The sequence below is a fragment of the Symphalangus syndactylus genome, chromosome 17, assembly GCF_028878055.3.
Source record: "Symphalangus syndactylus isolate Jambi chromosome 17, NHGRI_mSymSyn1-v2.1_pri, whole genome shotgun sequence".
In the NCBI taxonomy this organism is placed as follows: Eukaryota; Metazoa; Chordata; class Mammalia; order Primates; family Hylobatidae; genus Symphalangus; species Symphalangus syndactylus.
This window is the reverse complement of record NC_072439.2, coordinates 78,321,015-78,393,103: the sequence shown is the minus strand read 5'-3', so window position 1 is coordinate 78,393,103 and position 72,089 is coordinate 78,321,015. Positions and strand designations below refer to the sequence as shown.

The following is a 72,089-nucleotide window of genomic DNA, read 5'->3' as shown; positions in this document are numbered from 1 at the left end:
CTACTAAGGTCTACAAACTGAATCTAATGTCTGAGAAAGTAAGAAAAGATCCGCCATGACTTGTCATGCTGTAAATGCCCTGCCTGTGCCTTTCACTACAATTTTAGGAAATGTGAAAAATACATGGAAGAAATGAGTGGATGGATTGTGACTAGTTGTGAAAGACTATATTGCATGTCATGTAGCAGGAGCAAGAAACAAACCTTTGTTGTTTTAGGCTTCTAAAATTGTAACGTTGCTTGTTTACTATAGCAGGATCCAGCCTGCCTTGACTGACACATTAGATAATATAAATCATTCATGCTTAAGTATTATTGATTTATTGGGTCTTTCCCACATCAAGCCAGGCAATAATTGCAGCTCTAAAACAGAATATACATAAAAATCAAAATCTATTCTTTTTTTTTTTTTTTAAGATGGACTGTCCCTCTGTTGCCCAGGCTGGAGTGCAGTGGCACGATCTCAACTCACTGCAACTTTAGCCTCCTGAGTTCAAGCGATTCTCCTGCCTCAGCCTCCTGAGTAGCTGGGATTACAGGTGTGCACCACCAAGCCCAGCTAATTTTTGCATTTTTAGTAGAGACGGGGTTTCACCATGTTGTTCAGGCTGGTCTCGAACTCTTGACCTCGTGTTCCACCCACCTCAGCCTCCCAAAGTGTTGGGATTACAGGTGTGAGTCATTGCGCCCGGCCAAGATCTATTATTTTAAAGTACATTCAAGTTGATGTGTGATGAAGGGTGTGTGTGTGTGTGTGTGTGTGTGTGTATACTTAAAACAAATTTTACATAGTAATCGATTCCTATACACATATTTCATTTAACAGTATATTGTAAAACCATTGCATATCACTGCAAAGAAATCTGACATTATGAACTCAATTTATTCAACCATTTTTATATTAATGGACCTTGATGTTGATTTAAATTTCTTCTAGTATGAACAATATTGTTATGACCATCCTTTACATGATTTTTTTGTGTACACATGTAAATACATCATTTGAATGTTATTTTAGGTGGAATTTCTGAATCAAAGGTATATGCATTTAAAATTTTAGATGTTACTCAATTGTATGCCATAAAAGTGCAATGTATAAGAATACTTGTTCCCACCAATATTACCAACATAGTACATTACCTACTGTATTTTCATCTTTGAAAAACTAGTTTACAATAATAGAGTTTTCATTCTAGAGTAGTTGGTATTTCTTTTGTCCCTAAAGCTAAACATCCTTTAATATAATTTAAATCCTTATGCATTCTTTCCTGTGATGTATCTGTGTATACTCTTTGTCCATTTTTAGGTAACATTTGCCTTTTTCTTGATCATTTAAAATATATATTTTATTTTATTTTATTTTTTCTGAGACAGGGTCTCACTCTGTTGCCCAGGCTGGAGTGCAGTAGTACAGTCTCAGCTCACTGCAGCCTCCTGGGTTCAAGCGATCCTTGTGTCTCAGCCTCCCAAGTATCTGGGACTACAGACGTGCACCACCATGACCAGCTAATTTTTGTATTTTTAGTAGAGAAGGGGCTTCAGCATGTTTGCCAGGCTGGTCTTGAACTCCTGGCCTCAAGTGATCCACCCACCTCCGCCTCCCAAAGTGCTGGGATTACAGGAGTGAGGCACTGCACCTGGCCTAAAATGTATTTATATTAAGGAACTCAGTCCTATGTAATAAAATTTTAAATTGTTTGCTCCAAATACTATTTTTACTTTCACTTCAATTTATGATCGTTTTTGTCATATAGAAATATCAAATTTTTATGCAGTATTCAAATCTATTTTATCTTATTGCTTATGCATATCAATTAACTTCTTCACTTCTAGTTTATAGGAATAAAAATTTTTAATTTTTTTTCTAGCATGTCTATAACTTCATTTATATATTTTAATCTTTACTCCATTTGGAATTTATCATTGTCTGATGTAAGGCAAGAGATAAGGCTCTAACTCAATTGGGTTGAATTAGTGTTGTTTTTGTCTCTTATTGGTAAAACTGCATATGGTTTATCTAAAATATATATATTAAAATACCAGATTAATATTACTACAAATGATTTGTCATTTTGGGAAATTTATGAACATTATTTGTTTTAGACAGAGGTTGCTGAAAGTAATCAAGTGAGAATTCAGTTTAAGCAAACAAATTACTTAATTTTAATATAACAAAAGTATTGACTTAACTCTGGAGAATGCATCTGCTAACTGTAGTTCCCTGCTCAGACATACTTAATGATATATTCCTTGATGAGTAATTCTTTCCTTGATGAGCTGTATTAAGTTTTTAAATGATATTAATCAAAATATCTCAAAGTCTTGAGGACCTGGAAACTAAAACTACTTCAGAAAACTGGTCAGAAGATACTCTTATTTTGGTAATCAATGAGTTATCAGAAGTGACCTGTGGAACTTTTGCTAGGATAAGATAACTTTTTATGAATGTAGTCTCAGTTAAGGCAAGCCAGAGCAATTCATGATATGCAATTGAATGTCTCTATTGATATTGGCTTCCTTAGAATATTTTAAAATAAACGTTTAATTTGAGGCCAGGTTTAGGATTACAGAATTATTGTGAAAACAGTACAGAAGGTTCATTAACTGAAACTCGTACTTTATTCAGATTTCTTGTTTTTCCCTAATGTCCTTTTTCTGTTCCAGGATCCCACCCAGAATACCACATCACACTTAGTCATGATGAATCTTTATTCCCTTCTTTTTGGTTGCGATGCTTAGAATCTCCTTTGTTTGATGACCTTGAGAATTTGAGGATCATTGGTAAGGTCTTCTGTAAAATGTCCCGTAATTGGGATTTGTCTGATGTTTTTCTGATGGTTAGACTTGGGTAATATGCCTTTGTGAGAAAACCACAGATATAAAATGCCATTCTCTTCATATTACATCAATATGGCTTATCACTATTGATGTTAACCTTGGTCACTTGGCTCATGGCAATATTTGTCAGGTTTCTCTTCTGTAAATTTATAGTCAGCCCTTCATATCTGTGGTTTCCTGCAGATTCAACCAACCACAGATAAAAAATGTTCAGACAAAGAAAGCACCAGCAACAATAAAAAATAACGATACAACAATAAAAAGTAATACAAGTAAAAGCAATATAGTATAACAACAATTTACATAGCATCCACATTGTATTAGGTATTATAAGTAATCTAGAGATCATTTAAAGTATGTGAGAGGATATGTGTAGTTTATATGCAAATATTATGCCTTTTTATATACGGGACTTGGGCAGCATTGAATTTTGGTATCCATGAGGTCCTGGAACCAATCCCTTGTGGATAACAAGTGATTGTGGTTCTTCTTTTTTTTCCACTTTCATATGCTACTCTTTGAAAGAAAGTCACTATGTGCAACCTACCCTTAAGGAGTGGGTAGTTATGCTCAGCCTCCTTAATGGTGAGCATCTACATACATTATTTGGGGTTCCTCTACATAGATTTGTTAGTTTTTGTTTATTTATTTATTCAAATAATTGATTTACATCAGCATAAACTCATGGATATTATTTTATACTTTGGGCTATAATTCAATACTAATTTGGTTTACTTTATTACTCAAATTATTCCAGGTTTGGCCACTGGGACCTTTTTCCGTTGGTTTCCATATCCCTTTGACATAATTACATCATTGTCTTTTGTTTCTTTGTTTGTTTGGGTACTACAAAATGCTCAAGGCCCTTCTAGTATAAACTTACCCCTGTCCTAGAATCAGCCATTTCTCTAGGGAGTTCTGGTTCCTTTGATTAAAGAATGATGTTAGAAACCAAGGTTTGGATACTAGGTCTGTTCTTTGCTACTGTGGTCTCCTTCCTTCCAGGCCTTCTTAGCTGACCGAGTAAGGAAACCTATGTATGTATATGAATGGACATGTATCTATAAGTATTTCCATATGTAGATATCTTTATTAAGCTAAACATTGATTCATATTGATGTCTCCAACTCTAATTCATTACCATATGGGCCTCCTTCCTCTCCTTGCTTATCTTTAACCTCCCTTTCCATCATCCACTTGGCTCACCATCCATCAACCATTTACATAATTGTTCATTTCCAATATAAGTGTATATTGGCTTAAGAATTATTAACCTGTAGCTTTGTAGGAATCAGTTCTATCAATGGAAGTACAGTGCTGACTATAGTTCCTTTATTCTTTCCAAAATTACTTAGGTCAGCACTGTATTCCACTACCCCCTTTAGTAAGGTTGATTCCATCCTGCTATTCCCCAATCTCTTAAATGAGTTTTTTAAAATTTACATACGTTAAGGCTTACTCCTTGTGTTGTAAATTTCTCTGGATTTGATAAATGTTTAATGTCTTATATTCAGAATTATTGTATTATACAGAATAGTTTTACATCCTAAAAAATATCCTATGCTTCACCTATTGAATTCCCCTCTGCCACTGAACTCCTGGCAAATATTGATCCATTTATTGCCTGCATTCTACTTTTTCCAGAATGTCATAAAATTGAAATCATACAGTATATAGCTTTTCTATATTAACTTTTCCACTTAGCAGTGTATATTTAAAATTCATTCAAGTCCTTATGTGAATTTGTAGCTTATTTCCTTTTATTGCTGAGTAACATTCCTTTTTATGGGTGACTACAGTTTATTCATTCACCTATTAGAGATTATCTTGGTTGCTTCCACTTTTTGGTGATTGTGAATAAAATTGCTATCATCATTTACATTCAGGTTTTTGCATGGACAGGAGATTTCAAATCAGTTGGATAAGTACTGAGGAGTGCAATTGCGAGATCATATGGTGAAACTATATTTGGTGTTGTAAGAAATCACAATGGTCATCCAAAGCAGCTGCACCATTTTGCATTCGGAATAGCAATGATTGAAAGAGTTGTTGTTGCTCTCCACCCTTACCAGGAATTGGTACTGTCAGTTCAGATATTAGTCTTTCTAATGAATCTATAGTGGTATCTCATTTTTGTTTTAATTTACAATTCTCTAATGACAAATTATCTTTTCCTATGCTTTTTGTTATCGGTATATCTCATTTGGTAAGGTTTCTAATCATATTTTATGCCCATTTAGAAAAATAATTTCAACTTTTATCTTAGATTCATGGGGTACAGTGCAGGTTTGTTCCATGGATACATTCAGTGATGATAAGGTTTTGGGTAGAAATGATCCCATCACCCAGGTAGTGAGCTTAGTATCCAATAGGTAGTTCTTCAGCCCTTGCCCCACCCTTCCCCCTTTAACAGTCCCTAGTGTCTATTGCTGTCATCTTTACATGCCCTAGTACCCAATCTTTAGCTTCCATTTACAAGTGAGAACATGTGGCATTTAGGTTTCTGTTCCTGCATTAATTGTCTTAGGATAATGGCCTCCATCTGCATCCATGTTTTTGCAAAGGACATGATTTTGTTGTTTATTTTAATGTATGCTCATTTTTAAAATTGTGTTGTTTGTTTTCTTATTGTTGAAATTTTTGTATATTTTTAAATACAAGTCCAATATCAGAGTTTTGCAAATAGTCTTTTCAAGTCATTGGCTTCTTTTTGCATTGTTTTGACAGTCTATCACAGAGGAATTTTTAATTTTAATGAAGTCCAACTTACCAAATTTTCCTTTCACAAATAATGTTAATGGTATTATATTTAAAATCTCATCACCAAACCTGAGATCATGTAGATTTTTCTGCTGTTTCCTTCAAGAAATTTTAAAGCTTTAAATTTTACATTTAGATTTACAATCCATTTTGACTTCATTTTTGTGAAAGGTATAAGTCTGTATCTGGATTCATTTTCTGTGGTGTGTGCACATTCCGTTGTTCCAGCACTATATTTTTAAAAAAGAATACCCTTTATCCATTGAATTGTTTTTGCTACTTTGTCAAAAACCAGTTGACTGTATTTGTGTGGCTCTATCTGCGCTTTCTTTTTTGCTCCATTGAACTGTGCGTCTATTCTTTTGCCAAGATCACAGTCTGTGTTACTGTGGTCTTATGCAAGCCTTGACATTTGATAATGCAAGTCTTCTAGGTTTGTTCTTCTTCAGTACTGTGCTGGCTACACTGGAGTCTTTTGCTTTTCCATATAAACTTCAGAATCAGTTTGTTGGTTTCTGGAAAATAGTTTGTTGGGATTCTAATTGGGATTGCATTAAATCTATAGATCAAGTTGGGATGGCTTGGTATCTTCATAATATTGATCTTCTAATCCATAAACATAGAATATCTCTCCATTTATTTACGTCTTCTTTGATTACTTTCATAGAGTTTTGTAGTTTTATACATATAGCTCTCATATATATTGTTAGACATACACCTATTTGATTTTAGGAAGTGCTAACATAAATGATATTATTTTTTAAATTTTAAATTTCAATTATTCATTGCTGGTTGTGATGGTCAGAAAAATGGCCTCCAAAGATGTCCATGTCTTAATGCCCTGAATCTGTGAATATTTAACCTTAAATTGCAAAATGCACTTTGCAGATGTGATTAAGGATTTTGACATGGGGAGATTATCCTGGCTTATCTAGGTGGATCCAGTGTAATCATTAGGATACTTACAAGAGCGAGGCAGAAGAGTCAGAATCAGAAAAGGAGATGTAATGATGGAAAGAGAGTCCAGAGAATCAAAGCTTTGCAGATGTGGTGCTCCTCATTCAGAAAATAGGTTGAGTCCATGAGCCACAAAATGCAGGTGGCCTCTAGGAACTGAAAAAGGCAAGTAGATGGATTTTTCTGTAGCGTCCCCAGAAGGAATGCAGCCTTGCTAACACCTTGATTTTAGCTCATCTAAAACAATTTCATACTTCCACCCTCCAGAACTGTAAGAAGATACATTCGTATTGTTTTAAGTCACTGCATTTGGGGTAATTTGTATACATATGTATAGGAAAGCATTTGTCTTTTGTATATTAACCTCATATCCTGTGTCACTGCCAGACTCACTTATTGGTTTCAGGAGTTTTGTTGTTGTTGATTTTTTTGGATTTTCGGTATAGACAATCATGTCATCTGTAAACAGAAAGAGTTTTATTTTTTCCTTTCTGATCTATATATGTCTTATTCTATTTGGGCTGCTAGAGCAAAATATCATGAAGTGTGTATCTTATAAACAACAGAAATTTATTTCTCAGCTCTAAAGGATAGGAAGTCCAAGATCAAGTGCAGGCAGATTTAGTGGCTGATGAGGGCCCTCTTCCTCATCGACAGCTGTCTTCTCTCTCTACCTCACATGGTGAAAGATGTAAGAGATGTTTCTCAGGCCTCTTTTATAAGGGTACTAATCTCCCAAATGAAGGCACTGTCTCCATGATCTAAATCACCTCTCAAAGGCCCCACCTCCCAATAGTTTCACCTTAGGAGTGAGGATTTCAATATATGAATTTTGAGGGGATATAAACATTTAGACCATGGCAATATACCTTTTATTTCTGTTTCTTGCCTTATTGAACTAGCTAGGACTTTCAGTACAATATTGAATAGCAGTGTTAAGAAAGGACATCTTCGTCTTGTTCCTGAGCTTAGGGAGAAATTGACCAGTTTCTTACCTTTAAGTATAATGTTAACCGTGGGTTTATTGTAGCCTCATTCTTTCTCAAATTAAGGGAGTTTCCTTCTATTTTTAGTTTGGTGAGAGTTCTAATCATGATTTAATGCTGGATTTTGTCAAACGTTTTTGTGTGTTGATTTATATGGTCATATGATTTTTCTTTTGTTAATATGTTGCATTACATTGATAGATTTAAAAATTTGGAATCAGTCTTCCATACTTAGAATAAATCCAGTTTGGTCTTGGTATATAATAATTTTTATACAATGTTGGATTTAATTTTTATACAATGTTGGATTTAATTTGCTACAATTTTGTTGAAGATTTTTGCATGTTCATGATAGATATTGTTCTTAAGGTTCAATATCAACAAAAATTTGTTGTAATGTTTTCATCTAGTTTTGGTGTTAATACAGTACTGACCTCAGAGAATGAGTTAGTAATCTTTCTCCTGCTTCTATTTTTTGGTAGCGATTTAGAGGAATTGGTATCATAAATGTTTGGTAGGATTTACTGGTGAAAACATCTGGGCCTGGTGCTTTCTTTTTCATAAAGTCATTATTTATTGTATTAACCTACTTGGGCTGCCATAAAAAATACAATAGATTGAATGGCTTTAACAATAGAAATTTGTTTTCTCCCAGTTCTGGAGGCTGGAAATCTGAAGAGAGGGTGCCAGTACGGTTAGGTTCCTGATGAGGGCTCTCTTCTGTCTTGCAGATGACTGCCTTTTCACTTCACTGTGTCCTCTTGTGGAAGAGAGGAGAAGAGAGGAGAGGAGGGGAGGGGAGAGGAGGGGAGAGGCAAGTTCTCTTGTGTTTCTTCTTACAAAGCACAAATGCCATCATGAAGGCCCCACCCTCAGGACCTCATCTAATCCTAATTTCCTCCCAAAATTAAATCTCAAATGTCATCACATTGTGGTTAGGAGTCAACACATAATTGGGGGTCATGGTGAGGGTAAGTCACAAAAAATCATTCTGTAGCAATTATTGATCTTAATGGATTTAGGACTAATGCTACTTATTTCTCCAGTGAGTTTTAATAATGTGTATCTTTCAAGCAATTGTTCATTTCATTTAAATAATCAGTTTTTGGGCCAAGAATTGTTCATGTTATTTCTTTTCTTTTTTTTTTAATATCCTTGGGAACAGTAGTGATTCTCTTTAATTCATTTTTAATATTAATTGTTGTCTTCTTCCTTTTTTATAGTTACTTGGCAAAAAGTTCATAAACCTTATTGATGTTTTCAAATAATTAGCTTAAAAAATATTTTTTGAGAAAGGGTCTTACTCTGTCACTCAGGCTGGAGTGCAGTGGTGTAATCATGGCTAACTGTATCCTTGACCTCCTGGGCTCAAGCAATCCTCCCACCTGAGTCTCCTGAGTTGCTGGGACCATTGGTGCACACCACCATGCCTGGCTATTTTTTTTTAAATTTATTTTTATTTTGTAGAGATGGGGCTTCACTGTGTTGCTTACTCTGGTCTCAAACTCCTAGGCTTAAGTGATCCTCCCATCTCGGCCTCTTAAAGCACTGGGATTATAGGTGTGAGCCACCATGCCAGGCCAGAATTAGCTTTTGTTTTCATTAATTTTTGCTATTCTTTTCCTATTTTCAAGTTCATTGTTCTGCTCAGATTTTTATTACTTATTTTCTCCTGTTTGCTTTTTAGACTTAGATGCTCTTTCTTCTTTAGTTTACTTATGTGGAAATTTAGGTGAGTGGGTTTAGATCTTCTTTTCTAATGTATACATTTAATGCTATAAATTATCTTCTAACTACTGCTTTGATTCAATCTCTCAAATTTTGATAAATTGTATTACAATTTTCCTTTAATTCAAATACTGTTTATTTTATCTTGAGATTTCATTGACCAGTGTTATTTAAAACTGTGTTGTAAATAACCCCATTAAAAAGGGGGCAAAAGACATTAACAGACACTCCTCAAAAGAAGACATACAAGAGGCCAATAAACATAAAAAAAGTTCAACATCATTAATCATCAAAGAAATGCAAATCAAAATCACAGTGAGGTAACATTACACACCAATCAGAATGGCTATTACTAAAAAGTCAGAAAACATATCCTAGCAAGAATGCAGACAAAAGGAAACCCTAATACAAGATTGGCGGGAATCTAAATTAGTTCAGCCACTGTTGAAAAGTCTGGATATTTCTCAAAGAACTTAAAATAGAGCTATCATTCAACCCAGCAATTCCATTACTGGGTATATATCCAAAAGAAATAAATCATTCTACCCAAAAGACATGCACATGTTCGTGGCAGCACGATTCACAGTAGAAAAGACATGGAATCAACCCAGGTGCCCATCAATGGTGGACTGGATAAAGAATATATGATATATGTACACCATGGAATATAGTATGCAATCATAAAAAAGAATGAAATCATGTCCTTTGCAGAAGTGTGGATGCAACTTGAGGCCATCATCTTATGTGAATTAATACAGAAATAGAAAAGCAAATACCACATGTTCTCACTTACAAGTGGCAGCTAAATATTGGGTACTCATGAACATAAAGATGGGAAAAATAGACACTGGAAGCTATGTGGGGGTGGGAAGGGGGAAATGGTTTAAAAACCAACTACTGGCTACTATGCTCACTATCTGATTATGGGATCGTTTGTACCCCAAACCTCAGCATCATATTGTATACCCATGTAATAAACCTGCACATGTACTCCCCGAATCTAAAATAGAAGTAGAAATTAAAATTATAAAAAATAAATAAATAAAAGTGTGTTGATGTAGTCTTATTTCTGAGATCTCTATTCTGTTCCATTGGTCTATGTGTCTGTTTTGGTACCAGTACCATACTGTTTTGGTTACTGTAGCCTTGTAGTACAGTTTGAAGTTGGGTAGCGTGATGCCTACAGCTTTTTTTTTTTTTCTTAGTATTGTCTTGGCTATGCAAGCTCTTTTGTGGTTCCATATCAATTTTAAGATAGTTTTTTCTAATTCTGTGAAGCATGTCAATAGTAATTTAATGGGAATAGCATTGAATCTGTAAATTACTTTGAGCAGTATGGCCATTTCATGATATTGATTCTTTCTATCCACGAGCATGCAATGTTTTTCCATTTCTTTGTGTCATCTCTTATTTCCTTGAGCAGTGGTTTGTAGCTCTCCTTGGAGAGGTCCTTCACATCCCTTTTTAGCTGTATTCCTGGGTATTTTGTTCTCTTTGTAGCAATTGTGAATGGGAGTTCATCCATGATTTGGCTCTCTGTTTGTCTATTGTTGGCGTAAAGGAATGCTTATGATTTTGCACATTGATTTTGTAGCCTAAGACTTTGCTAAAATTGCTTATCACCTTAAGGAGCTTTTGGGCTAAGAAAATGTGATTTTCTAGATATAAGATTATATCTTCTGCAAGCAGAGACAATTTGACTTCCTCTCTTCCTATTTGAGTACCCTTTATTTCTTTCTGTTGCCTGATTGCCCTGGCCAGAACTTCCAATGCTATGTTGAATAGGAGTGGTGAGAGAGGGCATCCTTTTCTTGTGCCGATTTTCAAAAGGAATGCTTCCAGCTTTTGCCCATTCAGTATGATATTGGCTGTGGGTTTATCATAAATGTCTCTTATTATTTTGAGATATGTTCTATCAATAGCTAGTTTATTGAGAGTTTTTAACATGAAGGGATGTTCAATTGATTGGAGGCCTTTTCTGCATCTATTGAGATAATCATGTGGTTTTTGTCATTAGTTCTGTTTATGTGATGAATTATATTGACTGATTTGCGTATGTTGAACTAGCCTTGTATCCCAGGGAAAAAGCTGACTTGATTGTGGTGGATAAGCTTTTTGATGTGCTGCTGGAGTCAGTTTGCCAGTATTTTATTGAAGATTTTCACATTGATGTTCATCCGGGATATTGATCTTCAACAAACCTGACTAAAACAAGTAATGAGGAAAGGATTACCTATTTAATAAATAGTGCTTGGAAAACTGGCTAGCCATATTCAGAAAACTGAAATTGGACCCCTTCCTTATACCTCATACAAAAAGTTAACTCAAGATTGATAAAAGACTTAAATGTAAAACCCAAAACCATAAAAACCCTAGAAGAAAATCTGGGCACTACCATTCAGAACATAGGCGTGGGCAAAGACTTCATGACAAAAATGCCAAAAGCAATTGCAATAAAAGCTAAAATTGACAAATGAGATCTAATTAAACTAAAGAGCTTCTGCACAGCAAAAGAAACTATCATCAGAGTGAACACACAACTTACAGAATGGGGGAATACTTTTGCAATCTACCCATCTGACAAAGGTCTAATATCCAGAATCTACAAGGAACTTAAACACATTTACAAGAAAAAAGCAAACAATCCCATCCAAAAGTCGGCAAATGACATGAACAGACATTCTCAAAAGAAGACATTCATGTGACCAGCAAACATATTAAAAAAAGCTCAACATCACTGATCATTAGAGAAATGCAAATCAAAACCACAATGAGACACCATCTGACACCAGTTAGAATGGCAATTATTAAAAAGTCAAGAAACAGCAGATGCTGGTGAGGCTGTGGAGAAATAGGAACGCTTTTACACTGTTGGTGGGGATGTAAATTAGTTCAACCGTTGTAAAAGAAAGTGTGGCGATTCCTCAAGGATCTAGAACCAGAAATACCATTTGACCCTGCAATCCCATTACTTGGTATATACCCAAAAGAATATAAATCATTCTATTACAAAGATACATGCATGTATATATTCATTGCAGCACTATTCACAATAGCAAAGACATGGAATGAACCCAATTGCCCATCAATGATAGACTGAGTATAGAGAATATGATACATATACACAATGGAATACTATGCAGCCATAAAAAGGAATGAGATCATTCCTTTGTGGGACATGGACGAAGCTGGAAGCCGTCATCCTCAGCAAACTGTCACAGGAACAGAAAACCAAACACCGCATGCTCTCACTCCTAAGTGGGAACTGAACAATGAGAACATGTGGACACAGGGAGGTGAACAACACACACTGGGGCCTGTTAAGGGAGTGCGGGGAGGGAGAGCATCAGGATAAATAGCTAATGCATGCAGGGCTTAATACCTAGGTGATGGGTTGGTGGGTGCAACAAACCACCATGGCACATGTTTTCCTATGTAAAGAACCTGCACATCCTGCACATATATCCTGGAACTTTAAAAAAAGGTGTATTGTTTAATTTCCAAATATTTGATGATTTTTCAGGTATCTTTCTTTCTGTTATTGATCTCTAGTTTTAATTCCATTGTTGTCTGAGCTGATACTTTGTGTGATATCTATACTTTTAAATTTGGTAAGATGTGCTTTATGGCCCAGAATGTGATCTAACCTGTTGAACATTTTGTGTGATCCAAAGAAGAAAGTATATTCTAGTGTTGTTGAATAGCATATTCCACAAATGCCAGTTAGAAAAAATTGACTGATATTGCTGTTTAGGTCAATTAAATCTTTACTGATTTTCTGCCTGCTTGATCTATCAATTGCTGAAAGATAGATGTTTAAGTCTCCAACTATAACAGTAAGTTTGTCTATTTTGCCTTAAAGTTCTATCAGTTTTTGCCTCACATAGTTTGATGCTCTATTGTTAGGATTGTTGTGACTTTTTGGATAATCAATCCCTTTATCATTTAATCATTGCCTTGTTTATCCATGGCATTTTTTCTTATTCTGAAGTCTGCATTGTCTCAAATTAATCGAGTTACTTCAGCTTTCTTTGGATCAGTGTTAGCATGGTGTATCTTTTTCCATCCCTTTACATTTATCCTATCAGAGTCGATATGTAAAGTAAATTTCTTGTATGCAACATATAGTTCAGTTCTGTTTGTTAATTCACTCTGACAATGTGTGTCTTTTAATTAGTATATATATATGGATCATTTGTCTTTAAAGTGATTATTAATATACTTGGATTAATATCAACCATGTTTTTACTGTTTTTTATTTGTTGCCAAAAGCTGTCTTTTCTGCCTTCTTTCATTTTAATTGAGCATTTTATATAATTCCATTTTCTTTTCTCTCTTAGCATATTATCTTACTTTTACAAATATTGTTAGTGGTTGTCCTAGAGTTTACAATATAAAATTTTAACAAATCTAAGTTCACCTTCAAATAAAAGTATTCCATTTCACATGTAGTCCTGATTTGTCCCTTGCATCTCTTGTGACATTGCTGTCATTCTTCTGGTTATCCAGAAGATAGAAATTGTTATTATTATTTAGTAACAATAAATACACAATAAATAGTTATCTTTTAATCAATTAAGAATATAAAAAATAAAATATTTACTTTTTCTTTATTTATTATTCTCCCTTGCTCTTCCTTTTTAATGTAGACTAAAGTATCTGGCTTACATAGTTTTCATTCTATCTAAAGACAATCTTTACACATTTTTTACATGATAGATATGCTGGCAGTGAAGTCCCTCACTTTTTGTTTTATAAAATATTTTTCTTTCATTTATGAAGGATAACGTATTTTGATATATAATTCCAGGTTTTTTTTTTCTTTTAACACTTTAAATATTTTGCTTTTTGTTACTTTATTTTAAATATTGCTTGCATAGTTTCTGGTGAGAAGTCCGCTGTAATTATTATTCTTGTTCCTGTATAGGTAAAGCATTTTATTTCTTTCTGGCTACTTTCAAGATTTTCTCTTTGCATTTGGTTTTCTGCAGCTGAATATGATATGCCTATAGATAGTTTTTGTTTTTGGAGGGAGGAGAGGGAGGTTATTTATTCTGCAGGTTATCTCTGAGCTTCCTTGATCTGTGGTTTGTTGTCTATAATTAATTTTGGAAATTTCTTGGCCATTATTGCTTCAAATATTTCTTTTGTCTTTCTTTATATTCTGGCATTCTGTAATATTACATCTTTTGAAATTGTCCCATAACTATTGGCTATTCTGTTTTATTCTGTTTGTTTGTTTGTTTTTCTTTTTCATCTTGTCTTCTCCTTGCATTTAGTTCAGGAAGTTCTGCTTATGTTTCTTTAAGGTCACTGATTATTTCCTTGGGTTGAGTCTGCTGATGAGCCCATCAGATTATCTTCACCACTCTTGTTCTGTTTTAGATTTCCAGCATTGCCATCAATTCACCAAAATTATCATCTAAGTCAGGAAGGTCCAAGCTTTTGGCTTCCTTGGGCCACATAGAAAAAGAATTGTATTGGGCCACACGTAAAATACACTAATGATAGCTGATGAGCTTAAAAAAAAATTGTAAAAATATTTTAAGAAAGTTTACAAATTTGTGTTGGGGCTCATTCAAAGCTGTCCTGGGCTGCATGTAGCCTGTTGGGCCATGGATTGGACAAGCTTGATCTAAGTGTTGCTACTAGTTAGTGGTTCCAATGGCTTTTGCTCCAGGTGATCTTGGCTTTGGGTTCCAGTTTGCCCTGGGACCTATGTTCTCAGATGGGTTTTTAAGAAGTCACTGATTTTCATTTTATATAGCCCAATCTAAAAATCTCTGCTCTAGAAGTTTGCACTAAAATATACTGGAAAAAAAAAAGATTAATTCAGAACTTTAGGATCTCTGTACCAGGAATTTAGGATTTAAAAACTCAGGAGTTGTGTGATTTTGGGGGTGAGGGGTGCACATACATCTTTCTTTTTTTAAACTGATTTAAAACTGAAATTTATCATGTCTTTCAATTATAAGCATAAGCAACAAAGCACAACAGTATTGGCAATAGCTGTAACATTGTTACCAGTGGAACTCACACATATTTTCATATTACATTTATAGTTTTTTTAAATAAAATGTCATTTATGCTGAACCCTTTGAAAAATATACTAGTTAGTAGACTCAGCACTTGATCTTATTATTTAAAGCATTAGTGAAGATGCAGACATATAACTAAACCACGAATTTGCTTAAATATTCCTTTCATTAACTATATTTTTATTTTATAACCACATTTTTATTTTAGTCTGGCGTGACCTGTACTGGACTTCTGACCTACAGAACTACAATAACCTGTTGTTTTAAGCCACTAAGTTTGTTCTACTTTGTTACAGCAGCAATACTAAACTGATACACAAAGGATCCCTGTACTTCATCAAAATATCAATGTTGTCCATGACACACAAAGAACCCAGCTGTAGTTTAATTCAGCATCACAGTCCCAACATGTTTTAAAACGTGTTTCAGGTAAAGATCTTCTTCCTTAAGGTACTTTACTGCTTCAGGCCTCTGTGGTTTGCCTCTTTCCCTAAAAATCCTTAAATGTTTGGCACCCATAAACATGAACTTGAGTTTTCAGTATTCAATTCACTCATTCATCCAACACTATTTGAGTGTCTGCTGGGTGCCAGTCATGGGGCTAAGCTCTGCAGGTACAAGGATGAATAGGACTCTGACCACATTCTCAGTATAAGGGGGAAATAAATGTGATGGAAATAAATGTTATAGAATTAAATAATTGATGATCATTAAGACACCCCAAATTTTGGCACTGAAAACTATGATTCCATCTATGTTAATAAAAGCATAAAACAATTGTAATAAATTTCTACCTTATCTCTTCCAATTTGTTTCCTAAATTTTCTAACTCTATGTCCATGGCTGATTATGACAACTCAATTTTTTTTTCTGAAAACTGTGATGCATATATAAACTTAGGCACGTAACTCAAGAGTAGCTTTTAAGGAATTGATTGCCATAAGCAATCAATTGAATGTAAACTTATGTCATTGAAGAATGCATATGGGTGGAAATGTTGTACTAGCAAAATCTGATGAGGAAAATGATGTATTAGAAATACAGAAGAGTGATGGCTTGTTCTGAGTATGCCTCTTAGGTTGAAATAAATTATCTTCTGTTATAATCTCAATATCCTTCAGTAAGAGTAACTCTGAAAATGTATGTTGGTGCCAAAGCAACATCACTGTGTATTCTTTATGATAATATGTTTTTAAAGTAATAATCAGAAGACCATGAAACTCTTTAAACACCTGTTAGAATTAGGGAGTGGTAGAAATCTAAATTAGGCTGTTGGAATATTGCAGTATTCCTACTGGATAATAGAAAGTCCATAGGCAATTATATGAAGAGACAATTCTTGAAAAACAGAGTTGATTTTTTTCTTGGAATACACTTTCTAATTAGTTTTACTTGAGCACCTTCCTTTTTTATAGTTTGCCAAAATGTACTATCTTTTATTTACAGCTTTTGGTCCCAGGATTATTCAGCCTAGCTCATAAAAGATAACAATATTGCATTTCTAAGTACTTGCTCCTAGAATTGGCAAGTTTAGTCGAGAAAAGCTGGAATGCCATTAAAACAACACCGTCATCTTTCAATCGGTCCTTAGCTGAAGTTAAAATCCCACTCATTCTACATGATCCAGGTAAACATCTTCTTCCTTAAGGCACTTTACTGCTTCAGGCCTCTGTGGTTTGCTTCTTTCCCTAAAAATCCTTAAATGTTTGGCACCCATAAACATTGAGTTTTCAGCATTTAGTTCACTCATTCATCCAACACTATTTGATTGTCTGCTGGGTGCCAGTCATGGGGCTAAGCTCTGCAGGTACAAGGATGAATAGGACTCTGACCACATTCTCAGTATAAGAGGGAAATAAACGTGAAAAATGATAGTTATAGTACACTCTGATAAGCACTGTCATAAAACTTGGAAGATTATCACACATTGACAATTATAAAATTATGGAGATGTGTTCTCTTTTGTTGTTTTTTAAGTCCCTAAAATGTTTTATGCTTTGTCTCCCTGTATTACCATGCTGATCTGTTCATAATGCCTGCTCTTAATTAAGTCTTCTTGATAAAATGTTTTTCTCTTACTGTGCTCTTCTCTTATTTTTTCCCCATTCTTTCCATTTCTTACTGTGAACAGTGAGAAGGCATTTCTTCTCAGCCCAGTGCTACTACTTTGAGTTAGTAGAGGGTAGTGGTTAAAAATTCAGGCTCAGGGTAGAGATTACCTGCATTTGAATTTAGGTCCAGCCACTGGATAGCCTTTTAACATAGGCAAGTTATGCAAACTCACAGTGCCCAAATTTCCTCATCTGCAGAATGATGAGGAATAGCACCTATTCCACAGTGTTCTTGTTAGGATGAAATGAGATACTGTGTGTAAAGTGCTTGGCATATAATAAGCACTATGCAAATAGTGGCATTATTATTTGACAGCAGAACAGAGGCCAGCCATTTCTTCAGTTTATAATTTAGGGCCAAATAGAAATGCTATTAATAAGAAATTTATTGTTTTTATTTTGTATTGCACATGACAATGGGAAGCCTCTGTAGCATAGAGTGAGTGGCCCCTTAACAAGAACCAAAATGGAGGGTACGGATGAGGCTCAGATCATCACCACCTGGAGAATAGAGACAGTGCCTGAGTCACCAGGAAATCTGTCCCCTGCTCATCCCAGAATCCCCGAGCTTTGACTTTTTAAGAGAACATATGACAGATAATGCCATCTGAGAAGGTAAGCAGCAGATCTTCTAAGTGGTAGAACTGAGATTTGAATCTTCGGCTTTCTGACTTTAAAACATGTTTTTTTTTTTTTCCCTCTATAAATAAAGTGTGTTCCCAATGGGACAAGGATCCAATGAATGAGTACGTAGGAAAGGGACTTGTACAAGAGATGCTGTGATAAAGTGGTCTTAGCAAGAATTGGGAGCAGACATGGGAGTGTGGGATGTCATCTGCTGTCTAGGGCAATGACAGTGTAGAACAGGGACGATATTTCTTAGTGGTGCTGCCATATGCTTAGATACACCCTAAGCTTTGTTGGTATGAAGTAGTCTGTAAGATGATTGGTTGTTGGTGAAACCACAATCAGTATTTGCCTTTAAATTATACCATGCTGATGATATTCAATATTTGCTCTGCTGGAGTGTCATATAGATTTGCTTTCTCCTCTCAATGTTGTGGCACTACATTGCCTTAAATTCTACCACATTATTAGTGTTTTAAAAGAGCATGTCATTTTATATTCATATTAATGAAATTCTGATGTTGTTAAGGTTCACACAAGAGTGTCAAGACAAGGCAGAATTCATACAATGCGCTTCCTGCTTCCTACAATGCTCTTGGCCAAAGGGCTCTCTCCACTGGCAGGACCTTGTTACAACAACCCCACCTTCCTGCATTCCCACAGCCTGGACCCTGAGGGCTGCATGGAGCCAGGCATGGGTTTGGGGAAGAAGCCAGACAGGATTCTTAGCAGGAATATCAATTGTGTGAGGACTCATAAACACTAGAAAAGGAATGTGTTGTTCAGTAGTTAAAGATGTGCTGGGGCCTTGGTTTAACTATTTTAAACCCTTGGAAGGATTTGGAAAATGAATTGAGAGCTGGTTTGTTATTTTTGCCCTCATGGGCCTTTCTTTGTGTGTCTTTTTAACAAGCACAACAGCTTTAGAAATCCTTTCTCTAGTGATGTTTACTTCTTTTCTACTTGGGAAACATTCTAAGGCTCACAGTGGTACTTGTGGCACCCCAGCACATCTCCCCACCTCTTATCCCCCATCTCTCCCAATCTAAAAAGAGAAAATGAAAAGCTACTGACCATACCTGAAGCTTTGTCAAAACTCTTTGGCACAATTCAGTGCCTGCAAATGTTACAGGAGCGTGTGCAGATAGATGCAAAAGGGTGTTAATCAAATCAAGAGAATGCTATTCAACCGAGACTCATTTCCAGCTCTCTGTTGTGTAGTTGCCTTGAGAATAATTATGTGCAAGCACTGCTTGGATTGTATGGTGACCTGGCTAGGGGAAGAAGATTCTGGGAATAAACAGCAGCTAAGCAGCAACAGCGCTTGCCGTCTGTTTAAATAATGCTCTGTAAAATCTTCAGGTAGCCTGTCTAAACCCTGGGATTTTATTTTCTTCAGGGCTACTAACCACCTCTGTGCTACCAAACTGTACAGGAGAAGCCTTCGCATTGTATCTTTTAAAAACCTGCTTCTCACCCCTCCCTAAATACAACTACCATCACGGTTTTTCATGATTATCTCTCTTTTAACATTTGCATGTGATTAGTTTTCTTTCATTATTAACTAGCCTTGAATGAATCTGTAGTCTTTTATATTTTATAGATATTATATAAAATACATCATATTTGTTTCATAAAGATCTTGTTTTTCAACACTAATGACTGTAGATGCCTAGTTTTTGCAGCATGCTAAATCTTAATCTCAATTTTGTATCTGATTAAAATCATCTCCTTAAAAAATCAATAAAAGAAAGAACACTTTTTTTTTCCAGGTGCTCCCAGGTTGATCTTGTATAGTAGGAAGGTACAAGTGTTTACATATATTTGTCCAATCTAGAAAAATTTATTACACATTCTGATTCTGAGTGAAAATACAGAATTACTATCTTTAACTTTCAGGAAGCAAAGACTATAGTAGCATTTTTTTTTTTTTTTTTTTTTTTTGCTAATGGAAAATCTCCATTATTCCATAATTTTTGGAGCCTATTGCCAAATTTGGTGGAGCATGAATAGAGCTCTGCTTTTATCTTTATGGTGCTTGAATCTTTGCTCTCTTTCTTGGCTTTGGAGAAGTGTACAGTTGTTTTTTCCTTCTTCTTTTCTCAGTCCTTCTCTGAAATTCTTGGATGGCTTGTCTGCCTCTGTTCACTGTTTTATGGCTTTAGAGATCAATTTTATATCTCTTGCCCTGACATCTCTCATGAGCTCCAAGTCTACATTTTCACATACCTGGTTTAATTTCCACTTTAGACTTGGCCTGTCTAACATCGACTGAGCTCACATCTTCCTCACTCCATCTTTTAGCACATTTGTGCCAAGGTTGTTTGCTGCCTCCTTTAGTCAGGCTCCAGAGGGCTTTACTAAGATTTCTATCATTTATCTTGATTGTGCCTGATTTAAAAAATCATTTAAATAATAAACTAATCTTACTTTTAATTCTAAATCTTCCTGGGTGGGTTTGAATTCAAAGGTTTATTTTGTTTATTCAAAATCCACTGTCTAAAAATTTTCACTTGTGTTGAAGTTTTATGAAAAACTGCAAAGTATGAAAAAACTTAAAAATACATACTTTCTACATGCTTAAAAGAGTCTTAGAAGTCATTTGGTAAATTACTCATTACATAGATGAAGAATTCATTGTAGACTGTAGTGAGTTGGGTTTCTAGGCCCTTGGTGAAGCTTTGCTTCTACTAAATATAATGAGAAAAGTATGGTTGTTAATGAATTACAAATTCCACATCTCTGTGTACATTCATGTTTATTTCTTCATAACATTTTGAATCTTCAGACCTGTGAGAGGAGCATCTTTTGGGAATTATATGCTTTATATTTGCAAAAGTCCATTTCTAAAAGTCTGACCTGAGTTTAATATAACTTGAGTATATTGCTTTCATTCAGAGAACATGTGTCTTTGGGCCTCATCACATGTTTCTTGTGTAGAGTCACTGCCTCAGACCTGTCACACGGCCAGTCTCAAATCATTAGCCAAGTCCAAGTTTTGCAATAACCAACCCATTAATAGTGACACAATAATGGGTATTTAGCAGCAACATAAATTATTTTAGATTGATCAAATCACATGTTATGAACACATTAAAAAAAGAAATGCTGTTCCACTTTTAGAATGAACTTATTATGTGATGAAAAAGGACCTGAAGAGAATGTGGGCGCTGCTAACTTCTAGAAGTAAGGAAAGTACACTTAGATATGGGCATAATTTTTGGTGAGCTGAAATTCCTGTCCACAAACTAATAAAATTTGATTCATTTCTCTAAATGATCATCTCTAAATAGATCTATACAATACTAAGTACGTACTGGCTTATATGGCTGTAGTTACTCATAGTTATTTGAAATGAGCCTGTGGTGATGGTTTGAGGCTAATATAATTATTTTCTTCCACTGTGGGCAAGGTATAAATCCTCCAGGACTTCTGAAATGCCCTTTTATACCCCTTTCAGGAAGGTAAAATGATTGCTTTATCAAATCCATGTCTGTAGGAATTATATTTCTATGTATGCTATTTGATCTTATTATTCTATGGATCAACTTGTCTCAGTCTTCATTTATCTTAAGAGGAAGGAGTTATAAAGACTACGGTGGGGATATTTCACTTGGTTTGCAAACTATTGGTAAAGGATAAATGTTAAAAGAGGATATAATCATGACTTATACAAATACGAAATAGATACATGTCAAAAATTTTATTTCACTCACTAATTAGTGAAGGAACTGGAAAAGTTGTTAAAACTGGTTGCTACAAAGGAGAATTTAAACAGCCAACTAATACACAAGCTCTTCAGAAAGGCTGATTTAAATTTGCTTAATAGATGCAAAACTAGCTTCTTCAACAGTGGGAGAGGGAAGTCAATTGAATTTCCACTGGACAGAGTTTATTTGCATGCCTCTAACCAAGAATTATTTGCATTGCTATCAGTTTTCTGCAGGTTAATGTCTACCTTTACAGAATTATAAAATAGCTGAAGACAATGAAAAGTACAAACTTCACAAAATTAGATAACCTTGGGTGTGTTCTAAACAATGCATTGTTTTGCATTAATGACACCCTTAGTCTTTTGGTCTACTTCATTAGCTTTCCCAGTTTTTCCCTACAGAGTGCCCTCTTCTTTTGGCTTTAATTTTTTCAATGGTTTTGGGGAAGGTAACACCCAATTTGTGTTTCAGAATAATTTTTATTATCTCTGCTTAAGCCTTTTGTTCCCTTTTCTTCAAGTCCAGCTTAGGCAACTCAGTCATCAACGTGTCCTCGAGAAGAGCATATCCCCAAATTGGAAAATAATCCTGTAGGGCATCTGAACATAACCACATTTGGCTTACTTGGTGAAGCAGTTGTCTGAATAGAATAAAACTGGCTTGGAACGAGGCGAGTGCTAGACATTTTAAAATGCATTTTAAGAAAAATTAATTTTGGGTCTTTTTGCTTACCGTATTTATTTGCTATTTTTTTTTGTTTTTTGAGACAGCGTCTTGCTCTGTCACTCAGACTGGAGTGCAGTGGCACAATCATGGCTTACTGCAGCCTCTACCTCCCGGGCTCAAGCAATCCTCCCATTTCAGTTTCTTGAGTAGCTGGGACTACAAGTGTGTGCCACCACGCCAAGCTAATTTTTAATTTTTTTGCAAAGATAGGGGTCTCACTATGTTGCCCAAGCTGGACTTGAACACCTAGGCTCAAGCAATCTTCCCACCTTGACCTCCCAAAATGTTGGAATTATAGGCATGAACCACCATAGCCACCATACACTGCTATGCATTTAAGAGTAGTTAATACAGTTGTGACAAATTACAGTGGGAGGTAAATCAATTAATATTGTAAAACATTAGCAAAAATTTAAGGTCATATGGTCCAAGCATCTAAACAGTTCTATTGTTACTTCACTAATGAATTAATTCATTTATTCACTAAATCAGAAGCTCGGCAAAGGCAATAACTTCATCTGTTTTGTTCCCTATTGCCTCCCCAAAGCCTTGCACAGAGTTGGAGGCATAGTATATTTGTTATATACACTTACCCAGTGAAATTTTAAGAGTAATTTATTAACCACCTACTCTTTGTCTGACACTATGATAGGTGCTGGGGATTAAAAATAAATATATAATATGCATTATGATTAATATTTTAGAAAAGTTCATCATCTTTTATTGTATCTTTTCCCCAAAGGAATTTGTCCTTGATGAGAGAATTTTAGGCATTATGGCAGACTAACTGGAGAACAGTCTGAGTTTTCCCCAAATCACACCATATAGGCAAGTTTCTTTTGAATGTGTGCTTAATATTATCTCTAGTGGGATCTCCTCAAGCAGTATGCTTGGTGTCACCCACATAGGGACATTGGAGGTTGCTGAGATATAGACCACTGGCTTCAATAGCTGCAGTTCTTCAAGTTCTCCTAGCAACCCTTCACCGTGTTTCTGAGCCTGATCAGAGATTCTTCCTCTTATAGCAGCCTAAGAAGAATAGTCACCACTACCAATTAGTATGTGCCAGAATCTAGGCTAAGTACTTTGTAACTTTTATCTTATTTAATCCTTATACCTACCCTGTGGAGTAGGTGAGAAGTTAAGGATTATGATTTCAATAATGCAGCTAGTGAGTGGCAGGGTTAGGACAGGATTTGAGGTCTGCCTCAAGTCAAAGACCATACACTTTGAACTGTGTAGCCTCAATATCTAGAACTGATGTGATGAGAATATGGCTGAGTCTATGTTGAGTGTTTTTGGGTCTGCATGAGTGGAAGTGGGAGAAGCAGGAATTTTTTTCCTTCCTTCATGATGCAATAAAGAAAAAATGTGCATTATCCATTTTTGCTCTGCTGTAGACTTCTCTCTGTCTAGGCTCCTGTACAATGAAAAATTGCATAGTGACTCTGACAATTGAATCAATACTTCTATTAGCTGCAACATGCAATTTGAAGGTTCAGAAGGTGATTGAATTATGTTTTGTGGAATTATTATCCTCCATTGGTAGAGCATGTGCTGCCATAGTGGGACTGAGTTTTTCAAATGTGTCTAGACCCCAGAGAGGTCAGCCTTTCATACAATGGCATTTTGACCCTCTCTTCCACCCTCAGCCTGAAGAGTTCTGAAATAGGTGCTGTCTGCCCATAAATCATCCTTCAAATCTTTGTATTTACAGGACAGCTTGGCATTTTTCTTCTCTCCATCTTTCAAAATTTCTAATACCCTTAATGTTTGATTTTTTCCCTCAGAATTTTCTTCTCCTAAAATGTCTACATTTTGGCTTCCTTTAGTTTCGTTTCCAATTTTGAACTCAGTGTGCTCCTCTGAAATCATTTCCCTCCTTCTAATTAACCTGACTCCATTACACACACATTCCCTATTCTTAGCTTCATTGTATCATCTACATAAATTACTAAAGTTATTTCAGCTTTATTTCAGACCTCCTTTAACACCTACTCTTCAGAATTCTTGGTTTCTTGCCATTATCCCTGATTAGCCTTAAATCTCTCTCCTTTTCTTATCTTTTCTTTTCTCTTCTCTCTTCTCTCTTTTTCTTTTTCTTCTTTCTTTTTCTTTTTCTTTTTCTTTTTGACGGAGTCTCTCACTGTCACCCAGGCTGGAATGCAGTGGCACGATCTCGGCTCACTGCAACCTCTGCCTCCTGGGTTCAAGCAATTCTCCTTGCCTCAGCCTCCCTAGTAGCTGGGATTACAGGCACATGCCACCATCCCAGGCTAATTTTTGTATTTTTTTAGTAGAGACGGGGTTTCACCATGTTGGCCAGGCTGGTCTAGAATTCCTGACCTTGTGATCCACCTGCCTCAGCCTCCCAAAGTGTTGGGATTACAGGCGTGAGCCACCGCGCCCCCAAATTCTTTTGATTGTCTCTTTCTAATGTCCCACTAATGTGAACTGAGGGTAAAAAAAAAAAAAAAAAAAGAATGTGTGGAAAGCTAGAATAAATTCTATAAACATTTATATAGTCATTTAGTTTTTAAAAACAGACTCTACCCAACTTTGTTGGTCTAAGTTCTAAAAGGTACCTTTGGGGTAAAAAATAACTACATAGCATGTTATAGCAAAATAACTGTTTTAAGAGTTTAATTTTCAATTTTTATTTGATCTGTGACTATTTCAGTGCAATAGTTTATGTATGCTCCTTTAGTTTTAACTTTTTATTGTAGAAAATTTTAAAAATATACAAAAATAGACTAGTATTAACTGCCATGTAGCTGTCACTTAGTTTTAACTATTTATAACTCATGACCAATCTCATTCTATTTACTTCCTCCTTCCCCTTGAAGTGTTTGGAAACAAATTCCAAACATCATATCATTTTATATAAGTATTTCAGTATGTATTGCTAAAGGAAAAGCAGCACTTTGGGAAAAATCATAACTACAACTAAACATTTTCTTAAAGATCATCAAGTAATAGCCAATGTTCTAATGTCCTTGTCTCATTTATTTTACAGTTTGTTTGTTTTAATCAAAATCAAGTTCATGAATTGGATTGGTTGCTATATCTTGTGTCTTTTTAATATGTAGACTCTCATCTCTTTATTGCCATCAATTTATTGTAGAAGTCAAATTATTTGCTTTATGCTGTTGCCAACAGTTTGGATTTTGTTGATTGTATTCCTGTGGTGTGTTAAATGTATTGCTTTATCATTTATATTTTCTCTAAATTGGTGATCTGATTCAGATCACCGTAACTAGATTCAGGTTTGACTTCTTGGGAAGGTTACTTCATAGGCAGTATTGTGTACTTTCGTCAGGAGGTACCACAATGCCTGGTTGTCTCTCTTTTTATGATATTAGTGACCATTGATTTTCACATCCTAGATTCACAGAGCAACCAAATAAAGATGATTGACTGAATGGCTAAAGAAATAAATATGTTCAAATCTGTACTCATCTCATGTCTTTCCTGATGTAAGTATAGAAATTAAGATTATTTAAAGATCATAATAAATTTTACCTCCTCCAAATAAATATCATTTTATTCAATAAAGTTTCCAAGGATCTAGAGAATTTAGGATCGTTATCTTGTCCAAGGAGACCTTGGAATATTTGTTTGGAGTCACTGTGGAAGGTATATGCACATACTTTAGAAAGCTGAGGAGCAAGCTGGCATTCTCTAGAAAAGATTAAAGAACATGGCTAGATATATACTTTTTTAGGTGAGGGAGGGAAGTGGTCTGGGCATGATTATCATTGGTGAGAATGAGTGGGGGAGGTGGGAGAGTTTGTCATTTTATTTTGTACTTGTCTATTGTTTGAACTTTCCCCATGATTATCTAGATGGGATCATGTTCATTTCGATTTTCTTCCTTGTATTTATATAGTTAAAAACGTAGTAAATGCTAAAATGAATGAATGAGTAATTAAATTAAGAAGCTTTTTAAGACACTTGTCTGGATAGAGATGCTTCCCATTCTTGTTTTTTTTTTTTTTTTTTTTTTTGAGACGGAGTCTTGCTCTGTTGCCCAGGCCGGAGTGCAGTGGCTCCATCTTGGCTCACTGCAAGCTCCACCTCCCAGGTTCACACCATTCTCCTGCCTCAGCCTCCTGAGTAGCTGGGACTACAGGCACCCGCCACCATGCCAGGCTAATTTTTTGTATTTTTAGTAGAGACGGAGTTTCACCATGTTAGCCAGGATGGTCTCGATCTCCTGACCTCGTGATCCGCCCGCCTCGGCCTCCCAAAGTGCTGGGATTACAGGCGTGAGCCACCATGCCCGGCCGATGCTTCCATTCTTAAGGCACTTACTTGGTTGGAGAGAAAAAACAAAACTAGGACATAGCATTTATGTTTATCAGCACACTTACTGCATGTATACTAAGCACTGGGGGGTTACAAGAGAAAAGATCATATTTCTTTTTAAGATTTCCCATAGGGCTTTCATCAACTCTACCGTGTAGGAGAAGCCATCTATTATCAGGCCTCTGCCCATGGCCCCGAGCACATCATCTATAGGCCGTCAAAGCCCCAAGGTCTCAACTGGCTTCCTGTAAGCCTCTGTATCAGCTGCCTTGCACCCTAACCTAACTTGAAGGCATCCTGCCCCAGGCTGCTTCTCTCCCACTGCAATTCTCGTCTGCACTGCTCTCTTTGCTTTGTACAACTCCAGACTCCCTGGAACCTCTGAACATTGCTTTTTACCTCTTGTTTTAATTAAGCCATTTCCCCCAGTGGCATGGCTCTCCTTTTTGGTCTCCTTAAGGGACAGGTTGATTTTACTTCTTTGGCCAAATTCCCCTTAAGAAGCTTGAGGCGCCTTCAAACTATAAACTTATACATGATAATTTTTCTTCTCTCTTAGTAAAAAGATAATTTTATAATGGCTCTCTTAATTAGGGTTTTTAATAAGTTATACCAATATTTGTGTGTACCCTTTTCCTGGAAGATATATTTTACTTACAGAAAGGAATGAAATATGTTTTTTCAAATTTTTTGTAAGAATTTTCCAGCCCCAAGTCATTCTGATTGTAGGTTTAATGTGGGACCTGACCGGTGAGCCCACTTCAAATAAAGTAGGGAGCTATGACTCCCCTCACTGCACACAAGAACTTATGTCCCAGGAGAAGAAAGGGACAAGGACTGGTACAGCTCTTAAAGCTGGTGGAACCCATCCTCAGTACCACTCTCCACAGGGCACTGGGTTGGGAAAAAAGTCTAGATCTGCTCAGACAGCTGAAAAGAAAAAAGAGAAAAAGAAACCTAACAAGCCGAGTGCTAAAATCGATGTGCCCATTGTGAGAGAACAATAAAAGGTGCATCCCTTGTGAATGTATTTAGTTTCCAATAACAGAAAGTCCACCTAAAAGACTGACATAGGTAGGCATTTATTCTGCTCATAAAGCAAAACATCCAGAGGTGAGATTTTTCTGGTATCAGTTCAGTTGCTCAAGTTATCATCAGAGATCAGATTGCTTTCTCCTCTTTTGTTCTGCTGCCTTACTTTGTTGATCGTGTACACACACACACACACACACACACACACACACACACACACACACGTTTGCTGCATCTTTATCACAAGATGTGCCAGATATTTTGTCCTCCTTGACAGAAGAAAGAGGAAGCACATCCAATCATTCTCAACCTCTCTCTTCAGGAAGACAAAAGTCACCAACTTCCTCAAGCAAATATTTGTTTATGCCTCATTGGCTCACGCTGCATTCTCTCGGCACCCTCAAATGTAAGAGAAGCTAGGAGGCCAGAGATCAGTCATTGCCTCACCTGAGACTGGATATGTAGCACATTAGGCAGCGATCTGTTAGCAAGGAACAAGCTGTGAAGCGAGGGTGGCAGGTGGAATTACAGGTAGGCAACCACGAAGGACAGCAGAATCACTTTGTTTGACTGATCCCTAGGCCTTTTGGAATCCTAGAGTGTCTGTCCTCACTACGTGTTTTAAAAAATCTCAAATGAAGCTCAGACTGGAATATGAAGTCACTGATTTTCACACGTGCCTAAGATTATTTGACACTGAGGATTTTGGGGATATGTGAAAAGCAAATCCTAGGTCCAAATAAACTCCCTTGTGTTGAGCTGGGAGGTGCCTTTTCCTGGGAACTGGGGAGAAAGATGATGTAATGAGTTAGAGTTTACTTTTTTCTCTTTTTGGCACTATCTATCCCAAATGCCTGTCTCTTCTTTTCATGGGAGTATGGTAGGAAAAGTAACTCACTCATTTCTTATCAATTATAACTATAAACTTTGTTTTTATATATGTGAGTTAATTTTTCTATTTTTGTCTGTGATTCTGAAGAAAAACTGTGATCTTCGAATCCTTTTCTTTATGCAAACATAAAAGAGGCTAATTTAGCTACAGTTGTGTTTATAGAGATCAAGGGTAAAAATGGTTTTGTGGAAAAGATGACTCATAACTTAATTGATAACATAAAGCACCTAAGTTTAAAACATAAAGTTATGTTTTAAAGATTCTAATTGAAAGACAAATGGGTGCTAGCTAGTCCAGGAAAGGATGAAGAAGCTCATGTGAAATATTAGGTGATTGTAATCTTTATTATTTCCAAGATGCATTTCCACTGAGTGGGCTAAAAAATCCTATTATGAGTCCATCCTCTGTATCAGAACATTTTGAAAGAAACCTGCCAAGATGAGGGAAAATTCCCTTTTATTTGCCAGGATCTAATTAATGAATTGGGGGTTTTGGAAAGCAGCGAGACATGCATTCAGAGCTCTAAGAGATGGAAATTAGCTAAAAGATTTGTGTTCCATCCAAATTCTTCCATAAGTTTGGAGCTAATATGATACAGTCTTCCAAAATCCAGATCATCGACAGCTAGGATGTCCAATCACAGCTGTTTTTATTTGAAATATTGAAATGTGTAGGAGTTTTTTTATGAAATATTTGAAGCAGTAAGCATACATATATTTTCTTGACTTAAATAGTAAAAAAATTTTCAGAACATTATATAAGTTCATTTCTATTCCTTGTTTTGAGTCAAATAAGTTATGTCTTGGGATAAAACAGGGCCTTGGTTGGGAACTAGGCTTTGTTGTTTTTCTTTTTTTTTTTTTGAGATGGAGTCTCATTCTGTTGCCCAGGCTGGAGTACGGTGGCACGATCTTGGCTCACTGCAACCTCTGCTCCTGGGTTCAAGCAATTCTCCTGCCTCAGCCTCCCTTAGTAGCTGGGACTACAGGTGCCCACCACCATGCCCAGCTAATTTTTTTTTGGATTTTTAGTAGAGACGAGGTTTCATCATGTTGGCCAAGCTGGTCTCGAACTCTTGACCTCAGGTAATCCTCCTGCCTTAGCCTCCCAAAGTGCTGGGATTACAGGTGTGAGCCACCATACCTGGCCAGGCTTGCTCATCTTTATTGCACATTTCTCTGTACATCCATATGCCTCCACCCAAGCGAAAAACCCATGCCCTTGAGAGGCTTGTGAATCTGGCATACTCTACATCTCTGTATTGTTGTCATCCTTGAACACTCAGATGCCATTTGTTGAAGTCTTCAGCAGTAAACTCACAGATGTCACGTCCATGTCCTGTCCTGTCACCATCCTGGCTCCAACTCTCTGGCCATTCAGTCCTAGAATATCAATGACTTTGACCTACCTCTGCCTCATGTCTGTCAGTGTTCAGTCCATGTTCAGTCCACATATGCTTTACAACAGTTTTAGATTTTTGGGTTCCCCTCACTCTGAAATCCTCTCTTCTTGGCACCTGTGGCACTTTCTAGCTTTTTCCCTGTTCTCTGGATGGGTCTTCTTAGTCTTTTTTTAAACCTCCTAATTCTCCATGCCTCCCTTGAATCTTGTTCCTCAGGCTTCAATCTGTGTATTTTCCTTAGGCCAGCTCATCCTTCGCATGGCTTCAATTAGCACCTAAAACAAAATCTACAGCTGCAGTTCAGTACTCATCCTTGAATTCTAGGTCCCTATCAAACTTCATCCTGGGTCTCTTAATTTGGAAGTCTAATCTCAAACTGCTCATGTACCTCCTGCACTCATTGCCTGCCACACCGCCATTTCCCCATTGCCCATTCTACAGCTCTGGCTCCTGTTTTCCATGTCTCAGTGTTGGCATCTGGTTGCTCAAACTATAAATCTAAATGTTTTCTTTCACCCTTTCCTTTCCTCCTCATTTCCTCTATATAAAATCAATCCAGTCCTATGAATTCTCCTTTCTAAATATATCCATAACAGCTCTCAAATGTGCTTATTACTTTCTGTTTTTCTTTTTTTTTTTTTTTTTTTATTATACTTTAGGGTTTTAGGGTACATGTGCACAATGTGCAGGTTTGTTACATATGTATCCATGTGCCATGTTGATTTCCTGCACCCATTAACTCGTCATTTAGCATTAGGTGTCTCTCCTAATGCTGTCCCTCCCCCCTCCCCCCACCCCTCAACAGTCCCCGGAGCGTGATGTTCCCCTTCCTGTGTCCATGAGTTCTCATTGTTCAATTCCCACCTATGAGTGAGAACATGCGGTGTTTGGTTTTTTGTCCTTGCGATAGTTTACTGAGAATGATGTTTTCCAGTTTCATCCATGTCCCTACAAAGGACACGAACTCATCATTTTTTATGGCTGCATAGTATTCCATGGTGTATATGTGCCACATTTTCTTAATCCAGTCTATCGTTGTTGGACATTTGGGTTGGTTCCAACTCTTTGCTATTGTGAATAGTGCCGCAATAAACATACGTGTGCATGTGTCTTTATAGCAGCATGATTTATAGTCCTTTGGGTATATACCCAGTAATGGGATGGCTGGGTCAAATGGTATTTCTAGTTCTAGATCCCTGAGGAATCGCCACACTGGCTTCCACAATGGTTGAACTAGTTTACAGTCCCACCAACAGTGTAAAAGTGTTCCTATTTCTCCACATCCTCTCCAGCACCTGTTGTTTCCTGATTTTTTAATGATGGCCATTCTAACTGGTGTGAGATGGTATCTCACCGTGGTTTTGATTTGCATTTCTCTGATGGCCAGTGATGAGGAGCATTTCTTCATGTGTTTTTTGGCTGCATAAATGTCTTCTTTTGAGAAGTGTCTGTTCATGTCCTCTGCCCACTTTTTGATGGGGTTGTTTGTTTTTTTCTTGTAAATTTGTTTGAGTTCATTGTAGATTCTGGATATTAGCCCTTTGTCAGATGAGTAGGTTGCAAAAATTTTCTCCCATTGTGTAGGTTGCCTGTTCACTCTGATGATAGTTTCTTTTGCTGTGCAGAAGCTCTTTAGTTTAATGAGATCCCATTTGTTGATTTTGGCTTTTGTTGCCATTGCTTTTGGTGTTTTAGACATGAAGTCCTTGCCCACGCCTATGTCCTGAATGGTATTGCCTAGGTTTTCTTGTAGGATTTTAATGGTTTTAGGTCTAACATATAAGTCTTTAATCCATCTTGAATTAATTTTTGTATAAGGTGTAAGGAAGGGATCCAGTTGCAGCTTTCTACATATGGCTAGCCAGTTTTCCCAGCACCATTTATTAAATAGGGAATCCTTTCCCCATTTCTTGTTTTTGTCAGGTTTGTCAAAGATCAGATAGTTGTAGCTATGCGGCATCATTTCTGAGGGCTCTGTTCTGTTCCATTGATCTATGTCTCTGTTGTGGTACCAGTACCATGCTGTTTTGGTTACTGTAGCCTTGTAGTATAGTTTAAAGTCAGGTAGCGTGATGCCTCCAGCTTTGTTCTTTTGGCTTAGGATTGACTTGGCAATGCGGGCTCTTTTTTGGTTCCATATGAAATTTAAAGTAGTTTTTTCCAATTCTGTGAAGAAAGTCATTGGTAGCTTGATGGGGATGGCATTGAATCTATTGAGGTACCGGTTTCATCTCACTAGGGAGTGCCTAACAGTGGGTTCAGGACAGTCGGTGAAGCGCACTGTGCGCGAGCCGAAGCAGGGCAAGGCATTGCCTCACTCGGGAAGCGCAAGGGGTCAGGGAGTTCCCTTTCCTAGTCAAAGAAAGGGGAAACAGACGGCACCTGGAATATCGGGTCAGTCCCGTCCTAATACTGCGCTTATCCAACGGGCCTGGAAAACGGCACACTAGGAGATTGTGTCCCGCACCTGGCTCGGAGGGTCCTATGCCCACAGAGTCTTGCTGATTGCTAGCACAGCAGTCTGAGATCACGCTGCAAGGCGGCAACGAGGCTGGGGGAGGGGCGCCCGCCATTGCCCAGGCTTGCTTAGGTAAACAAAGCAGCCAGGAAGCTCGAACTGGGTGGAGCCCACCACAGCTCAAGGAGGCCTGCCTGCCTCTGTAGGCTCCACCTCTGGGGGCAGGGCACAGACAACCAAAAACTCAGCGAGAACCTCCACAGCCTTAAATGTCCCTGTCTGACTGACAGCTTTGAAGAGAGTAGTGGTTCTCCCAGCACGCAGCTGGAGATCTGAGAACGGACAGACTGCCTCCTAAAGTGGGTCCCTCACCCCTGAGCAGCCTAACTGGGAGGCACCCCCCCAGTAGGGACAGACCGACACCTCATTCAACCGGGTACTCCTCTGAGACAAAACTTTCAGAGGAACTATCAGACAGCTGAATTTGTGGTCTCACGAAAATCCGCTGTTCTGCAGCCACCGGTGCTGACACCCAGCCAAACAGGGTCTGGAGTGGACCTCTAGTAAACTCCAACAGACCTGCAGCTGAGGGTCTTGTCTGGTAGAAGGAAAATTAACAAACAGAAAGGACATCCACACCAAAAACCCATCTGTACATCACCATCATCGAAGACAAAAAGTAGACAAAACCACAAAGATGGGGAAAAAACAGACCAAAAAAACTGGAAACTCTAAAAAACAGAGCACCTCTCCTCCTCCAAAGGAACGCAGTTCCTCACCAGCAACGGAACAAAGCTGGATGGAGGATGACTTTGATGAGTTGAGAGAAGAAGGCTTCAGACGATCAAACTACTCTGAGCTACGAGAGGAAATTCAAAACAATAGCAAAGAAGTTAAAAACTTTGAAAAAAAAAATTAGAAGAATGGATAACTAGAATAACCAATGGAGAGAAGGGCTTACTTTCTGTTTTTCTTGCTATTACCCATTTACATGTGACTACTGCAATAGGTCTTGCTGCTTTCATCCTCCCTTTTTCTACTCCAAAAAGTAATTATAACAATTAGTTTACTGCCTTTTGATAGTGCCCCAATTTTTTCTTAACCAAATTCCTAACTCTATAATTCATTTACAACACCCTTCCTGACCTGGACCTTCACTTCCTTCCATTCCTCTCCTTGCCAACCTCTAAGACCCGGTCCATGTTATTCTGTCTTCTTGAAACAACTTTCTATTATTCCCTCTTCCATGAAGCTTCTTCCTGAGCCTTCAAGTACTGGACTTCTACAGACTTTTCACTTACTTGTTAGACATAATTTTCTCTGCAAAACGTCTCTTGTTCACTCCCTGTCTGCATCTTCAGTCCCCTGCCTCTCATGCATTCTCCTGTTATAGCACTTGTTGCTCCGTAACTATTCATTGTCTTTTATCTCCATTACAGCATAAGTCCAAGTTTTTTGTTTTGTTTATCTTGTTTACCACTGCTTTCCCTTTGCTAAGAAAAGTGATTGGAACATAGTAAGTGCTCAATAAAAAAGTGAAAGAATGAACAAATTAGTAAGGAACATTGCTGGGGATTCAGCTACTGAGATCTGGAGTCAAGTATGTGTGTTAGAGTTCCCTCTTCATTCTTACTAGCCCTGTGATATCTGAAACATTTATTAATTCCTATAAAAATATGTTTAGTACATTTCTTGTTGTTATGCACCATTCTCATGGAATGACTATACTAATGAGCACGACAGGTCATGAATAAGTGAAAAATAAATGAATTAATTTAAAAGTTATGGTAATGTGTTGGGAAAGTGCTGTGAGAAAAGTGAGACGGAGTGTAACTCTATGGGGCAAGGGTGATGAGCAAAGGCTGAGAGGAGGTGGAATTTAGGCAAGGACATGATGGAGAAGGAACCAGCCATGTGTAGAGCTAGGGGGAAATGATTCCAGGAGGAAAGCACAGCAGCTGTGAGCTCCTCTGAGCTTTGTGCTTGTCTTCCTTCATCTGTAAATTAGCATAGTAATAATAAATGCCACATAGAATTACTTTAAAGTTCGAATCAGATCAATCATGGAAAGCACCTGTTCCACTGTCTAGTTGATAGTGAGCACTAAGCCAGTGTCAGTTGGTTTTATTATGAAGAATAAAGTAGATCAAGTTGTCCTTTTTTAAAGGGGGTCTTTAGTTATGGATATTTTATTTTACATAGAGACCCAGTTTCTCTTTACTTACACCCTAAACAAATTATTATTGAGCCCCTACCATGTGTAAGGCAGTACGCTGGCGGCTGTGGAAGGCTAAAGAAGTATCTAGGAACTAAGGTCTATTTTTTTACACTCTACATTTCACTTCTGTTATTTATTACTGCTTTGTCTTACCATCCAATCTAGAAGTTACCTCCCCAAACACACACACGCACACACACAAGAACACACACATCTCTCTTTATATTTTCCCTCTATTTGGCAGCTAGAAAATTCAGTGTACATGGCTTTTCTTGGGTGATGACCTTATAAATCATTTGAATCACAGTTGGTATTTCTGAACATTTGAAATGCTCACGGCAAGGAAGCCTTCACATTTCTGAAAGAAAGGCTGTCACAAATACTGAACTTTATTGAAAAAGGAGCCAGATGCTAATAGAAAATATAAATGTTATCCAAGAAAAGATTTGCATCTGTATATTAGGAATATTTTTTGTACATAATAGCTACATGTGGCTACATTTCTTTTCTTCATGTGGGTGTCCACTTCCAAGGAAATGATCATTGAAATGTTAGAAATGCAAAATTAATTAACACCTTGTATAGTTCATTTGGCTCCTGCAGACTCAGTAATGGCTTTATTTGTAGAATAACTGTGTCTGTTGCCTATTTTTGACAAGTTTGGACAAAATATCTGCTCAGCACTATTTCTGGATTTCTGATGCTGCTGAGAATAGCTGCAAGGATAAGAGGTAATGAAAAGAGAACGAAAGACTCTAAAATGTTATTGAGAAGGATTATGTTTTTATTTGTATGATTATGGGTCAATCCTGGGTTTTTATTTAAAAAGAAAATATATTTTAAGGCTAATGGCTTGTTTTAAAAAACAAAGTAAATGACATTTTAATCATAATTTTTAAGACATAAAAATTGCATCTTTAAAGATGTTTTTGTAACTTGATACCAAAGACAACCTCCTTCAATAAAGCAAGACTGATCTAAATATGACATGTGGAAAAAGGGCCCTGAAAGCTTACCTTTACTTTCTTCTCCACTATTTAATTGTTCTTTTGTCTTCATCATGCTTAGTTCTTTCTCTTTAGACAAAGCAGTGCCTAAACTATCCCAAACAGGAGGGATCTTATCCTTTAAACTTACATTTTGCCTGATAAAACAAGTTTGTAATGTGTATAAAATAAGGACATTTTTAGTATGTAGTTGTAGGGCTGATTGCAAAACAGATTTTATCAAGTTTATGGTTTGGTGACTATATTACGGTATATTTCTCTGATACGAGAATGACCATTTGTTATATGTGTATACATATGTGTGTGTGCATAAATATTAATGTGTGTATATTTGTGGGCATAAATATAAATATATACATTAATGTGGGTATATGTGTGTATGTTTAAACCTTGATGAGAATTTTTGATTACTTGTAAACTTTCTCAATTTTTTTTACACGATGTTACCGTTGCATTTCCAAAGTCATAAGTTGGAAGTATTTGGGGAATGGTTGGTTTATAAAGTATCAGAATTTAATGCTGTGAAATCTGAGGTGAATTATTGTTGGTAATTGTCTTCAGAAATACAATATGCTGGTAAAGTTGTTCTTAGATCCTAAGAGCCCTATAGAACAAAGAAGAACAACTACTGTTTGTTTATTGATTTAATATTTTTTGAGCACCTATTAAATACCACATGTTGTGCTAAGTTCCAGAGTAGCAAACTGTAGTTGCCCTGGTCTTTAGCTGCCTATCATATTGCCATCTTTCCTCTTTCTCTGGATATCAGCACATCCTTTCCTCACTTTTGATCCTGTTGGGGTAATAATTATGATGCCAATGTCTCCTGAGCCCATGGTGATAGGCATTTGACTTAGGTTGGGCTAATCATAGTACCTGACATAAATTCACAGAAGTGCCTATTAACTTATAGGGGAATTAATCTTTGGGACATTTGGGAAAAAAAGATTTGCTTTCTTTTGGAGTTATTAATCTGAGTTTACATAATCTAGAATGTATCAGTTAGTAAACTAGTAATTTTCCTTTTATTCCTAAATTAGAATTTGATTTCTATCTCTTGTAGCTAAAAGTCTTGATTAATGAAATTGTGGATGCAGAGATGTACAAAATAAGGTTTTAGTCCTTAAGTAATTCTGTTTGATTAGAATGGACTCATAAAGCAATAGTTCCAATGTAATATGAAAAGCATTATTTTTGGTGTATGTATAGCAAAATGGAACCAGAGAGGAGAAAGAAACTTGGCTGGTGAAGGCTTCAGAGAATGATATTTGAGCTGGGTGTTAAATTATGTGTGGATAGTCATGAAAGCAAAATGAGAGAGAAGGGATAAGTAAGACCTAAGAAACAGCATGTCAAAACATAGGAATCAGAAAATACATGGTGTGTTGGGGAATTGCAAGAAGCTCTATATTTTCGCTGTTGTAGAGACTGTGAACAGAAGTGGATGGTATATGAAAGAGTGGTGGGTTGGGTTGCTTTTGGTACAATTTGAAATATATGCACCTGTGGAAAAATCCCACTCCCAAAAGTAACAATAATACCAGAGGAATTTTTTGAAATCCTGTTAAAAATAGGATTTGAAAAAAGTTAAAGTGTGAGTCTTAAAAACCTACTACCATTTCCCTGCCTTTTCTGTATGTACCAGCTGGTTTCCCAAATTTTCATACTCTGGCACAGGTAATGGGTGAAGCAGGGTACTGGAAAAGGCAAAGAAGACAAATTATAAATGCTAAAGACATAATTGGGGGAGCAAAGATTACTTCTGGAGAAGTGAAACAATGGAAAAACGGAAAAGGGTGGGGGAAAGCCAACGAAAGTTGAGTTTTAAGAGCTTTTGAGGCTTTTAAATACATGAGCCTAGAACCTAAAAACCAGACAATGTGGGTAGCTATTGTATTGTGCGAGATGAAAAAGGATTGAGAGATTATATTTAAAACCATTGCTATGTGTTTTGAATGTAATGTTTCCCTTTGCCAGCGATATTAGTAAATGTTTTCTCAGTGATTTTCTTTCATTGTTATTGAATACATGTTTCTGTGGAACAGGACACCCATATTAAAGCTGTCCAATTTTTATCAGGTTATATAAAAACAAACGACTTCTTTATGAATCTTCATTTTAGAAAAGGTCAACTGTACATTTCAAATCTTTAGTTTAATGAGGCTAATATATAGAAGAGTGTGATGGTTAATTTTATATGTCTACTTGGCTAGGCCATAGTACGCACACATTTGGTCAGAACCAGTCTAGATGTTGCTGTGAAGGTGTTTGTTAGACAAGATTAACTTTTAAATTAGTAGACATTGAGTAAAGCAGTTACCTTCTGTAATATGGGTTGACCTCATCTAATAAGTTGAAGATTTTAAGATGGGGAAAAAAGACTCAATTTTTCTTTTTGCAGACTGCCTTCTGACTTCAGTTGAAACATCATCTCTTCCCTTATTCTTTAGCCTGCCAGCCCACTCTGCAGATTTCACTTTTTTTTTTTTTTTTTTTTTTTTTTAGACGGAGTCTTGCTCTGTTGCCCAGGCTGGAGTGCAGTGGTGCAATCTCGGCTCACTGCAAGCTCCGCCTCCCGGGTTCACGCCATTCTCCTGCCTCAGCCTCTTAACCAGCCCCCACAATCACTTGAGCCAATTAAAAAATAAATCTCTCTCTCATACCCATGCACACACACATACACACATGCACACACATGCATAACCTTCTTTCTGTTTCTCTGGAGAAAGCTAATATAAAATATAACCATCCAAAATGAGCAAATTAATCTATTTGAGCCTATTCGGCAGTATGTAACTTAATGTCTGGAATAGAAAAGATTGACAGAGGTGTCTAGGAGTCAAATCCTGAAATGCTTGACCAGCCACATACCATAGTTACCATAGTTTTACCACTTCACTAGGTGCCCAAATAGATGCATGCATAGAAAACAAAGGCAAGTGAATCACAATGATGATAGGGGTCGTGAATAATTCATATCTTTGTAGAGAAGATTGGTAAGCTGGAAGGATATCATGTGTTATCAGCTATGGTTATATTTTCTTTTTTTAAATTTCTTTCCTTTTTCTTTTTTTTATTATTATTATACTTTAAGTTTTAGGGTACATGTGCACAATGTGCAGGTTTGTTACATATGTATCCATGTGCCATGTTGGTGTGCTGCACCCATTAACTCATCATTTAGCATTAGGTATATCTCCTAATGCTGTCCCTCCCCCTCCCCCCACCCCACAACAGTCCCCGGTGTGTGATGTTCCCCTTCCTGTGTCCATGTGTTCTCATTGTTCAATTCCCACCTATGAGTGAGAACATGTGTTGTTTGGTTTTTTGTCCTTGCGATAGTTTACTGAGAATGATGTTTTCCAGTTTCATCCATGTCCCTACAAATGAACTCATCATTATTTATGGCTGCATAGTATTCCATGGTGTATATGTGCCACATTTTCTTAATCCAGTCTATCGTTGTTGGACATTTGAGTTGGTTCCAAGTCTTTGCTATTGTGAATAGTGCTGCAATAAACATACATGTGCATGCGTCTTTATAGCAGCATGATTTATAGTCCTTTGGGTATATACCCAGGTTATATTTTCTTCTTCTGTCTTAACACCTACAAAAGTGTTCCTACTTTTGCATATTTTCTCCAAAGCCTATATCCCAAGCTCAGTCCTCTTGATTTTGCTACTCTGATGGTGAGAGAAGTCAAGGTGAAAATTCCAAGGAGAATATCTTCAAGGCAGCATGGGAATGTTTCTTCCCTAGGTCCAAAGAACCGTTCTAAGCATCTTTCAAAGATGGAGCTTATTCTGAGAAGAAAGTAGACTCAGACCCATCTAAACAAATTTGAGAAGACAGAATCAAAACAAGGTGGGTCCAAAATGCAAATTCTAGGGGAACAAGCTACTTGAAATAAAATGATTTAAATATCTTCTCTCCAAACAAGAAAAGTTTAAATTCTTTCTATTAGTTATGGGTCATAGTGTCTTGATCACTACTAATATATTCTTAGGTCGAAAATTTATTGGTGGGGGCAGGATGGTATGGGAAGGAAGAAGTTTTGAGTTTCTTCCAGAATTCAAGGTAAATTTTAGGTATCTGAAAAACTCTATATGTGTCATCTGCTTTCCCAAAAATTCTATGATTCTGTAATATTATCAAAGTTTTTAAACGCTCATTTTTTTTTGCTTTGCCTTTTACTATAATTCTCCCTAACAACACTGTCAATATAGAATGGGTTAGAAAGAATGTCATTAACTTAGGTGCAGAAATAAATATTGAGTATACTTCCTGATATCACAAAGGAGCTTAAAAATTTTTAAGACTAAGTCTCAAGGTCTTCGGAGAAACTCAAATCAATAATCTAATATCGCCAAATGCTTTGGGATAGTTTCAAGACACACCCAAGACTATTTAAAGACATTTAAAACACAAATATAAAACCATATCCAAACTCTATGTAATTTGTGGCCAACCAAGCTAGATCCAGTATTAAACAGGGAGTAGAAATAGGAAAAGAAAACTAGTCTTTCAGAGGTTTATATTGTTCATCTTTATTTCTTCCACTGCTTTTAGTACAATTATATATATATAGTACAATTATATATATAGTACAATTATATATATATTTAGTACAATTATATATATATTTAGTACAATTATATATAAATATATATAAATATATATAATTATATACATATACAATTGTATATATAGTAGTACAATTATATATATATTTAGTACAATTATATATATAAAATATATATAAATATATATAATTATATACATATACAATTGTATATATAATAGTACAATTATATATATATTTAGTACAATTATATATATTTAGTACAATTATATATATAATATATATATTTAGTACAATTATATATAATATATATCAGATATTTTTGGAATTAAATTTTTAAATAAATTTTAATTTCAAAATGATGCTGGTGATTTTTATACTGATAAGGACAATTATCTTCTGAATAAGGACTCTGCAGACTCTCAGAACTTTACAGTGTGCTTTTCAATGAAATAAAATAACTTTTCTATTCCCCTTAATGATAAGAGCAATCAATGAATATTTTCCATGTCCTCTTATATGCACGTTAGTAGCATCCACTCCATGCCCAGCTGGGAATGAGCGGCTTTATTTAACAAAGTTCCTGAAGCAACGCTGACCCTTTGTGACCTCTTTGAGAGACAGAAACAGCAAATCCCTCTGGAATTATTAGGGAAGAATACTGGTGAACCAACGTAACAGACTTCCTTTTCAAAGAAAAAGTAGACTCATAATTGGAAAAGTGTTTTGGGTGCTGCTGACCCTACAAAAGATTAAAATTAAACTCTAAAGTAAAAATGACTCAAATCAGATATCTTAAAACATTTTTTCTTCTCTTTTGCAATTGGTGTTCTCACAGATATGCTATAAAACACAATTATGTAATTAATATATGATAATATATCATTTGGATATATGATATAATCAAAGTAGATATAATTGCTATCATTTTTGAGAACAGGCTATGTGCAGGGAATAGTGTTAGGCTCTTTAAATATATTCTCTTATTTATTGATCTGAACTAGTATATAAAATAAATTTTGTAATTCACATTTTAAAAGTGAGGAACTGAGGCATGCTGAAATTAAATAACTTGCCTAGAGCAGCAGAGTTAGTAAGTTTGTGGAGCTGGAAATCGGAACTAGGTCTGTAATTCCAAAGACCACGCTCTTTATTCAGTAGCTATTTATCATTGCCATCATGTTTGATGACATGTAAAGTAAGTAAGTGAAACAAAAACTCCTATATGCAACACGATGGATACATTTTTGTTTATCAAGTAAAAAAATGAGAATACACTTCTTCTTAAACAAAAGTTTACTTGGCCAGGCACAATGGCTTACCGCTGTAATTCCAGAACATTGGGAGGCCAAGATGGAAGGACTGCTTGAGGCCAGGAGTTAAAGACCAGCCTGATCAACAAAGTGAGATCCCCATCTCTATTAAAAAAAAGAGAGAGAGAAATTTACTGTATGTTCCAGTAAATAGAAAAACAGAAGATGCAAGCTACCTAAACCTCTCTTTGACTTTGAGTACATTACTGATGATGTTGGTTCAGTGAGCCTACATCAAACAAAAGAAAGATCAACAAACCTTATTTTTAGAAATCTGAAAGCAATAAATACTGGTACTAAGATTATAATGTATGATGATTCTTTTCTACTTTTACTTGATTCTGTTGTCCTCTAACTGAAGAAGTGTTTTCCAGAAATCTCAGACTCTACTTTTATTAATCCACACTTGCCTCCTGAGTGGGATCAGATATTGTATGCTGCTACTGTATTTGAAAATCATTCTAGAATTTACTTCAGACGAAGCCCTGTTATGTAGTTGGAACTATGTACACTTGGACATGCTATATGACAACACTGAAAATGGGTGTTATGTATAAACTTCCCTCCATCTGGATATGTTTTAAATTCCACAGCAAATAGAAATATTGCCAAGACAGGAAGAATACTAATGAATAAACATTTCAGCCCTCCAGAGGCTATAATTCATTTAGTCATTTGTTCTAATACACTCATTCATTTAACAAGTACGTATTCAGCGTATGCTAGAAACCAGGCACTGACATAGGCACTAAGGATACACTAGTGAACGAGAGTTCCCTACCTTGTGAAGCAGGTAACAAGATATATCTGCTAATAAGATATATCCTCAACATACCAAACTCTTATTAACATACCCCTAGACCAGGGGCATGTTAATGTACCAAAATTTTTCTGTGAAGGGTCAGATAATAAATATTTTAGGCCTTGTGGGCTATGTAGTTTCTATCGTAACCACTCTGATCTGCCATTGTAATGTGACAGCAGCCATAGATAATGTGTAAACAAATGTGGCCACATGTCAATAAAAACTTTACTTACAAAAACAGGTAGTGGACCTAGACTGTAGATCATCTAGTCTGGGTCTCTGACTTGATAACTTAGAGAGAGCAGAGACAAAAAGCTGCACAATATGAATAGTTACTTTAGAAGTCAATCCAGAAATCTTCATTTTGCAGATGAATTAAATGAGGTCCTGAGAGGTTGAGTGATTAGCTCCAGGTAACAAAGTAAACTAATGGCAGAACCAGAACTAGAACCTATAACTCCTGACTCTTAGTATAATTTCTTTCTACTTCACTAGATTGCCTCTCCTGTGCTGGAAGTCATAGGACTTAGTACAATGTTGTTGTCTATGTGAAAGAGAGTATTTTTCTTTGGTTTCTTGGGGCCCAAATACTACTAGTTTTAAAAACACCTGTGCACTACCATCACTATCACCAGTATCATCACTATCATCTCTACCATCATCAGCAGCCTCACTATCGTCACAACCATCACCACTACTAACATCACCAATATCATTATCACCACCATCATCATCACAAGAAACAACCAAAGACCACCACAAATACTCAGAGTCACAAAGTTGGGTTTATTTTTCTTGGTGCAGCAGGATATGAGAGTTCATTTAAGTGTCATTGTGAAAGCATCTCAGTAAGGGGGTGTTGAGAGGAGCTTCTTATGGGGTTGGGTGTGTGCCGATGGTTCTAAGGATGGATTACAAAGCAGAAACTCATTCTGGATCAAATGCTATCAAGAAACAGATACTTTGTTTTGAAGTCCTTGGGATTAAAAAAAAGAGAGAGAGAAAGAGAGATGGGTGTTGATTGAATTTCTTTATTTATTTTGTCTAGCAGGTGGGAGGATTATAGCAGGGATAGAGTTGTGTTGATAAAGAAGTACCAATCTCTCAGCTTAGCCAGAAGAGGGGCAAACTAGTCATTTTTGTGGTGGTGAGTGGCCATGTTACTCTTTTGTTTCAAGCATCAGTTTTTTTACTTTCTTACTTGTATTTTCATACTTCAATAGCAATAAATAAAATCTAGTGTTTAAAAATTATAAAATTCAGATAGGAAAAAGAAGAAAATTAAAATCCTCCATCCATATATAACAATAATTAACAACTTGGTACGTACCACTTTTCTATGTGTACATGCACATGCATATATTTGCACAAGATATGAGATAACAGTATACATTCCAATTTAAACTACATTTTTACTTAATGTATAAAACAAACATGCTTCCATAAAAGCATCATTTTTAATGAGTTCAAAGATATTTCACTATGTGTGTCTGCCATAATTTAACCAATTATTTATTATTATATATTTAGAAGAAGGTTTCCAGTCTTTGCTATTATTAAAAACATAGGCATTTTTTTGTGCAAATTCCAAATACTTTCCTTGGGATAAATTCCTAGAATTAAGAATGTTAGATCACTGCATATACATATTTGAAGACTTTAAAAAAATCTTAGTAAATTTCCATCAGAAAATTTGTATAAATTTTTGCTCATGCATATAGTGTATGAGAATATTCCCAACCCTCTGAAAATAAAATATCCATTTTACTTAAAACTGACTCTAGCATAATGTCCTAAGGGCATAATTTTATTCTTTTTACATAGAATTTATTCACATTTCCCATCAGTCCAATAAACTTCCATTGAGTATTAGTGTGGGCCAGTCACTGTGCTAGGTGCTGAATATAATCTGTGATTTTTCATAAAGTCACTATCTTTACTTGTCACAGTCTAGATACATGACCATTAACCACTTTTATAGAAAAAGGTAAGAGGAAATGTAAATCTTGTTAGATGAGGTTTTATAGGAGGAGAATTCTATCTAGATTGTGGCACCAATAACAATCCATTACAAATAATTTATCATCATCACCTTGGATGTGTGACATGAGTTAACATTTTCTCCAAATATTTTATTTAGTTCTATACTTTAGATAAGTTAATATAACTTTTGTCTGTTTTTTGTCCAAATATTTACTGAACTCCGAAGAAAATATTAGTAATCACCATAAAATACATTACTGACTCATAGGCAAACTCTGAACTAGTTGTTCTGGACAAAGAAAAGTTGCTGGACTCATCATTTTTTATGGCTGCATAGTATTCCATGGTGTATATGTGCCACATTTGCTTAATCCAGTCTATCGTTGTTGGACATTTGGGTTGGTTCCAACTCTTTGCTATTGTGAATAGTGCCGCAATAAACATACGTGTGCATGTGTCTTTATAGCAGCATGATTTATAGTCCTTTGGGTATATACCCAGTAATGGGATGGCTGGGTCAAATGGTATTTCTAGTTCTAGATCCCTGAGGAATCGCCACACTGACTTCCACAATGGTTGAACTAGTTTACAGTCCCACCAACAGTGTAAAAGTGTTCCTATTTCTCCACATCCTCTCCAGCACCTGTTGTTTCCTGACTTTTTAATGATGGCCATTCTAACTGGTGTGAGATGGTATCTCATTGTGGTTTTGATTTGCATTTCTCTGATGGCCAGTGATGTCCTCTGTAGGGACATGGATGAAACCGGAAAACATCATTCTCAGTAAACTATCGCAAAAACAAAAAACCAAACACCACATATTCTCACTCATAGGTGGGAATTGAACAACGAGAACTCATGGACACAGGAAGGGGAACATCACACTCCGGGGACTGTTAGGGGGTGGGGGGAGGGGGGAGGGGGGAGGGACAGCTAAATGACGAGTTAATGGGTGCAGCAAACCAACATGGCACATGGATACATATATAACAAACCTGCACATTGTGCACATGTACCCTAAAACCTAAAGTATAAAAAAAAAAAAAAAAAGTTGCTGGATATAAGTTCCATATCCTTGTTGTTCCACTGTTCAATTAGGAATATTTGTCAAGTCTCTACCAAAAGAAATAGCAACACAAGTATTAATATGTGAGGTTGCACTAGCTATCTTGAAAACAAAGCTTCATGTCGCAAGGAAAAATTAAAACTGGCAATTGAAATGTCTAAAGTACAGTTGTAAAGTGAGATAATTTTTTTCTTTAATTTTATTTTCTGCTGCGCTTTCTTAAGATTAGGGAGAGGCTTCATTATTAACCAGATTCTTGCTTTCTATTAAAACTGGGTGAGCTTGGGCATATACACTGTCTTAAAATTCTATTGAATGTGTACACTTTTCATTTCCCTGTATCTTTTATTCCCAATTCAGTGCATGTCAATAAACACTATTAGAGTTTTGTACTAAGTAGCTGTAGCTATTTTATAAATTAAATTCATAAAAGTTTATGCTTTCAAAAGATAATTTCATTTGACATTGATCTATGTTCAGAAGTGAAATATATCTGCTAATATCACACTTAGGTTGTTTTCTCAATACTTTCTTTTGCTTTTTGAATTATTGTTGATTTCTTTCACATGAAAGTTATTTAAGCTGTAATGATCTGTTTTTAAAACAAATCATGATAATGACTGTAATTTGTATTCTTTACAAGCTACTTTAATTTTTAAAGTAGCATTGAATCATTCTACAAAAATTTGGATTAAAAATAAAATATAAAATGCATTCAGCATATGAAATATTCCTTTGATATACTTTCATTGTATCCACATCGTTCTAAAGTAATTTTATATATTTTATATTCATCAATTACAATAAAGATGAATTTTAATATGTGCAGAAAATCATAATCATACATAATATGTATAAGTCTTAGTCTTCTTTTTCATTATTATGTTTTTAAATTGCTAATTTATAACTTAAAGTGACAACTAAAATTATCATTGGCACCCTGAATTTTAAGTATGCTAATAAATTAATTGAGTTGGCTTTGTTGCTTTTATGTAACTTTGCAAGTTTTGTGTGTTGAGAGTGATATAAGTTCAAAGATCTCAATGTGAATCATTACTGAGACAGTTATAAATATCATTAATTGTTTAATTTTGGTATTTATATTTTGTAAGTGAGATTAATTTGAAGTCACTGGTATACTTTGTTATTCTCTTATTCATTTTGACTTAACAAATGCATATTGAATAGCTACTCTGCATAAAACACTGCATGAGGGGACAGCCCGTACTTCGCATACTTTCATAAAAGAACCATTTTTTTTTTTTTGGCAAAATCTCTTTCTCTTTACTCTCTTTTTCTCTTTCTCTCTCACACACACATACACACACACAGAATTTATTCAGCAAAAGTAAAAAATATATATAATCAGTTTTTAATGTTTACAATTTTTTATTCTTTAATTTACAGTAAACTTTTCTGGGGGGTGTATAGTAGTATATATTTTGCTAGTAGATAGAATCCTGTGTTCACCACCACAATCAAGCTACTAAAGAGTTTCATCACACACATACCAATTTCTCCTGCTGCCCTTTTGTAATTGGCCCCTCCTCCACTTCAATCCCTGGGAACCACTGATCTGTTCTCTGCCTGACAGTTCTTGCCTTTTCCAGAATGTCATATAAATGAAGTCATACAGTGTGTAGTCCTTGAATGGGGTTTCTTGCACTTAGCGTAATGCATTTGAGATCATTCGTGTTGTCATACATATCAGTAGTTCCTTTTTATTGATGAGCAATGTTGCACTGAATGTATGTGCAACTGTTTCACTAATTGGGGGACATTTTGGTTGTTTTCAACTTTTAGCAGTTATGAATAAAGCACTTGAAAACATTACCTTACAGCTATTTTGGTAAACATAAGTTTTTATTTCTCTTGTACAAACAGGAGTGGGATTGCGGGTCATATGGTAAGTGTATATTTAATTTTAGAAGAAACAGCCAAACTGTTTTCCAAAGTGGCTGTGCCATTTTACATTCCTACCAGCAATGTGTGAGAGTTCCAGTTGCTCTGCCTCATTGCCAGACTTATGACTTAGTTCTATCGATTTCAGCTATTTAAATAGTTGTATGTTGTATTGCATTGTGGTTTTAATTTTTTCATTGTCCTAATGACTAATGACACTAAGGTTATTTTCCATTTGTATATCTTCTCTGGTGAAGTATTTTTTAAAAATCTTTGACCATTTTAAAAATTGGGAGATTTTTTAAAATGTTGAATTCTGAGAGTTCAGAATTCAGAATGAATTGGATACAAGTCATTTGTCAGATATGTGATTTGAAAACAAATTACTTAAATATGCTTGCTGTTTTATTCTCTTAACGCTATTAAGAGAATAAACCTTATTTAACAATTTTTTATTTTAGGGCTCATGCTTTTGGTGTCATACCTAAAATCCGTTTGCCTAATCCAAGGTCTTAAAAACTTTCTCCTATGTATTCTTGTAGATGTTTTTTAAAGGATGGCTTAAGGTTCAAGTCATCCTAGACAGAACCTTGCTGATTCTGTTAGGTCTTTGGACACTGAACCTGACTGTCTAGGTTTCTTCTTGGTTTTGAGACCACCCAAGTGAAAGTGCTATGTAAATTCTAGAATGCTGTAGACTTTTTACTTATGTTTCCCTACATTTAACATTATGAAAACAGGAACTGCTATGTACTTACATGTGGATCACAACCTTGTGCATCATTTCCCGAGTTCCCTGCACCCCTGCTCCTTCTAGCTCAGTAAAATACACCATGGTGCTTATGAGTTCTGGATCTAAGTAGCTCTGCCTTTTGATAAATCTGGCTCTGGGACCCACTAGCTGAGAGAATTTGGGAAGACTATGTAGTTCGAGTTTCAGTTTCCTCTATGAAGTACAAGATTCAATCATTCCCAGTGTTTTAGCAAATCTGTTATTGTTAGTTAGTAATTGTTGTCATTTGTATTGAAATGCTGCCTTGCTCCTTCCATTCTCTTTCAGTTATTAAATCACACAACAGTCCAGGAGCTGAGGTTCTTTCCTTGCTGCCGGTCTTTCCTGTTGTTGGCCAGCATTCCAGATACCCCACTGCATGCACCTCTACCTACAGAGACTTCACCCCACCCAATTGCCTCTCTGATGATGATAATCACCATTTGTGCCAAAAGACACCATGTGTCTCTAGACATTAACTTCCACCTGCCCAATCTGTCCCTCTCCACCACCTACCCCTCCCTGAAGTTCACTACAAGTTAGAGCAAATGCTGATTCCCAGGTCCCAGCTCCTTGTGAGGCTGCCTGTACTCCACTCTCCAACTCAGAAACTCTCTCCGATAGATCTATTTTGCCTCTTTTCAAAGCTTTCAAAAAAACTTTGTCAACTCTTTTTTAAGTTCTTAATTAAAAGACAAAACTCATATCATAAATTCACCGCTGGTTTCTACTTGCATGGGATTGAAATCTCTTAAGGTTAGGAAGTTCATAACAGACTGTATAGGTAACTTCCTGCCCCTCTTGATTTAAAATGGCTGCTATGCATAACACATTCCATTTCAGTGGAATGGGATTGAGGAAATTATGGGGTGGCAATAATTTGAACATGATGAGTATTGAAAAGTTTCATGTTCCAGAACTGTGGGTATGTCGAGGCAAAGCCTATTTTAGCTATAAAACCAACTGCTGAACTGTACAGAGGTTTATTGTCTTGGGTCACATAAGATTTCTTTTGTGAAAGGTTCTTTTATTTGTTTGGGAGTTGGAGATACTGCTTACATTGCTCTGTAGTGTTTTGAACGCCATCATTTTTTCCCCTTTGTAAATACAGGAGTTTTCTGTGTGTTTTGAAGTCTGGTTTCATCTTCTTTCATCTCTTCTCACTCTCGAAACTAAAGTAAGGATGTGAGAGATGTAACATCTCCACTCGCTTCCCCACCCAGGAGCTGTGATTTTTCAGAGGAAGAGAGAGAATTGCCTTTTGATTATTGTTCAGGGGCAATTGAGACATCTTCCAGGAAAGTTAAGCACAAGGGGAGATCAAATGCTCTGGTTTGAAGTCTAGTTGTATTCGCAGCTCACGTGAGAAAAATGTGAAATCAAGGAAAAAAACACCTGAATAAGAGTAAACTAAAATCCAAATGATAGTGAAGTTTGAGCAAAATATTGTAGAAATGTGAAGAAATGACATGCTGTAAGCCAGTGGAAGATGGATACTAATAATTTATTATCAAGTGTATGGATATGTTAAAAAAAAACAACCAAAAAACAGCACCAGGTAAAATCTGCTTCTTAGGCTCTTGGACCACCATGCAGTTAGCTTCTGCCTGCTGTTCCATGGAAAGTCTCTCTGGAATCATCTACTACCTCATAGGTAGAGGCAGAGTCAAAGTGGGTGCCAGCTGCCCATCTTAATGAATCAGTGCTGATGGGGTGCCAGGAAATAAATTTCTTATCCTGAGGATGGTTAAAAAGTGAGATTTTTAAACAAAATTTTGCCTGAACCATTGAAGTCTTTGGTTAGCCCATCATGGTTTTGGTTGTCCTTTCGTTTGTTCTCCTAGGAAGGGCTGTTATCACTTTTCAACATCTTGTATTCTCTTTTGTTAATACTTTGGTCTCCTTTTATGATTATGATATGGTTTGAGCTGTGATTTTTATGATTCATGTCAATTTGGTGTTTATCAGAACTGCATGTTGCTGGGTACAGTTTATCAAAACTGCATGTCTCAGGCTTGGGCCTGTACTTACAGCATTTTGAGGGGCTGAGGTGGGAGGATCACTTGAGCCCAGGTAAAGTCCAGCCTGCGCAGCGTGGCAAAACTCCATCACTACAAAAAATACAAAAGCTAGCCCGGTGTAATGGCGTGCACCAATAGTCCCAGCAACTAGGGAGGCCGAGGTGGGATGATCACTTGGGCCTGAGAGGTCAAGGCTGCAGTAAGCCATGATAGCACCACTGTACTCCAGGCTGGGTGACAGAGCACGATCCTATTTCAAAGCAAAACAAAACAAAACAACAAAACAAACACCCTGCATGTTGTGGTGGTAACTCTTGATGTCAGAATGAGCGGAGCACCTAGCTCCATCTTGGGGATTTTTCCATTGCCAGTAACCTGGAACTCTCTCTTACATGATGTCAACAGCCCTAAAGGAGGTAAGATACAGAGTGAGACCCACCACACCACTGGATAAACATCTTAAAACTGAGGTGAAGGTCGCAGATGTTAGTTCCGGCATCTTGTAGTGATACCTTTACTCCCTAGGAGAGGTTGTCAGATACGAATGATTCGGGACACCCTTAACAGTATGGATGGTGTGAGTAAACTTGTATCCCTGGAGCAAGATGACCCTACTTATTCTTGCACGATGATTAAAGAAGAGACTATATGCTGAAATGCATTAGATCTGTATATGCCTCATTCCTGGGCACAGCTGGACCCACAGTAGAGCAATGCTCTTGGGAAGGGGCTCTAACTCTCCTGTTACTATCCTTTGTACTAAATGGAGAGAGCAAATAATATGCAGTATAGATCTGCATATCAACTACTCAAGGAGTCACAGACAGGTATCTTGCAGCTGGCTACCTGCTATCATGGATATCAAATCCCTGGCGTGATAGAACCTGGACACCTTGTGCGAAGCTGAAAATAATAGAAACCCCTCCCGTTGGAGAATGAGGAGCCACCAATCTCAGGCAGCTTCTTGTCAGGCAACGTGGAGGTAGCCTCCAATATTATACAACAGAAACTCCTATTTACCTCTCCGAAATAATACATGCAAAGGAGAATACTACATTGTGAGGACATGTTAATTTTTGCATTTATAGCAAGGGAAGAAGGATAGAATATGGGTATATATTCAGAAACAGATGAGGTTATGGGTGTGGTGGAGGAATTGAGGTAATTCCACACAACAGGTTTTTTTGTTTTGTTTTGTTTTGTTTTGAGACGGAGTCTCACTCTGTTGCCCAGGCTGGAGTGCAGTGGCGCTATCTCGGCTCACTGCAAGCTCTGCCTCCCAGGTTCACGCCATTCTCCTGCCTCAGCCTCCCAAGTAGCTGGGACTACAGGCGCCCACCACCACGCCCGGCTAATTTTTTGTATTTTTAGTAGAGACGGGGTTTCACCGTGTTAGCCAGGACGGTCTCGATCTCCTGACCTCGTGATCTGCCCGCCTCGGCCTCCCAAAGTGCTGGGATTACAGGCTTGAGCCACCGCGCCCTGCAGCATGTTTCTATTTTCTTTATAAACAGCAGGTTAGGTCATTTGTTGAGAATGAAGTGAGCAGCATCTGGTTCAGAGGTTTGAGGAAGGTGGAGAAGTATAAAAATAGTCACTGTGGACAACAGGAAAGAGATTTGCCTGGAGAAGAACTGCAGGATTTCTGGACAGTTAGAGTTTGAGGCCATGAATTTTTAATGGTATCAATCTCAGTGGCTGTGTGATTTTTCTCTAGCAGTGATGAATGAGCAGTCCAGGTATAAATATGGAGAAGGCAGACTTTGGGATGAAGCAGGGTTGAAAATTTATCTTATGGCATTGTGTCAGGGTGGTTACACTTAATATTACCATTTTTTGCCATTACTTTTAATGGCAAAAACCGCTATTATTTTTGCACTAACCTAATATATTGGGTCGAGAAAAATTGTGATGATAAAAGTATTTAAGACATGGCCATAAGTTTGAAGTGGAATGGGAATAATGATAATGAAATGAGGCAATGGAAAAGCTAAGAGTCTTAGAAATGTGGCTTAGACCCCAAAAGCAGACCAAAATACCGAGGAAACAGTGAAACATTTCTTGCTGAAGAAAGAATCAACTACGTGTAAAATTAAGGACATATGAAGTAACTTCATGGCAATAACTATTTCATGGTTATTTTTGCGGTTTCCTCCTTTTACTTGTACCCCACAGGGACCTCTTATTTCCTCCAGCTTGAACTGTGTCAGAGTTAGATGGGAGTCTGCAGTCGTTCACTGAGGAGCCATAATGGTTACAAATACTCAACTATCATACAGGTCGATGGTTTCTCAACTCACGGGCATGAGTGAAAAAGTAACCAGAAGCTGAGAGAAGAAAAGTTGGGCTTCCAATGACAGGAGAGAGTGAAATGAAGAAATGAAAGTTCTTGAAAGAGAGACATAGCCTTTAGTGAGGCCAATACAGCACGTGGTCAGGCCATAGACCAAAGTCAGTTGCTTAGCTCACCTGTGCTTATGTCTCTGCCCAGGCCCTTCCCACCTGCAGATCCATCCCACAGAGTGTTCCACCTGAATGTGAAGTACACTCACTGATTTCTTTAACTCACACCCTCGTACATCTCCCTATGTTAGAACAGAAGGTGGAACACTTAGATAGTGGGATGAGAAAGCCCTGCTCTTGATCAGGATTGAATTATATAAAATTAGTTTTAAATCGGCTTCTGAGTTGTGGAACAGAAACTCACAAGACTCCTGCAATCAGAATTATTATTATTATTATTATTATTATTATATTTATTATTATTATTATTATAATACTTTAAGTTCTGGGATACATGTGCAGAACATGCAGGTTTGTTACATAGGTATACACGTGCCACGGTGGTTTGCTGCACCATCAAATATCTACATTAGGTATTTCTCCTAATGCTATCCCTCCCCTAGCCCCCCACCCCCCGACAGGCCCCGGTATATGATGTTCCCCTCCCTGTGTCCATGTGTTCTCATTGTTCAACTCCCACTTATGAATGAGAACATGCAGTGTTTTGTTTTCTGTTCCTGTGTTAGTTTGCTGAGAATGATGGTTTCTAGCTTTATCCATGTCCCTGCAAAGAACATGAACACATCCTTTTTTATGGCTGCATAGTATTCCATGGTGTAATAGGGCCATATTTTCTTTATTGAGTTTATCATTGATTGGCATTTGGGTTGATTCCAAGTATTTGCTATTGTGAATAGTGCTGCAATAAACATATGTGTGCATGTGTCTTTATAGTAGAATGATTTATAATCCTTTGGGTATATACCCAGTAATGGCATTGCTGTGTCAAATGGTATTTCTGGTTCTAGATCCTTGAGGAATCGCCACACTGTCTTCCACAATGGTTGAATTAATTTACATTCCCACCAACAGTGTAAAAGCGTTCCTATTTCTCCAGCATCTGTTGTTTCCTGACTTTTTAATGATTGCCATTCTAACTGGCATGAGATGGTATCTCATTGTGGTTTTGATGTGCATTTCTCTAATGACCAGTGATGATGATCTTTTATATATATATGTTTGTCGGCTGCATAAATGTCTTCCTTTATCAGAATTATTTTTAAAGGTAGTTTTGAAAAAGAGAATTTGGGACTATACTACAGAAAGTCTTAAATTTCAAGATAAGGAATTTAGACCTTATTCTAAGATTCTAAACTAAGACTCTCCCTTTGGGGACAGTAAGATAACATAGTGGAAGTAGCACTTTTAGAAGATTCATGAGATGCTGGTGGATGGATGAAGTGTGTGTTTGTTTCACCTTACATCAATGGGAAATTTATCTTTTGTTCACTATCAGCAGATCTTGTAGTTTCTTCCTAAATAATGTCTTTAAATAGATTTCCCTTTTCTTCTATTATTCTCTCAATTTCATATACAGCCACTATCATTTTATGTTTTTTTCTCTTCATTTGCTCTCAGACATCCAATTTTCCTCCTTTAACTTAAAATTGCCAGTTATTTTTGTATTTTTAGTAACTTTTGTGGAAGAAGATCAACCATTGAACTAATCAAAAACCTCTCAGTGATCTCATTTTAAGTAAATAAAAATCTCCAATTATGAGTTCAAGGTACTTCTATCCATTCCTTATCTAATTTAATTTCCTTTATTTCTTAGGATTGCCTCCTTTACTGTATGTTTTCCAGTGAGATGAAGATTTTGGTCATTTCCTCATTCATATTCCTGCTTTTCAAAACCCAAGCAAGAAAGGAAACTTCTACAGTGACTTTCTCATTATGAAATCTTAGCATTCACTAGTCGGCCATAATGGAAAACCAGCCAAATGGACACATATACAATGGTCTGTACCCGCAGAGAAAGAACTGTAAATCTCTGTGATCAGAAAACAATCCTATCTTGTACATTGTTAAAAGTCTGCCTCCAAAAAGTTTACTTCTGGAATACTGTAATTGAATAGAATCAGAGATCCTACCTGTGTCCTTCAACTTTCACATCTTGTCTACTGAAGTAAGGGTTGAATTTGCATGACTATATCTAAGGTTCAAGGGCTTACCTGTTGGCAGTAGACCCAGTAGTCTATGAATGGAAATGGGCAAACCTGTGACCTCCCAAAAATTAAATGTGAAAGTTTTGTTTGTGTATACTCATGGCATCATTCTTTTAAAAAAGAGATAATCTATATAGTTTTCTTTTTTAAAAGATACTTTTATTTCTTTATTGTTGGGAACTGACACAGCTAATTTCTTTCTGAAGAGGTTCTTTGGTTGAGAATGGTAGCAACTAGTTTGATGTGGCTGGTGAGAGTCAGCAGTCCCCCACAATCTTACTTTCAGGTTTTAATGAAAGAAATCTCTGACAAAATTTTTACACACATAAAGATATTTACTAAATAACCAAACATTAGTAAGCAGGCAGAAAATAGCTTCTATAACTGGGTCTGTCAGCTTGAAGAAGGCATGGCTCTTTGTTCTTTTAAATTCTTCAACCTCCATCCTAGATGAAAGAGTCACTCAGGATAACATGACAGGATCTCTGGAAGCTGGCTTTTGATATTCTAATAGTCACATTGATTTGCAAAGGTTGGGCATAGGGCTGCTTATTGATCAAGCTTTGATATCTTTCCTAGGAATTCAGGAGACGCACCACTGTCTTCTATTTTGCACCACTGTCTTCTATTTTGCTCATGCAACGGATTGGAGGGAGGATGGGTCTCATAGTATTTTACCCAATAAACATTTCTTGAATATATTTGATTTTACCAATACAAGCCCAATTCTAACATTTTCCATGTTAATTAAACCAATAATTTTACCAGTAAAATCATTTTTCTGACATTTTCTATGTTTAGGTGATAATCAAGATGTGGAAAACAGAAGCACTTGGAATGGTCACTTCTGATTTGTGGATTTCTGATAAGACTTTATAGAACCTTCACTGGAATATGAATTTATTATTAGGGAAACTGTCAGTCCCTACAGTGGGATCATAAACTAACTTGTATGTACATAATATACTGCCTCTACTTAAGTATTTTATTTATTTTTATTTTTAAAATAAAGAACAGAAATGTATTTTTCCACACTTCTGGACACTGGTAAGCCTAACATCAAGATGCCAGCAGATTCTGGGTTAGTGTATGTTGAAGGCTGCTCTCTGCTTCCAAGATGTCCTCTTCTCACTGCAGCCTCACATGGCAGAAGGGCAAAAAGGGACTAATGCTGTGTCCTCACATGCAGAGAGATGGAAGGGCCGGACAGCTCTTGGAAACCCCTTTTATAAGATCATTAATCCCATTCACAAGGGTAGAGCCCTCATGACTTAATCACTTCCCAAACATGATTTTAAAATTTTTCATTTTTTCATTATTATGGGTACATAATTGTTATATATATTTATGGGGCACATGTGATGTTTTGATACAGGATACAACATGTAATAATTATATCAGGGTAACTGGGTATCTATCACCTCAAGAATTTATTATTTCTTCGTGTTAGAAACATTCCAGTCCACTCTTTCAATATTTTAAAATATACAATAAATTACTGTTGACTGTAGTCACCCCGATGTGCTACCAAATACTAGACCTTATTCATTCTATCTAATTATACTTTTGTACTGATTAACCATCCTCACTTTTTCCCCTCCACCCTGATCCCCTTCCCCTTCCCAGCCTCTAGTAGTCAATATTCTACTCTCTGTCTCCATGAAATCAGTTGTTTTAATTTTAGCACCTACATAGGAGTGAGAACATGCAAAATTTGTCTTTCTGTGTCTGGCTTAGTTCACTTAACATAATATATCCCAGTTCAATCCATATTGTTGCAAATGACAGGAGTTTCTTCTTTTTTGTGGCTGAATAATATTTCTTTGTGTATATATACCACATTTTCTTTATGCATTCATTAGTTGAAGGAAACTTTGGTTGATTCCAGACTGTGGCTATTGTAAATAGTGCTGTAATAAACCCTGGAGTGCAGATATCTCTTTGATATACTGATTTCCTTCCTTTAGGATATATACTTAACAATGAGATTGCTAGATCATATGTTAATTGTATATCCATATGCAGAAGAATGAAATTTGACCTCTATCTCTTGCCATATACAAAAATCAAGGCAAAATGGATTAAAAGCTTAAATCTAAGACCCCAGTCTATAAAACTACTACAAGAAAACACTGGGGAAACTCTTCGGGACATTAGTCTGGACAAAGATTTCTTGACCAATACCCTACAAGCACAGGCAACCAAAGCAAAAATGGACAAATGGGATTACATCAAGCTGAAAAGCTTCTGCATAGCAAAGGAAACAATCCACTGAATGGAAAAAAATGTTTGCAAACTACCCATTGACAAGTGATTAGTAACCAGAATATATAAGGGACTCAAACAAGTCAAAAGGAAAAAATAAAATAATCTCATTTAAAAATGGACAGAAGGGCCAGGCACGGTGGCTCACGCCTGTAATCCCAGCACTTTGGGAGGCCGAGGCGGGTGGATCACGAAGTCAGGAGATTGAGACCATCCTGGCTAACATGGTGAAACCCCATCTCTACTAAAAATACAAAAAATTAGCCAGGCGTGGTGGTGGGCGCCTGTAGTCCCAGCTACTTGGGAGGCTGAGGCAGGAGAATGGCGTGAACCCGGGAGGCGGAGCTTGCAGTGAGTGGAGATTGTGCCACTGCACTCCAGCCTGGGCAACAGAGCAAGACTCGGTCTCAAAAAAAAAAAAAAAAAGGCAAAAGATCTTAATAGACATTTCTCAAAAGAAGACATACAAATGGCCAATAGATACATAAAAAAATGCCAACATCATTGATCATCAGAGAAATACAATTTAAAACTACAATGTAATATCATCTCAGCCATTAAAATGGCTTTTATAGAAGACAGATGATAACAAACGCTGGTGAGAATGTGGAGAAAGAAGACCTCTCATACACTGTTGGTGGGAATGTAAATTAGGATAGCCACTATGTGGAACAGTATGGAGATTCCTCAAAATACTATGCTGAAGTATTTAAAGTTAATTACAGGTACCCTAACATTTATACATATAACATACATATATAAAATGTTACATAAATGTAGAGATCTCATCATATATATTTTTAGTACAATCTTTTATTTTATTGCTTGTTTAGTCTTCTCTTACATCTTCCTCAATTATGCGTTTTGCAAAGAAAAAAGCAATAATGTTATGGCCATTTTTCTATACCTTTTAAAAATGTCTTGTTTAAAAATTTTAAACAAAGTGCAATTTAAATAATATAAAATTCATCTATTTTGAGTGCCCAACTCAATGATTTTTAAATAACTTTACTGAGTTTTGCAATCATTATCATAATCCATTTTAGAACATTTTCATCACACTAATATGATCTCTGCTGGGATAAATAGTTAATCCCTGTTCCCATCCCTAGCCCTTGATGACCATTAATCTACTTGTATTGGGTACTTCCACTGTACTCAATTTGTAGACTTTTATCTCTCACTCCCCTTCCCACCCTTTCCCCCAAGTCTCTGTAGATTTGACTATCTTGCTTTCTAAAAATAATATGCAATGGAAATCCCTCCAACTCAAATGAGTAGTCTCTAATTCTTTGCTTTGAATGTCTGTACATTTTTCCAGGGTGTAGATACATAGTATTTTATTCAGTTCTTTTGCTAATCAGTAAATTGAGCATGTTTGCCCTATTTTAAGACCTTGGATATCTTCTCTGTGCATGTTCATTCATATGCCTTGCCATTTTTTCCTGTTGGGATATTTTCTTCTCTATGTCAACTTATAATGGCTCATATATCATCGATACGAGCCTTTTGTCTACTTGTTGTATTACAATTTTTTTCTAGGTCTATTAATTTTTAATTGTATTGTATTATGCTGAGAATGTGACTGTAAAATCTTTACTTAAAAAAAATTCACTAGGATTGTCTTTGTGACCAAGACGACTAATTTTTGTAAATATTACAGGGATATACATTTACTGAAATCCTCTTGTTTCTTTTGAGGTATGTATAGTTCTTAATATATGTTAGCTCACATTTAATGAATTCTATTATTCGATTTTTATCTGACTGAAACCTACTACATCTGTCCATTTCTGATAGAAACATATTGACGACTCCCACAGTAATTAACTTTTTATTCTTTGCTATCCTGGCACCTTAAAAAGTTTCGATTTTGTGAGCTACCAGCTATATTAGTTGTTATATACATGTTTATGACAATTACACAGCCACTTTTTTCACTGTCACATACTGATTCATAATTATATAATATCCATTTTATCTGACTAGTGTATTTAATATTATATCCCATTCTGGTTGATACTGTGCACCCCTCCCCAGTTCATCCCACTTTCTGTTTGGTTTTCCTTACATGATACCTCTTTGCTTATACTTCATTAAGCTTTTAAAAAATTACTTATTTTGAAACAGTCTATAGCTAGTCTTCCCCCTGACTCTTTGACTACTACTAGAATCTCTTTTAAAATTTATTTTGTCTCACTTTCTCTTCATTAGTTAGATTCTGTTTAAATTTCTTTCCTTTTTTTTATTTCCATAGGTTTCTGGGGAACAGATGGTGTTTAGTTACGAAAATTCTTTAGTGGTGATTTGTGAGATTTTGTTGAACCCATCATCTGAGCAGTATATGCTGTACCCAATTTGTAGTCTTTTATCCCTCACCCCCTTCCCACCCTCTCCCTCAAGTCTCCAAAATCCATTGTATCATTATTATGTCTTTGCTTCCTCATAGTTTAGCTCCCACTTATGAGTGAGAACATATGATGTTTGGGTTTCCATTCTTGAGTTACTTCACTTAGAATAATGATCTCCAGTTCCATTCAGATTGCTGTAAATGCCATTATTTCATTCCTTTTTATGGCTGAAGAGTATTCCATGGTGATATCTATCTATTGATCTCAAAAATTCTGTTTTTATTTCTATATTTTATTTTTCTTTATTGTTTCTGCTTTGGTCAAGTTTCTGTTCCATCTGCTAGCCCTCCCCCTTATTAATTCAAAAGTATTTTTTAAAATCCTATTTATTGTTACACTTGGATTACATTTACTACTCTTTCTTTTACCTAATTTCTTTATTTTTGGTGAGATCATTTAGTAACAATACTAGTAATAACTAACAGTTATTGATTTTTTTTCTTGATTAGGAAATTTTCTAAAGTGTTTTCCTCAGAGGTAGTACATAGGTGATATATTCCCTGATGTCTTGTACTTCCTAAAATATTTTTCTTTCACCTCAACCTGTAATTAATATATCATTTGCGTGTAGGATTCTTGGACTATAATCATTTTTTTCAGTGGTTCTGTGAATGCTATTCCACTGGCTATTATTTACTCTGGATTGAAGGTGAGATGTCTGGTACTAGTATGAATTTGATTGGATAATTTATTATATTTACATTGATAGGTAGGGACTTACTACTGCCATTTTATTGCTTCTGGAGTTTCCTCAAAATTCCTATTTTGAATTCTTGATCTGAAAAATCACACATTACTATCTCTTCAGGTTTGGTTACTGGGTCATTGTTTTTTCCATTTGCAAATGTCATGGCTCCCTGTTTTCTCTCTCTCTCTCTCTTTTTTTTTTTTTTTAAATAAACATATGTCTTCACATGGAAGTGTTAGTTATTCCAGTCTTTGTTGTCTGGCTTGGCTTGGTCTTTTACAAGTATACCTGTCTAAAGGATTTATGTAGATTGACTATTGGGTTCCATTTGTTCAAGACTGCTTCCTCCTTTTAGGCACTTGATAGGACACTAAGTCCAGGTTTACTGTGGCCCTCATGAAAGCTGGGAGCATTGCCCATCCCCGATGGGGTACTCTGGCTGTATGAGAAGACTGGCTAGGGGTTTGTGTCTAGAGGACCTATGGAGCATGCCTCTTACAGCATGGTGCTGCTGAACAGCATCTCTGATTTGGCATCTCCTTTGGCTGACATGAAGAGCAGCCACTGAGTTTCTCATGCCAGGGGTTGCTAGCCCCACCTCCACTCTTTATTTCCAGCTGCCCTCAGAATTATTCACCCTACAGGCACTCTTGATGCTTTCCATGGGTTGAAGCAGGGACAGTTTTCCTGTGAAGGAACTCAAGGTCATGGGGAAGCTGGATGTCTGCCTCAAGCTCACTTTTTCCAGTGAGTCCAGGAGGACTTTTCCATGAAGTGCCTGGAAGTTTGGGTGAGAGGTGTTACGGCTAGAGAGGTCCATTTATCTTACTTTCTGCTCATGGTTTTTCACTTCTCTGTGGCCCCTGGGATTATCACAGACTCAGTTTTGAGTTCTGGAATATTGCTGGTGATAATTTTGGCACTGGATAGTTGTTGGTGGTTTTCTGTGGAGGAGAGTGAAGCCAGATTGCCTCTACTCCTCTATTTTCTAGTCATCCTCAGTTTGACTTTAATTTCCCTTTATTAGCTAAGTGATTCTTTCAGCTGGAAAGTCTGTGAATTTTTTAAAAAATTTATCTTCCAAGTTCATGAAGTTACCAAGGCATGCTTAGTTGCGCATTTTTCTCATCAATCCAGCCCTTAGTGAGTCCCTTGAATTTTCAGACTCAGGTCTCTTCCTTTCCTTGGGAAATTTTCCTTCTAATATTAGTTTATTTTCTTTTCTTCCATCTGCTCCCGTTTTTCCTCTGGAGCTAACAAAATATTCTTATGTTAGTTCTTCTGCATTTATTCTTTAATTGTCTTATTTTATTTTTACCTGGTGATTTTCATCTCCTTAATTTGCTCTGTATTTTAAGACAATGTGAGAGTTCTCACACTTAATCTTCCAAATCACTAATTTGGGCCTCAATAGTGCTTTATCCTTCAACTCATCTGTCGAATTTTTAAATTTAGAAATTGTAACTTTTAGTTCCAGGAGGTCTTTATGCTTCACTTGAAAAATTCTCAAGTGAATATATTTTTATTCAGATCCTAAGTTATCTCCTCTAGCAGTTCTACATCATAGGATATCTATTCTGATTATTTTTCTGGATCAACTCTAGCTTTTCAGCCCCTTTAGCTTAGTTGACATTTTTTCTTGGACTTGCTGGGCTGAGGTTTGTCAAATACAGTATTGTAAACAGCAAGAACCTTACTTGAGTATCTGCATTACTGGTACATAATTGTGTAGGTTTTCAGGTCCTGTTAAGTTGCAGATAGTTATTCCCTGATCTCTGCTTTTATTGCTCTCTCCTCATTTCAGGGTTGGCCTTTCCATCTTCTGGCCTTCTGTAGTCAGAGAAACCTACCATACTTCTTGGAGGCATCTGATCTCTGAGAATCAGTTTAATCCCGGGATCATAACCTTTTGTCTCTGGTTCTGAGCTCTGAAGCTATTTTTCAGGTGCTTTTATAAGTATAGGCAATAAAGTTTCTTATTAATTATTTCTGCTATGGTGACAAAGGAGTTGAGATCTTATTTGAGCCAAGCTATGTTTAAGTCTCTGCAGGCCAGAGACACAGGCAGACATCATCTCAGACTGGGTCTGAAGAGATGTAAATATAGCATCATTATTTATGGAACATAAACTAATTGCTCCATGTGCTCTAAAAATACATCTCTAAATGATGTAGAATTGGGAAGAGACGGAAAGGAGCCACTGTCATGACGTCCTGCATTCCTTATCCCTCGTCTATTTGGATCCAAATAGACTGTAAACTGTTTCTCTGGATAATAACAACATATGTGCTAAAGTCATGTGTTCTCCATGTCTTTAATGCATTTATCTGGGAATGACTTTCTATATGGATGACAATGCCTATTAAGATTCATAGGACTGTCCATCTAATCTACCAGACAGTGGGCTGTAGTTTCCTCCTACTACAACAAACTTTTTTTTTCCCCTGTAGGGCAAAACATTATAAATCCAGCTTATTATACGGGCTCTGGCAGATACTTATCCCTTTTTAGGAAAAAAAAAAAAAAAAAAAAAAAACAAGTACATAACAAACCCTCTGTAAGTCTTTGATCTTTAAAAGTGTCTTTATCCTAAATGGCTGAGCACTATGAAAAATTGATTCTTTAAAAAGGCTCTTCTATCTGCTAAAACATCTGATTGTTAGAAAGAGACATTTCAAAAAAAAGTAATAACTTCAGAATTCTGACTGAGTCTTAAATCCCCTCACTACAGAATTTGAAGGAACATTAAAGATCCTTAGTCCAATTTCTCATTAATGCCAAGTGGTTAGTTGGTTTCTACCTGAATTCCCTGGAGAGGCTAATTTAATACCCCATGGGTAGTCAATCCATTTATTGGAAAACTCTGACTGTTAGAAAGGTCTTGATATATTGAAGTTGAATCTATCTCTTTGCAAACTATAACCATCTATTCCAGTTCCACCTTTGGAACATCTATTTTGCAGAAGAACATTATTCTTATAAAAGCAAGATTTTATCATCTAAAGAAAAGCACATGTACTTGCAAAGTTTTCTAAGAAGGTATATGTGCTTACATGCTCTTATTATTTGGAAGCTTAAATGCTATTTTGACCTTTCATGTAATTTTAATTTTGAATATTCTGAATTCACTGGGCAAGATAGGCATATACAATTGACTCTTGAACAAACCAGGTTGAAAATCCACGTATAACTTTTGATTCCCCAAAAACTTAACCTCTAAGACATACTGTTGACTGAAAGCCTTACCAGTAACGTAAACAGTTGACTAACACATATTTTTATATGTGTTATATACTGTATTCTTACAGTAAAGTAAGCTAGAGAAAAGAAAATGTTATTGAGAAAATTATAAGAACGAGAAAATATATTTACTATTATTAAGTGAAAATGGATTATCATAAAGACCTTCATCTTTGTTGTCCTCACGCTGAGTAGACTGAAGAAGAGAAGGAAGAGGCGGGGTTGGTCTTGCTGTCTTAGGGGTGACAGAGGTGGAAGAAAATCCATGTATAACTGCATCTGTGCAATTCAAAACTGTGTTGTTCAATTGTCAACTGAATATTGATCTAACCTTATGAAATTTAATTATAAAACTTAGGATTTTAGCGCTAGAAGTAACTTTACATACATACAACCTAGCGCATTAAACATTTTGTTTTTTTTTTCGAGACGGAGTCTTGCTCTGTCGCCCAGGCTGGACTGCAGTGGCTGATCTCTGCTCACTGCAAGCTCCGCCTCCCAGGTTCATGCCATTCTCCTGCCTCAGCCTCCCGAGTAGCTGGGTACAGGCGCCCGCCACCACACCTGGCTAATTTTTTGTATTTTAGTAAGAGACAGGGTTTCACTGTGTTAGCCAGGACGGTCTCGATCTCCTGACGTCGTGATCTGCCTGCCTTGGCCTCCCAAAGCACCGCATCTGGCCAACTTTTTTTTTTTTAAACGTAGGAGGATACTAAAGTCCAAATAAATCAAGTTTCTTTAAAAAGTAAGCACCATTCCTGCCTAAAATTCAGACCTTCTCACCTCTCATGTAACAGTTTTAAAACCTATACAATAACTAGAGATTAAAGAAGGATTCAATGGATGCTAAAAGGTAGATAACAAAGAGTATTGAAATGATTTATGAGTGTCAGAGACTAACATAGACAGATTTGAGATGCAGAAGAAACAATAAATATCATTATGGAAGACAAACTAGTTACTGCCACGTACTATAGCACTTTAAAAATAAGTCCATTAATAATAAACCATGTCTCTAAGAAACTTGCAAACTTCTTATAGAGATAAAACCTAAGTAATTGCCTAGTATTCAGTGCTGTCCAAATCTAGCCCAATATGAAAACTAATAAAGAAAATAATCTTGTAAAATTCACTATCGGTTGAAAACTAATAATAGTGTTAAAATTACTGAGCTGCTGAGTTATCAATTTTTTGACAAGAAAGAAAATCTAATGCTAAAAGTTAAAAATAACATAAAAATTCTGTTACTAAGGGATAGGTAAGATAAAGTTTTTAATGTAAATATATCTTAATTAATGATTCCAGATGGCATGTGACCACGTCATTAAAGGAATTCACCTGTTGAATTATTTATGGGTAAAAAAGTCAGGAAGAATGAGAAAAGACTCCAAAGGAGACTGGAGAGTATAAGGAAAGATAAAACTCTTCTTTTGCTTGTTGAAGTGCAAAAGGAAGATGATTCAGAATCAGTGTTCCTTGGTGGGGATGTTATTCTTTTTAAGACGCTTAAGAGATCACCTTCCTGTTGGGTGGCTGGATATGCATGCAAGCGAACCCTCAGCACTTCAACACCATTGTGCTTCATGAGGAACTGAGAATTATCTCTCCTCTACCTGCCACACATGGTGGCATGAGGTAATACAGACGCAAGACCATTAAAATGGAAACACACAGCAGAATTTGACTAAAACAATTCTTTATTTTTATTATTTATGCCATTGTTGCGGGATACAACAATCTCTGAATTACTACTCCTTGGGGGCTGGACCCATGTTTTGTCTTTGTGTTATACTACAACACTGAGATGAAACCATAGTTTGTTTTCCCTCTCCTTCTTTCCTTAAAGCTTTTGAAGAGACTCTGGCCTGGCAGTTCAGCTTTTATTGAACGAAGCTAAAAGAAATCAAAATGAACAAAATACATGTGTGTGGTATCACCCCACATGGTACATAAACAAACTTCCTCCCTTAGTGAATGTAATATTTTAACTATCAAGAGGTAACCAATTGCAAGACTATTTCTCAGTTATACTAGTGGGTATAAAAATACCATCTGATTTCATTTCATCAATACACTGGGCAAAGAAGAATTATTGTTTCTTTTACTTTGTGGCTCTGGTGAGTCCTCAGGAAGTGTAGTTGAAAAATCAATTTTCCAGACTGAAGTCTTTGCTGGTCACAGTTCAGGGATTAGAGAAATCCAATTTGAGGAAAATACTGGCCTGCCTGAAGGCTCCCTTATGGCTTATCTTTTTGAAGTGCGAAGATGGCTTCCCTTCTGGGTGAATATACAAGCCAAGATTTCCATCTGTTAATGTAGAACTTCCTCCTTGCTCCTTATGTAATAGGTGTTCAAGACTTCTGGATTTTTACCTTCATTCAGAAACAAAAGGTATCTGTGCATCACCAGAGGGTTTAAATGTGTACCAATTGCCGTTTAGGTCCTGCTAAGGCCTACTACTGCCTCTGCCTCTACTAATATAGGTGTTATTTGAAGAACCTTGGTTTAAAGGACATGTTTTCTATCCACTTATATAGGAAGACTAATTTCCATTCTCTTAGTGTCATTTAGAATGTAGTGTACTTGATCATAAATAAGCCTTGGTGACACTAAATTCTGTAATGGGGTGAAGAGTAAGGTCAAGTTGTTAGTTTTGATTACTGTATATCAAAATCTTTAATTTAATATTTAGGTGGGGTATACTTCACAGAGGTTTCTGTAGGTAACTGCCTGGAGGAAACCAATTGACCCCAACAGAACCTACACTCTGAATGTGAATTATAAGTAACTTACTCTTTACATAAGCTGTGCTGCCCTCGCTAAGTAAGTAAAAATTGCTCAGTTTCTCTCCTGAATAAACAGAGCTCCTAATAGTGGCATACCCAGGCCTGTCTGTATAAAGGCTATACTGTTAGTACCTAATGGCTGATAAAAGAAGTTGCTCAATAATTATAAAAAAATATATCCCAGCATTAGTACTGTAAACACTTAGCACATAATTGATGAGCTTTTTAAAATTTTCTTTGCATATACTACATCTCGGAGGAACAACTGGTTTACAGTCTTATCATGGGACACTGTGTTGCAAGAACAATATTAGGAATCAATGTGTAGGAAAGACAATAGCATCTTAGTACAGGTTTTTCTCATAACTATGAGTTTGTTGAACCGATCTGGGTGTTGCAACATAACATTGATCTACTTTTAATTCAATATCCCTACTGCCTCAGGTGAAGGGAGAAGTTATTAGCCACACATAATCAAGACAGTATCAGGTCTTTCTCTTTTTGTCCAATCTGGATGCTACATTGTCCTGTCTTGCCTGACCAGCATTGTAACTGTTGTGCGTTCTAGAACAGACCAAACACTTCTTGATTTTTACTCACTCTCTGCCAATTGCTGTGATCTTTTTCTTCTTACCCCCCAAATGCTTGACTTAATCTTTAAATAATTTGATGTTTTCATCACACCATTCACTTTAAAGCCCCCTTTTTTTTGATACTGGAGGAATTTGGGTGAAGCAGGAATTATGGTTGTGGCTGTGTAGCAACTTCAGGAATACACTTCTAGGAGCTGTCAACAAGACTGCATGGGAAAGAATTTCATAGTTTGCCATGGTTTTAGCAGGGAATGTGAATATTTTCTGGGCTAGGTGTTCTCTAGAAGGCTTATTTCCATTGCTCAAGCAGTGAACCTTTTCTTTACATTGCTCATACCTGTCTCTTTACATTGCTCTTTACATTGCTCTTACCTGTCTCTCACCATTGCACCTCTAAAGAAGAAAGGGTTCTAAAGAAGAAATTGTTCCTGGGACTGTGGATTACATAGATATGTAGCAGATTGTTTAATTTCTCCATATCTATATGCCCAGTTTGTGTGTGTGTATTCTTATATATGCATGTGTGTTAGAAATAAGCACACTGCCTATAATCTAAAGTTAAAGACAAAATCAATAATCATCATGAATCTGCTATAGAACTGGACATGACACTGTGGTCCTCAGTGCCTCAGTGTTCCATAAAGTGTTTTGCTCAAGAATAGTGGCAACTTCTGAGATTTTCCAGGTGGGAGCCTTTTAGAGCTTTGTCTTCTGGACTGTAATATTCATTGCCTCCCGTGCCTTTGGTCTCTCACTGTTATGGGTTTTTCTCTGCTCCTGCCTCTGCTGTCCACTGCTGGAAAATCCTTAGAGCCCAGTCCTCATCTCATCAGCAATTATTTTTCCTGTAGCAATGCCTAGAGAAATTTTAGGCACTCCGAGGCCAGGGAATTTTTCGGGAATCTCAGATTCAAAAGAGATCACCTGGGATCTTTGCAGCCCCTTATACAGGGGCTTTAGGAATCTCTCTTGACCTGACCAACATCTTGCTTCTCAAGAGTAGGTTGGGGCATTCCTTCTCCAAAGAAGCATCCTATATTCCTCAGAGTCTGACAAGGCACATCATGTTTTCTGGTCATGGGTCACTGGGTAGAAAACATCAAATCACCTGGATGTTCATTGATGAATACTGATATTTCTTCTGTTTCATGAAGCTGTGTTTATAGGAGCCCATACAGTTATAGCATTTACCCAGCTTCTAATTAATATTTTTTGTTCCATACCAGACTACTCAAGGACACACAGCTGGCTGTTAGAAAGTAAGAACTGGAACCCAGCTCTCTGTCAGTTCACAGCAAATATGGCCCTGGCTGCTGGCAACAAAATTTATTTAATATATAGACATAAACTATACTCTCAGGATATGTGAGTCATTAAACAGGAAAATGACAGAAAGCATCTGGTTTATTATGTTTCCTTATTGTTCAGTTTCACTGAGGATTTTCAGTTTTTGAAAGAGAGAGGTGTTGTAGAGAATCCATAATGAAGAGATAATTTTGTTTTGTGTTTTGATTGAGCTGAAATATTCATCTACCTTGATTTTTAGCTCAAAGGCTCCTAAAATAATCAGCGGCTGTTCATTCAAGAGTGTACTACCTCTCTGAATACAGAACAAAATATATTTGTCTTTGAAATTTTCACAAAGGTAATAGGAGGAACGATTGCTTCTTTGCGACGAAACAAACCTACACCGGCATGAGAAATCTGATCAGTACAGCTTGTTGAGTTTTCTTAATAATCAATACGTTTCATTACATGAATGATGTGGCTCCTGAAATCCATTATGTAAATTGTTCTTTGGCCAATTTTACCATAATGCTTTGTAGGTACTGATATTGACTAAACTTGCTTTTAAAAATAGAGAAAATACTAGTATGATAAATGCAGTGTGATAGAAAGCAAATATAACTGAAGCCTTTTCTTCCTATGTCTCAGCCAGTAAGAAAAATATTGGCTGAGAGGAAAGTTAATTTTGTTTAAATACCTGATAAGTAGTACAAGAATTGTTTAATATTGCACTATCTCTTTTAAAAATGAGTACGGTGTTCTATGCAATTGCAAATTTCTAAACTATTGAATGTTATAGATAGGAGTTGCCAAACTACAGCCAAAGGGTCAAATCTAATCCAATGCTTATTTTGTAAATAAAGTTTTATTGTAATACAGCCACATTCATGCATTTATGTATTGTCTATGGCTGTTGTCACACTACAGGGGCAGAGTTAAATAGCTGCAGCACAGACTGTGTGACACACAAAGTCTAACATATTTATTATCTGGCCCTTTACAGGAAAAGTTTGCTGATTCCTGGTATAGAATAGTAATTTTTATATTGTTATTTCATTGGCATTAATATTATTTTACTTACCCATTCTCTTAACTATCATCTTTTCTTTAAATGGTTAAATTATTCCCTAAATAGAACTGACTTTTTAAGTATGTGTGCCTATAAATGTAAATATTCAAAGGCTGAACATATGCCTGTTAATTTCTTTGTGTTCTTTTGATTAAAAATATAGGTCTACATAATTACAATAAAGCACATGCTTTTTTAACTAATTGGAATAAGTAAAAACATGGATAGTTAAGGACTGATTTTACTAGATTGTAGACAAAAATCTTATGACTAATTAGAAATACACCTTGTGTTATATTCTGTGTTTCCTGAGAACCAGTGAGGTTGGTGGTTAGCCTAAAGTCATAGAGCAGTCAAAACTGATACAAGCATAGTGTTGCCTGAGACACCAAACAACTGTGACTTCCTTCATTTGTTCTCTGCAGAGCTAGACATGGCATCTTCCATTATGACTGTGAGGGTGCTGTATAAAATGCATCTCAGAAATCTTGGCAGGTTTATTTAGAATGTGAGGTTTTTGGAACAGGTTCAGTGTTCACTTTACAGCCCTCTCTGCTAGGCCAGCAAGATTTAGCGGACACTGTTGAAATAATTGTTTGCCAGGGATGTTTACATTAGTGATTGGATATTTATGGTACATGTTGAATATCTACTCACTTTCTCTTTGCCAATAAATTTTGAGTGTAACTAATGTATTGGGTCTGTAGGGGTTACATTTCCCAGACCGCATTAAAATATGTCTGAAAATAAAATAACAGCAATGTTGTCCCAACTGGAATGCCTTTTTGTGACTAATATTTATTTATTAATGGATGATAACTTGTATTACAATTGAAGACCCTGGGTAGTTATGCAATGATGATCTATGAACAGGAAGTACAGTTTAAAATCTGGAAGTTAAGTTTAAAGTTTACAGTTCTGAAACTCTAGATCTCATATATTCGGTGTTGTATTTTGAGATGAGGATTAAATGTTTCAATCCTCTAAAATAATTTTATGCATTTGATCTTTGCTAAAAGCAGCAACACTTTTTTTTGTAAATGTGTGTAAAAAATTAGAGAAACACATACTGATTTAGGTGTGATTTTTGAATGCCCAATATATATACCTTTGTGATTGAGGACTGTTAAAAATGAAAACAGTGTTGGAGAAAGCAGCAGAAAATACTGGAAGGGAAGATATAAATAAAAGCTTATAGAATAATATAAACTACAAACCCTGTCTTCTAATTTAGTAAATCTTGGTAATTCTTTGTGTCCTTTACGATCAGTGCATCTTACACCAGACTAGATACATTTCCAGTGTTCAATAGCCAAATGTGGCTCATAGCTGCCATATTAGGCAGCTTGTCTCTAGACTAATGATCCTAATTACTATGTGGCATTAATTCTATAAATATTTAATCTCTTTTGATTGGCAATTAGGATGTTTTCAATTATTTTGCCATGGTAAATGCTGCTTTGCTAAACTTTCTTATACATGTGTCATAAGTATGTGGAAGAATCTTCCACACTGTATTCATATTAGTGGATTTACTGGGTTAAGGGGATACTTAATTTCAACTTTAGTAGAGAGGCATCACAATGCTCTCCAATTTGGAGCAATTTCCATTTATTTGGGAGTTCCTATGGCTCCACATTTATGCCCAAGTGTATTCTTACACTTTAAAATACTCTGAGCCTGATGGATGTGAAACATTATCCCATTGTGATTTTAAAAGTTTATATAGTTGTGATTATCAGTGAAGCCAAGCATCTTTGCATTTGCTTTCTGGCTGCTCAGGTTTCTTCTTCTGTGAATTATCTGTTCTTACATTTTGGCTAATATTTATTGGCTTGTTTATTTTCCACTTTTTCATTTATGTAAGTTTTTTAAATGTTCAGGATGTTAATATTTCATCTCAAGAACTGCAAATCTCTTCTTCCAGCCTGAGCCTTGTCATTTTTTGGTGTGTGTGTGTGTGTGGGGGTGTGTGTGTGTGTGTGTTTTGTTAAGTAGTTTTAAATGTAATAAAGCTAAACGTATCAGTAGTTTCCCTTATGGGGTATGTTTATGCATCTTGTTTAATACTTTTCTGCCTCAGTTTCTTTGTTTTTGTCTAAGAATTAAGTTTTTCTTTTTCTACATTTGCATCTTTGATACATCTGGATTTAAAGTGTACATGTACACTGTATGATAGAGATCTGATGAATTATTTCTCAAAGGGTCATGTAATTATTTTCCAAAGTGATTATTATTTTCCTAAGTGATGATGGTCCATTTATTTTCCAAAGGAAAAATCAGTTGGTCTTCATGATTTATTGAAAATTATATCATTTCTCTGCTGATCTATCATGTGTCAAACTTCCATGTATATATAGTCTCTTTCTGGGCTCTTTATTCCTTTCTATTTCTGTCCAGTCATAACGAATGTGTTTGATTATAAGTCTTGAGGTCTGGTAGATTAAAGTCTTTCACTCTCTTCTTTGGTGGAGCCTTGACTAGTGTTGGTCCTTTAGTTGTCCATGTAAAATTTTAAATCAGCTTAGCAAGTTCTATGAAAACTTTGTTAGAATTTTCATTGTAATTATGCTAAGTTGATATATTCATTTTGGCACAATTTTTTTTTTTTTTTTTTTTTTTTTTTTTTTTTTTTTTTTTTTGAGACAGAGTCTCGCTCTGTCGCCCAGGCTGGAGTGCAGTGGCGCAATCTCGGCTCACTGCAAGCTCCGCCTCCCGGGTTCACGCCATTCTCCTGCCTCAGCCTCCTGAGTAGCTGGGACTACAGGCGCCCGCCACCACGCCCACCTAATTTTTTGTATTTTTAGTAGAGATGGGGTTTCACCGTGGTCTCGATCTCCTGACCTCGTGATCCACCCGCCTCAGCCTCCCAAAGTGCTGGGATTACAGGCGTGAGCCAGCGCGCCCGGCACAATTGATATTTTAATGATATAGTGATATTACAGTCTATGACTATGGTGTATATCACTTTAACATCAGTGAAAATGTGTTGCAAA

General features: G+C 36.4%; 1 long non-coding RNA gene across 1 annotated transcript; it reads left to right on the top strand.

The window, feature by feature from the left end:
* The first annotated feature begins 16,769 nt into the window (after positions 1 to 16,769).
* On the top strand, positions 16,770 to 54,901 carry LOC134733096 (uncharacterized). Its single transcript, XR_010116659.1, has 3 exons — positions 16,770 to 16,933; positions 17,842 to 18,032; positions 54,363 to 54,901. It is a non-coding gene; the product is annotated as an uncharacterized lncRNA (long non-coding RNA).
* Positions 54,902 to 72,089: the final 17,188 nt, after the last annotated feature.